The 72,089-nt window shown below is 42.4% G+C and overlaps 1 long non-coding RNA gene across 1 annotated transcript; it reads left to right on the top strand.

Moving 5' to 3' along the window:
- The first annotated feature begins 19,921 nt into the window (after positions 1-19,921).
- LOC135093553 (uncharacterized) lies at positions 19,922-53,930 on the top strand. Its single transcript, XR_010263417.1, has 3 exons — positions 19,922-20,097; positions 53,281-53,402; positions 53,805-53,930. It is a non-coding gene; the product is annotated as an uncharacterized LOC135093553 (long non-coding RNA).
- Positions 53,931-72,089: the final 18,159 nt, after the last annotated feature.

Raw genomic sequence — 72,089 nt, 5'->3', positions numbered from 1 at the left:
TCAAATTTCGTTTATGTCCGTGCTATTGCTGTTGCAGTAAACGGTCATTGTTCTTTTCCTAAGTCTATTAACAGTGCTGTTCCTCAGGTCCTGTCACCCACTCTCTTCCCATTATTCATCAATGATCTTCTAAACCAAACTTGTTGTCTTATCCACTCCTACGCTGATGATATCACCCTGCACTTTTCCACATCTTTTCATAGACGTCCAACCTTTCAGGAAGTAAACAGTTCACTCAGGGAAGCCACAGAACGCCTGACTTCTAATCTCTGAAATTTCTGATTGGGGCAGAGCAAACGTGGTATTGTTTAATGCCTAAAAAACTCCTCAATTTACTAACTCGACACAACCTTCCAGACAACTATCTCCTCTTCTTCAATGACAATGACAATTCAATGACAATTGTTCTCCTCTTCTACAATGACCATCCTCGGTGTGTGCTTTTCTTATAATCTAAACTGAAAACTTCACATCTTATCTCTAGTTAAAATAACTTGCATGAAGTTAGAACATAAGAACATAAGAAATAAGGGAAGCTGCAAGAAGCGACCAGGCTTACACGTGGCAGTCCCTGTATGAAACACTCCTATCTATTTCCATCTGTTATCCCCATCCATAAACTTGTCTAATCTTCTCTTAAAGCTCTCTAGTGTCCTAGCACTAACTACATGATTACTGAGTCCGTTCCACTCATCTACCACTCTATTTGAGAACCAATTTTTTCCTATCTCCTTCCTAAACCTAAATTTTTCAAGCTTGAACCCGTTATTTCTTGTTCTACCCTGGTTGCTGATCCTAAGAATTTTGCTTACATCTCCCTTGTTATAACCCTTATTCCACTTAAAGACTTCTATCAGGTCCCCTCTTAACCTACGTCTCTCTAGAGAATGTAAATTTAACCGCTTCAACCTCGCTTCGTAAGGAATACTCCTCATCCCCTGTATCCTTTTAGTCATTCTCCTCTGTACTGATTCTAATAGACCTATATCTTTCCTGTAATGTGGGGACCAGAACTGCACAGCGTAGTCTAGATGAGGTCTGACCAGCGCCAAGTATAACTTTAATATTACTTCCGGCCTTCTACTTTTAACACTCCTAAAAATGAATCCTAGTACCCTATTTGCCTTGTTTCTGGCTTCTATGCATTGTTTCCCTAGACGGAGTTCAGAGCTAACTATAACTCCTAAATCTTTCTCGTACCCTGTACTTACCAGAGTTTGGGTGTTTAATGTGTACCTATTGTGTGGGTTTCCTCTACCTACGCTAAGCACTTTGCATTTATTGATATTAAATTGCATTTGCCATCTATCCGTCCATTCATTCATTCTATCTAAGTCTGTCTGCAAGGCGATGGCATCCGCTTCTGACCTAATTAATCTACCTATCTTTGTGTCATCCGCAAATTTACTAACATCGCTACTAATTCCACTATCCAAGTCATTGATATATATTAGAAATAATAATGGCCCTAATACTGATCCCTGTGGCACCCCACTAATGACATGACCCCACTCGGATTTCGAGCCATTTATTAGCACTCTCTGTCGCCTGTTACCAAGCCATGACCCTATCCAACCTAACACCTTCCCATCTATCCCGTGCGCCCTAACCTTTCTCAGGAGCCTTTGATGGGGCACCTTGTCGAATGCTTTACTAAAGTCCAGATATAAGATATCATAACTATCACCATTATCTACTGCCTCGTACACCTTACTGTAAAAACTTAACAAGTTTGTCAGGCAAGACTTCCCCTTCGTGAAGCCATGCTGTGACTGATTTATCAAGTTATGTTTGTCTAAATGTTCCCTAATGTTCCTGGCTATTATTGACTCTAACATTTTACCTACAACTGAAGTTAAGCTGACAGGTCTATAATTAGACGCTAAAGTTTTATCCCCTTTCTTAAAGATGGGTACTACATTAGCCTGCCTCCACATTTCTGGTACCTCACCCGACTCCAGTGATTTCCTAAAGACAGAAACTAACGGCTCACTAATAATCTTTTTACATTCCTTCAGTACTCTGGGATATATTTCATCAGGTCCTGGTGACTTGAACTTTTTTAGCCTATCTATCTCCTGCTCAAAAAAGTTCAAGTTAGGTGTTCAGATACGTCTCCGCCAGTTTTTCTTTCCCACCCCCTCCCAAACTGGTTGCTAACTCTGTAGAAGAGCTTTATCCGTCCATATATGGAGTATGCCTCACATGTCTTGGGGGGTTCCATTCATATCACTATTTTAGACATGATGGAGTCAAAAGCTTTTCCTCTCATCAATTTTTCTCCTCTAACTGACTGTCTTTAGCCTTTCTCATGCCTCCCCTCCTGTGGCCTCGCTGCACAAGACTTTCTTCTTTCTCTCACCCCTACTGTGTCCACTTCTCTAATGCAAGAGTCAACCAGTATTCTCATTCATTCATCCCTTTCTCTGGTAAACTCTGGAACTCCCTCCCTGCCTCCAATGACTTGAATTCCTTCAAGAGGGAGGTTTCAAGATACTTATCCTTCAATTTTTGACTACCGCTTCGGCTCCTGTTCGGGAACAGCCATCTCAGTGGTCTTTTTTTTTTTTTATTGGATTTTGTTGTCCTTGGTTGGTGTCCCTCCTACATAATATATATATATATATATATATATATATATATATATATATATATATATATATATATATATATATATATATATATATATATATATATATAATATACTGTTATATATATATATATATATATATATATATATATATATATATATATATATATATATATATATATATATATATATATATATATATATATATATATATATATATATATATATATATATATATATAATGAACAGTATATTAGAAAGAAGAGAACGCAAATCAAACGCAAAACAAACTGGCCCAAGGAACCATGAGCCTAATATATCATCTACCGAATTAATCATCAGAGCAGCGAGGAGATGCTCACTCCGTGACGGCAATGCGCAAATGAGCCATCGATTAATACGTCTGCTACACGCATGTCCAGACCCTGAGTTCTGGATGGACCTCGAGTGAACCTACACTGGCCATATTGTGAAGGCCTCACTGAACTGATTTCTAAACTGCGCTGGAAAATAGCGCTGGAATAAACCTCTCGCGTGAAGGCGGTCTTAGAACATGTGACCGTCAACCACAGCCTATCCTCTAAAGACAACTCTCTTCCTTCACACAAAACTACATGCACCTAATTGCACACACAACCTTCATTCAGAATTATATATTTCAACATGGTGACTTCTAACCAGCGTGCGAGTCTCTATCTGGGGAGAAGACCACAAATGTTCCCAGGTCGGACTTCTCTTCTGGTATCGACCCTAAGTATTATGACACTCATCCTCATCTTTTTTTCATTAACTTCTCCAAATTCTACCTTTGATCTAATTTTCAATCTGCAGAACACCACCTATTCTCTACTGAACCTCATCTTTTCCTTCCCAAAACACAGGTGTCTGAGGCAACTGACAGTAACATCTCCTCTGTTCCTACCTACTTTCTCTATCTCCATTTTCAATCCAAAGCTGGATGTTGCATCTATGTGGGCAACGACTTAATCTGCTCTCTTGCCCACGCTCTTGAATCTTCCGAATTTTCCACCATCTGGCTACGATTACAGAGTCACTCTCAAACTAAATTTATCTGCGCTCTATACCTCTCACCTAACTCCTCTGACTATAAAAAAAATAAAATCTTTGACTACTTAAACTCCAAAGTAGAACACATCCTGACTCTCTTCCCTTTCGCAGATCTCTATTCTTGGAGGCTTCAATGTTCACTACCAGGTTTGGGTTTCCTCTCCCTTAAAAGACCATCCTGGTAAACTAGCATTTAACTTTGCTATCCTTCATGACCTAGAGCAATTGAAGCGACACCCAATTCGTATTCCGGACCGTCTTGGAAATACGCCCAACATACTTGACCTTTTTCCTTATCTCTAATCCTTTTGCTTATGCTGTCATCCTATCCTCTCCGTTGAACTCCTTTGATCACAACCTCATATTTGTATCTTGTCCTATCGCTCCAATCCCTCTTGAGGATCCCCCAAAGCGGAGGTGTTTTGTGGTGATTTGCTCTTGCTAATTGGTGGGGACCTGAGAAGGTATTACGCTGATTTTCCATGGAATGACTATTGCTTCCGTGTTACAGACCCGTCTCTGCGTGCCGAGCGCATAACTTAGGTAATAGTATCTTTTTCTTTTTGTAGGAAGGACACTGGCCAAGGGCAACAAAAATCCAATAAAAAAAAAATGCCCACTGAAATGCCAGTCCCATAAAAGGGTCAAAGCAGTGGTCAAAAATTGATGAATAAGTGTCTTGAAACCTCCCTCTTGAAGGAATTCAAGTCATAGGAAGGTAGAAATACAGAAGCAGGCAGGGAGTTCCAGAGTTTACCAGAGAAAGGGATGAATGATTGAGAATACTGGTTAACTCTTGCGTTAGAGAGGTGGACAGAATAGGGGTGAGAGAAAGAAGAAAGTCTTGTGCAGCGAGGCCGCGGAAGGAGGGGAGGCATGCAGTTAGCAAGATCAGAAGAGCAGTTAGCATGAAAATAGCGGTAGAAGACAGCTAGATATGCAACATTGCGGCGGTGAGAGAGAGGCTGAAGACAGTCAGTTAGAGGAGAGGAGTTGATGAGACTAAAAGCTTTTGATTCCACCCAGTCTAGAAGAGCAGTATGAGTGGAACCTCCCCAGACATGTGAAGCATACTCCATACATGGACGGATAAGGCCCTTGTATAGAGTTAGCAGCTGGGGGGGTGAGAAAAACTGGCGGAGACGTCTCAGAATACTTAACTTCATAGAAGCTGTTTTAGCTAGAGATGAGATGTGAAATTTCCAGTTCAGATTATAAGTAAAGGACAGACCGAGGATGTTCAGTGTAGAAGAGGGGGACAGTTGAGTGTCATTGAAGAAGAGGGGATAGTTGTCTGGAAGGTTGTGTCGAGTTAATAGATGGAGGAATTGAGTTTTTGAGGCATTGAACAATACCATGTTTGCTGTGCCCCAATCAGAAATTTTAGAAAGATCAGAAGTCAAGCGTTCTGTGGTTTCCCTGCGTGATTTGTTTACCTCCTGAAGGGTTGGACGTCTATGAAAAGACGTGGAAAAGTGCAGGGTGGTATCATCAGCGTAGGAGTGGATAGGACAAGAAGTTTGGTTTAGAAGATTATTAATGAATAATAAGAAGAGAGTGGGTGACAGGACAGAACCCTGAGGAACACCACTGTTAATAGATTTAGGAGAAGAACAGTGACCGTCTACAACAGCAGCAATAGAACGGTCAGAAAGGAAACTTGAGATGAAGTTACAGAGAGAAGGATAGAAACCGTAGGAGGGTAGTTTGGAAATCAAAGCTTTGTGCCAGACTCTATCAAAAGCTTTTGATATGTCCAAGGCAACAGCAAAAGTTTCACGAAAATTTCTAAAAGAGGATGACCAAGACTCAGTAAGGAAAGCCAGAAGATCACCAGTAGAGCGGCCTTGACGGAACCCATACTGGCGATCATATAGAAGGTTGTGAAGTGATAGATGTTTAAGAATCTTCCTGTTGAGGATAGATTCAAGAATTTTAGATATTCAGGAAATTAAAGCAATAAGACGGTAGTTTGAGGGATTACAACGGTCACCCTTTTTAGGAACAGGTTGAATGTAGGCAAACTTCCAGCAAGAAGGAAAGGTAGATGTTGACAGACAGAGCTGAAAGAGTTTGACTAAGCAAGGTGCAAGCACGGAGGCACAGTTTCGGAGAACAATAGGAGGGACCCCATCAGGTCCATAAGCCTTCCGAGGGTTTAGGCCAGTGAGGGCATGGAAAACATCATTGCGAAGAATATTAATACGTGGCATGAAGTAGTCAGAGGGTGGAGGAGAGGGAGGAACAAGCCCAGAATCGTCCAAGGTAGAGTTTTTTGCAAAGGTTTGGGCGAAGAGTTCAGCTTTAGAAACAGATGTGATAGCAGTGGTGCAATCTGGTTGAAATAGAGGAGGGAAAGAAGAAGAAGCAAAGTTATTGGAGATATTTTTGGCTAGATGCCAGAAATCACGAGGGGAGTTAGATCTTGAAAGGTTTTGACATTTTCTGTTAATGAAGGAGTTTTTGGCTAGTTGGAGAACAGACTTGGTATGGTTCCGGGCAGAAATATAAAGTGCATGAGATTCTGGTGATGGAAGGCTTAAGTACCTTTTGTGGGCCACCTCTCTATCATGTATAGCACGAGAACAAGCTGTGTTAAACCAAGGTTTAGAAGGTTTAGGACGAGAAAAAGAGTGAGGAACGCCTCCATGCCAGACACTATCACCTCTGTTATGCGCACAGCACACAAACACGGGTCTCTGACACGGAAGCAGTAGTCATTCCAAGGAAATCTGGTATGAAGGCGTACATTCCTCACTCTTTATGTCGCCCTAAACCTTCCAAACTTTGGTTTAACACAGTCTGTTCTGGCGCTGTACATGATATAAAGGTGGCCCACAAAAGATACTTTAGCCTTACATCACCTGAATCTCAGGCATTGTATATTATATTGCTGCCTCGGAATTATGCCAAGTCGGTTCTCCAACTTGCCAAAAATTCCTTCATAACCCGTACAGTGTTTAATACGTATATATACGTACCCCTTACAGAAGTGTTTAGTATAAATATATATATATATATATATATATATATATATATATATATATATATATATATATATATATATATATATATATATATATATATATATGAAAAGGAAACTCCTTTCCTCTAACTGACTGTCTTCGGCTTCTCTCTCACCGCCGCAATGTTGCATTTCTAGCTGTCTTCTACCGCTATTTTCATGCTAACTGCTCTTCTGATCTTGCTAACTGCATGCTTCCCCTCCTCCCGCGGCCTCGCTGCACAAGACTTTTTTCTTTCTCTCACTCCTATTCTGTCCACCTCTCTAACGCAAGACTTAACCAGTATTCTCAATCATTCATCCCTTTCTCTGGTGAACTCTGGAATTCCCTGCCTGCTTCTGTATTTCCACCTTCCTATGACTTGAATTCTTTTAAGAGGGAGGTTTCAAGACACTTATCCATCAATTTTTGACTACTTCTTTGACCATTTTATGGGATTGGCATTTTAGTGGGCATTTTTTTTACTGGAATTTTATTGCCCTTGGCCAGTGTCCTTCCTACATAAAAAAAAAAAAATGTATATATATATATATATATATATATATATATATATATATATATATATATATATATATATATATATATATATATATATATATATATATATATATATATATATATATATATATATCTTTGTGAAGCCAGGCAGTAAGTTTTCTATGAGGCAGTCGATGTTAAAAGCTATTGCACATTCTCCATTATTAATGTTCTTCTGGGTGTTTTCTATTTTTCGTATAGCCTTCCGGAGGTGTTCAGGAAGTCTGCTGAGTATTTGTCCATATGGCAACGCTTCGGATCTTCCTAGATCCATCTTCAGGATGGGTCTGGTCGGCGTCTGGTTGCTGTTGTTGTTTGAGATGTCACCTCTGCGGGTGACATGGTCCTTTTTTTATCTTGCCCACAGCTATAAGGGGTGGTGGAGTCTGGCTTGCACTCCACTCTAAGGATGCAAGTTGGTGGGCAGGTTTCCGTTAGGATGGACCTGATGGGGTCCCTACTAGTGTTCTGTGAAACTGTGCGTCCGTGGTTGCATCTTGTCTAGTTAAACTCTTCCAACTCTATTTGTCAACATCTACCTTTCCTTCCTGCTTGAAGTTTGGCAACATTCAACCTGTTCCTAAAAATGGTGACCACTCTAAACCGTCAAACTATCGTCCTATTGCTTCAATTTCCTACTTCTTTAAAGATTTTGATTCTTCCCTCAACAGGAAGATTCTTAAATAACCATCACTTCACAAACTTTTATCTGATCGCCAGTATGACTTCCGTCGAGGCCGCTCCACTAGTGATGTTTTGGCTTTTCTTATTGAATTTTGGTCATCCTCTTTTAGGGATTTTGGTGAAACTTTTGCTGTTGCCTTAGACCAGTGTTATTCACTAATTTTTGCAAGACAGCCACTTCGGTTAAACACATTGATTGAGAGAGCTGCAGCTACTGCAAGTTAGCGTAACTCAACTAAATTAAGTAGTACTGAGCTGCTAGTGCAATATAGTAAATGAGAAAAATTAGACATAGTCTAATTAGACATTAGCCTGCAAATCTTGTTATTAATAGCAAAATAAAGACCAAACTTACTTAATGCTGTGATGAGTGGAAGTGTGCTAGCTGCTGCTTAACTCTTGTCATGGAATACTTGTAGTTTGTCACTGCAATCCTTGTAAGACAATCCAGATGTACATTGGTCAGTTTGTTTCTCTGTTTTTTCTTCACAATTTTCATTGTTGATTCAAATGTTGATTCACATGTGTATGTGCTCACAAAAAAGGGCACACACTGCTTCAAAGATGGATAGCCTGTGTCAAGGACCAAGTTCCAGAAGTGGTAGACATCTGCTTTGTGCTTAGCATTCAGGGCTTTAAGGGTGTCATTTGTTTGCAGCTCAACAATCTCACATTCCACTGCAGCACGATCAGGGCAAAGATCTGTGATAACTGAGGTCAGGAATGACACTGGTACATGGAAGGGGTTTTCAATGAAATAAAAAAAAATCCCTGTACTTCATTACATCCTGAAATCTTGATTGAAATTTCCCCCTCAACTCCCTCAGTACTTCCTCAAATGCACCATAGCTGAAACATTGCAAATATTCTGGATCATTTATGGTGGCTGTTCTGAGCTTTGGAAGGTGAACAAATTGTCTGTATGGTATGAATAGTGTTGTAATCTTGTTTTGGAATGCAATGACTACATGCAGCATACTACCTGGATGTTTATTTTGCCCCTGCAACTGTAGAAATCTTGATTGAAATTTCTCCCTCAACTCCCTCAGTACGTCCTCAAATGTATCATAGATGAAACATTGCAAATATTCTGGATCATTTATGGTGGCTGTTCTGAGCTTTGGAAAGTGAACAAATTGTCTGTCTGGTATGAATAGTGTTGTAATCTTGTTTTGGAATGCAATGCCTACACGCAGCATACTACCTGGATGTTTATTTTGCCCCTACAACTGTAGATTCAGTGAATTCAGATGACAGGTGATATCAGTCAAAAGAGCCATCTTCATTATCCATTCAGGATTCTCTAATTCTGGCTGGCTTTTTCCTTTACTTCTAAGGAACTCACAAATTTGAGGGAGGAGACTAAAAAATCGTTCAAGTACTCTGCCACGAGACAACCATCTCACCTCGTTATGCATCACTAAACCACCATATTCTGTTTCATACTCCTCCAACAGTCCGCGAAACTGGCGGTGATTTAGTGCTCGTGAAACAATAAAATTGACCACTTGCACAACCAGCCGCATCACATTTTGTAACTCACAGTTTTTTTAGTTTTGCCACAAGTGCTCCCTTCTCTTTCCCTTTCATGTTATGAGCACCATCAGTGCACACAGATGGTAGATTTGACCAGTTCAGGTTATTCTCATGGAAAAAGAATAGAAGTGCACTTAATATATCCTCTCCTCTCGTTTGGCCTTGCAGTGGTAACAAACACAATAGTTCCTCCCGAAAAGAGTCTTCTTTCGGAAACCTGGCCCATACACACACTTGAGCAACGTCACACACATCTGTGCTTTCATCCAATACAATGCTAAAACATGGTGCAGCTGATAAATCTGCAATCAACTGGCCACGAATGTCTTTACCAAGTTCTTCTACTCTTCTCATTACTGTTGTGTCTGATAGCTGTAGTCCTCTAATTTGCTGTATGATTTCATCTTTGTTATTAAAGTCAGCGTACATTATTTCAGACGAGGCCAAAAAACACTCTTTAATTATCTCTGCGTCTGTAAAGACCCTCTTATGCTTAGCCAAGATCCATGCAGTTTCAAATGACGCGTCTGTCAAATTTTCAGCAGTAGGGGTCGATCAGTTTTTGCTGTCCTACTATCAAGGCAGTAAGTTGCTCAATTTTATTTTTTCTCAGGCTACTCCCAGGCGGGTACATCTTATTGAAGTTTGGATGTGTTGTTTTGAGATGACGTTCTAAATTTCCGCGTTTGAAACCAGAGCACACCTTTTGACAAATTAAACATAATGAATTCGTATCATGAAGCACGAAGGCAAATTCTTCCGTCCATTTTTCTTGAAATTTTCTATGTTCATCTTGTATCGCTCGTACCTTTCTCTTTTTGGTTACCTGTCCCTCACAGTCTCCTTGTTGACCACTCGTTTCCCCTCCATCCTCCTTTTCTACTGGTCGGGTCTGGGATGGCTGTTCATTACTATTGCGTTTTTGTTTGACCACAAATCGATCCATCATAACGGACACTACTTGAATGCACTTTGGTTTCAAGTAAAACTAGCCCATCGCAGCTAGCTTCCACAAGCAGCAACAGTTAAGTCGTTACTTTCATATATGTTGCCGCAGTCTCAAATATCTGTTGCCTATTTTCAAACACAAATTTCCAAGAGTAACGAAATACGTCCTGTCTCCCCCGAAAGCTTGAACTCAACTGATTCAGCGAGACCACCGACGCCTGGAGCTAGATGTGTCCCTGATCAGTTTCCCGTAGTGGACACGTATGATTTCTGTACGACTAGGGTAGGGATGTTAGAATGTTATCTCTTACTGTGACTTCGTCTTCCATCTCATCTCATGAAAATATGTATCTTACTTGAAAAATTATTTTTCTCTCTCTCTCTCTCTCTCTCTCTCTCTCTCTCTCTCTCTCTCTCTCTCTCTCTCTCTCTCTCTCTCTCTCTCTCTCTCTCTATATATATATATATATATATATATATATATATATATGTTTTTTTTATTATTTATTTTATATATTTTTCGAGAGCCGTGAATTGAGTCATCACGAGCCGCTTGCGGCTCGCGATGACTCAATTCACTGCCTTAGACATATCAAAAGCGTTTGATCCTATCCTTCTCTCTGTAACTTCATCTCAAGTTTCGTCTCGGACCGTTTTATTGCTGCTATTGGACACTGTTCTTTTCCTAAGTTTATAAACAGTGGTGTTCCTCAGGGTTCTGTTCTGTCACCCACTCTCTTCCTATTGCTCATCAATGATCTTCTAAATCAAACTTCTTGTAATACCCACTCTTACGTTGATGATACCACCCTGCTCTTTTCAACGTCTTTTTGTAAACGTCCAGCCTTTTAGGAAGTAAAGGGAAGCCAGAGAACGCCTGACTAAAATTTCTGATTGAGGCAGAGCAAATTTAGTATTTTTCAATACGTCAAAAACTTTATATTGTCTATCAACTCGACACAACCTTCCAGATAACTATCCTTTCTTCTTCAATGTCACTCAGCTGGCCTCCTCAACAACACTGAACATCCTTGGTCTCTCCTTTACTTATAATCTTAATTGTAAACTTCACATCCCATCTCTAGCTAAAACAGCTTCTATGAACCTAGGTGTTCTGAGTCATTTCCATCAGTTTTTCTCACTCCCCCTTCTAGGGACGGCTTGCGTGCCCCTATGACTTAGCGAGCGAGGCTAGAGGGTCCTTCGACCCGGGCACCGCCGTATTTAGGGAGAAACGGTTACCCATGCTAGCAAGGTCACCAGTAAGGATCTAAATAAATGGTTCACGGAATTAGGCTGTCAGTACTCGTCAACGGCGCTGCTCGCCAGAGGGGCTATTTTTTGAGGTCGTACATTGTTGGATGGTTGGGTGTCTGGGTTGGGATGCGTTGTGGGGTGAGGTCTGAGCTCTGTCGTGGACAAACTTTCGAATCATGAGGGGCCACTTTTTAAAACGAGTGACCATCATGGGGTCGAGGTATCCCATTCGCGGCGGCCAGCGCTCACCCCCTTCGCAGTCCCGGTAGGCAGTTTCCCTTGGCTCCTGGAGCCATTTTTATTTTTATACTATCCTACAGGTAAATATAAAAATTCCTTTGGTTCTCGAGGAGCAGTCGACCATGCCTTCGAGACATCGCCCTCTAGTCGTAATGGTGATGTGCAGGTAGGAGTTCTTACTCTTCTTGCTGTTGCTTCCCATGATGGAAGACCTCTTGGGCAAGTTGTTGATTTTGTTTTGACACTCTTATGATTATTAATATCTGTGCCTCCATGTCGTACCGTGCTATCCACTCGGTTTACAAGCCAAGCCTTTTAGAACGGTTATCCATATTCGTCTGAAATACGATGGCGATTGTCTCTTTAATTGGTGCATTGTGACATTAAATCTGACGTTGCTAATGCTAAAGCAGCTCTTGAGGCAATAAATTCTCTGCATCTTGAAATCAACAATTTAATCGCAGAGGTCATTCAGCCAAGCAATGTTGTTGACTGCGAGAATGATTATTGTCCTAATGTCTTTGATGATGCTGAGTAACATGCTCCTAAAGCTTGCCACCCTCCTACACCTTACTGGTTTATAGCATATTATAGGGAATGTCAAGGTAACTTTATTCATGCTGCCAAGCATCTAAAAAAGGAAACTGGAGTCCTCCCTACAAGTAATATCATGAAATATGGTAAAGGTGTCTTGATCCAAGCCAAAAAATTAACACAGACGATGATGCTCCTCTTCCTCTATCTGCCTTGCTCTTCCGATGGGATCTTTGAATCCATCTAACAACACTGGACGTTTAATTGCAGCAGACAAGAAATGCAAACAGGACAAAACCTAGAGATCAACGCTCGGATTTCCTACCAGGAGGCATGCAAACAGCGCCAATTCCACGGCAGAATCTTGAATATTACTATTTTGAGGAGGTTTTCTGGGAAGCTCTAGAGAGAAACTTCCCTTTGCCAACCTGACCACCTCACTTTGGCCGGTGAGGCTTATCTGGTCGTACGTTGCTTGTAGGAGCAGAAACCTAAGATTGAGTAACTGGTGGGGGGGATAGCTACCCGCACACGAGTCTCTGAAACTCCCAAAAAGATCAAAGGAGGAGGATTCCTCGACAAAGACGGTATGGTATCGCTCTTGGAGGAGAACCTATTTGGAAGATGGGCAGAGGAATCCCCTACATCCATATCAGAAGTGGATGAATAACTTTGATTAATGACACTTGTGACAGGGACATCAGATGCTTCCAAAGGGATCTTTCTAGAGGGAACGTCCGTTAAGTCTAGTGACCTCAGCAGATCCCCATGAAAGTTTTCTGGGGCAAATGAGGAGGGACCTTGGGAGATTTGTTTGCATATTTCTGCATAGGCTTGAAAACCTTAGGAGGTGTTCATGGTTGGGAATCCATGGGGAGGTGGATTTCTACAGTATGAGCTTTGTACGACGAGTATGTAGCTACAGTACGAGGAGTATGTGACACAAATGAAGATGCAGTAGTTGGCTTTGCTGAAGAGGAGGGCTTGACTGAAGATGAAGAGGAGGATTTATTTTTTATATTATCCAAAAACAGAGAACTTGTTTGAGACTAACTGAAGAGGTGACATTCTCACAAGAATGGAAGAAACAATTGATGGCTGAGAAGATCAGTTAGGTGTTATAACTGCATTTCTTATAGTAGAAGTAGAAGAGCTATAGTGGAGGGAAGAGACATATGTCTTTGCCCCACTGTTATTCTGGCACTAACAAGACTTATGAATTGGGAATTAGCCAGCTGAAGGATGTCCTGCTTAAGACGTACTTCTTGCATTGTCGGGAACGTAGCGGAAGAGCTTCCCTTCAATAGAAGGAGTAAGGTTTCGATTCGCATTCATGAGTAGGATGTGAGTAAAAGTCTTCACTGAGAGCGAAAAAGGATCAATCTTAAAACGCCCAGGGAGAAAAGAATCATAGAAAGTGAGCATTATCTTATTACTACTATTTCGTCTAGTTTTGGCCATTCGGTGAACATTATCGGGATATAACTGAAGGATGTCATCTTCTGATAATTCGTACATGTCCCTTGAGACCTGTCTCTGGCATTCAGCCAGAACCTGTGATGTCCCCGGTACATTGGAGTGCAAGTTTTCTCCTGCAGGGTATCATATCAATATCTCTTTTTCAGCAGCTACGGCTGCTCCAACTTCTAATGCGACTCTTGTCTCTCCGTCTTCGTCGTCCTCTCTGTTCTCCGCCTTCAACGTTTCTCTATCCAGTCCCACCTCCTGCTCTTTCTACTACACATCCTACTTCTTCTGCACTTCCTTCTTCACTCTGTACAAATAAGAGTCACCAAGCAACGGTATCCTACACCCTTGCCACACTCAATGCACCCACTAGGGATCGTAGCCTCTTGGTCCATCATTACAGCACTGCCAGGCAATGTACTTCCCGGCCAAACACAACCCTCTTTCGGGCCTCCAAGCAAGTCTAACTCGCATGGCCCCTTCAAATCTTACCACTGGAGAACCCAATACTCTTTCCTCCGAGCCTTCACTGCCCACAACTTCACTCCCGCTCGGCCACTCCTAGCTCCGTAGAGCCGCCATGCCACACCCATAAAACGAATAAAACAAAAGTGCCACTTCCTCGGCGCCTTCTGGCCGTTCTTAATACTTTGCCGACCACCCGATGACACAAGTATCGCCGAAACGAGCTGACGGCTGTTTCCCTCCATGATGCAACACACCAATTCCCGCACAGGGAGCCAAACTAATTCGCGTGGCCAACACAGCACAAAAAATGCCGGCTCCAACATCAGCCTGGCAAACGCCAGGTGACAACTCTGCCTGAGCATCACCTCCAAGAGGCTCCACAGGGTGAGACAACCCATCAAACAAATGAACCAAACCTGACACTCCAGCCTCACCCTCGGCAACACTCTCATCAAAGTCATGTGCCTCCTGTGTCATGTGAGCTCCTTCAGCTCACGGTAGGAAGCGGCCTGCTCGTTAGCAATCCATTTTTCAAATGTTTCCTCAAGATAACAAGCACTCTCAAGGTGCAAGTGCCCAGGCCTCTTCTTCCTTTCTCAGAACTTTAACTTATACGCCTCCAACCTCAGCTCATAGGCTCTCAGGACGTCAGCCTTAATCTCCTCCAAATCCTCTGCTGACATCCTATCATAAACTTTTAAAGGCCTTGCTTTTCAATATATTAGCCACCAAGCTAACCCACCTCTCATGAGGCCAATCAAATTCGGCCGCCTTCTCAAACCTCTGAAACCATTCTGTCACCTTCTTTTCATCAAACTGAGGAATCAACTTCAAACTTCTCACCATCTGCCTCTCTACTACATCGTCATTCACTGCTTCTCTTCTCAAGCCATGCGGTGAATTAATTTCTAGTCGAGTCTTCTCCAACTCAAATATCCTATTCTGTTCAGCTTCCTCCCTCTTGTACTTTCTCTCCTTCTCCTTCTCAGCCTTAAATAACATTACCTTCTCCTTGGCCTCAGGTAATCTCATTTCTGCTCAAGTAATCATGCAGGATATGCCGAATACTGAACAGATGTTTAAAGCAGATGAGAATGAGAAGCTGACAGATATTACCATAACTAAGGAGATAATGGAACAGGAGATAGATAGGCTGAAAAGTTCAAGAAACCAGGACCAGATGAAATATATTGCAGAGTACTTAATGAATGTAAAGAGGTTATTAGTGTGCCGTTAGTTTCTATCTTTAGGAAATCATTTGAGTCAGGTGAGGTACCTATAATGTGGAGGCGGGCTAATGTAGTACCCATCTTTAAGAAAGGAGATAAAACTTTAACGTCTAATTTTAGACCTGTCAGCTTAACTCCTGTTGTAGGTAAAATAATGTAGTCAATAATAGCAATGAACATTAGAGAGCATTTAGACAAACATAAGTTGATAAATCGGTCAAAGCATGGCTTCACGAAGGGGAATTCTTGTCTGACGAACTTGTTAAGTTTTTACAATAAAGTGTATGAGGCAACAGATAATGGTGATAGATATGACATTTTATATTTGGAAATTAGTAAGGTACCCTATCAGAGGCTCCTGAGAAAGGTTAGGGCACACGGGATAGATGGGAAGGTGTTAGGTTGGATAAGGTCATGACTGACAGGCGACAGAGTTGTAATAAACGGCTCTAATTCCGAATGGGGTGCCACAGTGATCAGTATTATGGTCATTGTTGTTTTTAATATACATCAGTGACTTTCATAGTGGAATTAGTAGTGATGTTAGTAAATTTGCGGATGACACAAAGATTAGATTAATTAGATTAATTAGGTCAGAATTGGATACCATCGCCTTGCAGACAGATTTAGATAGAATGAACGAATGGACGGACAAATGGCAGATGCAGTTTAATATCAACAAATGCAAAGTACTTAGCGTAAGTAGAGGAAAACCCACACAGTAGGTACACGATAAACAACGAAATTCTGTTAGGTACAAGGTACGAAAAAGATTTAGGAGTTACAGTTAGCTCTGAACTCTGTTTAGGAAAGCAATGCATATAGGCCAGAAACAGGGCAAATAAGGTATTAAGATTTATTTTTTGGAGTGTTAAAACTAGAAGGCCCAAAACAATACTATAGTTATACTTGGCGCTGATCAGACCTCATCTAGACTACGCTGTGCAGTTCTGGTCCCCACATTACAGGAAGGATATAGGTCTATTAGAATCAGTACAAAGGAGAATGACTAAAAGGATACAGGAGATGAGAAGCATTCCTTACGAGGTGATATTGAAGCTGTTAAATTTACATTCTTTAGAGAGACGTAGGTTAAGAGGGGATCTGATAGAAGTCTTTAAGTGGTATAAGGGTTATAACAATGGGGATGTAAGTAAAATTCTTAGGATCAGCAACCAGGACAGACCAAGAAATAACGGGTTCAAGCTTGAAAAAAATTAGGTTTAAGAAAGAGATAGGAAGAAATTGGTTCTTAAATTGAGTAGTAGATGAATGGAACGGACTTAGTAATCAAGTTGTTAGTGCTCTAAGACATTAGGGAGCTTTAAGAGAAGATTAGATGGATTCATGGATAGGGATGTTAGGTGGAAATAGGTAGGTATATTTCATACAGGGACTACCACGTGTAAGCCTTATTTCTTATATTCTTATGTTCTTATGTAATCTCGCCTTCTCCTCGGCCTCAAACCTCCTGGCTTCCATCTCAGCCTCTATCAAACATCTCTTGGCTTCCCTCTTGACTTCAAAACTACTGGCTTCCCTAGCCTCAGTCTTCAGTATCCTATCCTCAGCTTCCAGTTCAAATCTTCGTATTATTATTATTATTTCTTTTTTGTATCTGGTAGTTAGAGGAAGATATATTTATAGTTGTATAAAAAAAAATTTTATTGTTTTGGTTTAATATTTGCACAGTGTTTAATTTTAACGGTTTAGTAGAGGGAAACAGACATTTTATTGTATTTTATCTGGACAAATAAATAATTGTATTTTATCTGGACAAATTCTATTGAGAAGTTATTCTTGTACTGTTTTTATTATGTAAATTTTATCATCTTATGTTGTTGAATTTGTCAATAAACTAATAATCTCTCTCTCTCTCTCTCTCTCTCTCTCTCTCTCTCTCTCTCTCTCTCTCTCTCTCAACCTCTAGCTCCATTCTCCTCAGACATGCCTTCTGTCTGAGAAAATCCTCCAATACTATGGGCAGGATTTAAACGTCCGTGGGCACTACTGGTGGGACTATGTGTCCCCATACCGAACTCCATCAAATCTACACTGTCACTTCCGACAAAGGGAAGAGACTCGGGTTGTGAGCCACTCTTACTACCAACCTTTTCCTCCATAGCGTAAGCTGAGTGCGGGCACACAAAGGACAACGAAACGAACGAGCAACTGTCTCCCCAACGTGGCTATGAAGCTTCCAGCGATCCTGGCGAGGTCACCAATTTCTATTACGACCACAAATCCCACCCTTTATTTCGGCGAGCCCCCCTAAGTTACCACCTACATAACTTAGTGCAAGGCTCACTTATGGATCACAAGATCCTTCTGGTCTCTTGCACACTTTAAGCAAGCGGTCATTACACCAGGTTCCGCTTCTCTTCTCGGCTGCCACTACCAGGAGCAGCCTCCCTACACTGCCTTCTACGCAGTGTAGTGCGGAGCTCACATTCACTTCCACAGGGTTCTTCTGGACCCTTGTGGTGAATTACAAAACTTAGGTTGTCAGCCTGCTTCACCTACTGCAAGCAAGGGAACACCAACTCTGCAAAGTCACTCCAACAGGTGGGAAAAACGATAGCCACTTTCTAGGAGGCACAGCTACCACAAGCGACAAACACATATAAGAATTTTAATATTTTATGTACTACCGTCCTCACAAACAACAAGACAAAAGTTCATCTACATCCATTGAATATTATCTCCTTCTGCTGTACAATATTAAATTCAACTTCCCAGAAGACAGGCCTGTCCCCTACGGGAAAGACACGGTCTAGGGAAGTATACTTTACTACTACACAGTAGCGTAACGGTGATCCTCTGGGCCGAGAATCCGTAAAAGAACATGGGCCCAGTAACATTTAACAATACACTGAAATATCACAGACACTGAACAAACAGCCCACAGACAAAAGGAGAAAATCTATTGACCGCTCTGATACGCCAATACTCGAATTACTGTCGAGCAGTCAATGTGGACTTTCTATTTACTTACAAGGCACAGCAACCACAGGCAGGTTTTTTGGAGATACCTATATACCACCTATTATCAGCAGGTGCTTACTGCTTTGACTAGATAAATAATGTCACAAGAAACTAAATGCCCTCTTAAGCTTATGTCCACGTGTATTCTCCAAGCCTTGCATTGCCTCGGGACTCACGTCCAATCCTCTAGCCAACTGGACAACGACATGGGAATGGAGCCTCGGTGTACATCTCAGAGAATGACTGATGCAAATGGGAGAAGAGGGGTAGGAACAGGGATGAAACCCACCCTTGCCCGCTGTCCTCGCCTCGCACTGCCTAGGGCAAAATAAAACGGTTATCTTTTGAAAATGATTGTGATTGAACTATGGGAGCTGGAGGCATTCTGATTATTGTATAAGGAAGGTGGACTCTTCATCTAGATAATGTGTGGGACTCAAAATGAAGGAACAATAGGAAGATAAGGAATTTAAATAAGGAAGAGAAATAATTACGTGCTTGGGGATTCTATAGTAAAACTCAAGGGCGAGTGGCCAAACATTTATCTAGCGTCTCTATCTTCGTTAATATTACGTTGTCAAAGTGTTGAAACAACTCAGGCAAAAAAAAAAATAATAATAATAAATAAATGAATAAAAAATAAATAAATAAATATAAATAAATAAATAAATAAATAAAAAATAAACAGTATTGACTTAAAACCGTATTATTAGATTTTAAAGGATTTTTCAATCAATCAGTTTCTAACCAAATCTAACCTCCCTTTCCTACAGAGTAGGGTGTGTTGCTCTTTGGCACACTGCTGCCTTAATTATTTGGTGACAATGAGGTGTCGATTAGTTGGTAGGCAGGGGCCGAAGAAAGTAGATGTTACTCCAACATTTTTTGTCATCACATAAGTGTCAGTCCACGTAAATTACTTGAAGGGTGATGGTTGTATCTTGGTGGTGGTGGTGATGGTGGTGTGTGTCTGTGCGTGTGTGTGTGTGTGTGTGTGTGTGTGTGTGTGTGTGTGTGTGTGTGTGCTTGAGAAATGAAAAGCTTTGTGGTTCATCAGTTCACTGTGTGCGCCTCACCTCACTTATGTCAGGGTGCCTAAATTAAACAAGTCTGCACACCATACGAGAGTTATGTTCTACAGCCTTGCTGCGGCATTATTTTAATTTGGATTATGTGGGCGATATATGTCCTGGTGAATTACTGATGATATATTTTTTTTAAATCCTTCATAAATATCATTACACAAAGGAACAGGAAAAAAAATGTCCTCACTCTAATATTTAATCCACTATTAATTTTCATTAAATAGAAAATGATAAGTTGCCTGCATCTCTCCCATAACAGATGTGGGTCATGATAGCCGTTGCAGTTACAGTGGTCTTGGTAGCAACCAGTATTCTCCTGTCTCTTTTAGGAAACCTGTTGCAAAGCAATGATATAGGTCAACAGAAAAATGAAAAATCACCAACCATACCTCAACGAATTTACTACATTGGACTATGGGCTTATGGACTGATGCTAACGCAACGTAAGTATATATTGTTACGACCAGATCCAGTCCCTCTTACAACTGCCACTAATTCGGATCAGGTATTTCTAGGCTACCATCCTTGCATCTCAGTATGGAGCAAATTACTACAAGAATACAGGCACTTCACCTGTCGCAAACAGCTATAGCGTTGTCCAAGGCCTCACTATAATCCTGAATGACGCTGCCAAAACTGCTAAATCCACAAACCTAGTCCTTCTTTCAGCTGCCATTTCCTTGAGTCATCTTCCCTAGACTACTTTTTTTTTTTTTTAATCTAGTGCAGGACCTCCTATAACAAAAAACACGAGTCTCGGTAATTCGTCGTAGTGGCACACAGCAAATGTGTCTAGGTCACCACCGTGTCTAAACCCACAGGGAAAATACAACGTAGAATTTCTCGCACTTGCTGAGAAAGGACTTGCAAGTACACGTTCACAGGAAAGACACGAGCACGACGCGTCTGGGTGGACGCGTCGTGCTTGTGTCTTTCCTGTGAACGTGTATTTTATGAGGACTCCGCCCACAGCCTTGTCCATTCACTGCTCAAAACGATATTAGGACACCTTATTTCGAGTGTAATCAATCTTCATTTTCTCAGCAGACTCTGCCCCCTAACAGTGATGTGTCTGGAAAAATAGAAGAAAGACAAAAATGAACCGCGTACGAAAAGTACCATCTGGCCGCAGAGACAAACAATAACACACAATAATGGGCATTCACATTTAAACAATGAAAACACACAGAAGCTCCACAAGGCACTAGACTTCGACCAAAGGAAGGACGGTGTCCACTCCCAAGGTGAATATCAGCACAAGCACGCTCAACGAATGGGGTCCCAAAAGGCCATTGAAAAGGCCTTGAAACATTAAAAGAGTAGTAGAAACGATGGCACCCGCGAGTTTTATAGAAATTATACGTGGAGTGGACATGAATTGTCGCGCATCTCTCTCTCTCTCTCTCTCTCTCTCTCTCTCTCTCTCTCTCTCTCTCTCTCTCTCTCTCTCTCTCTCTCTCTCTCTCTCTCTCTCTATATATATATATATATATATATATATATATATATATATCTTACGATCGTACGATCGTAAGTAAGCGATCATGATGATATATATATATATATATATATATATATATATATATATATATATATATATATATATATATATATATATATATATATATATATATATATATATATATATATATATATCGTCACGATCGCTTACTTACGATCGTACGATCCCAATTATCTTTCCAAGTAAGTGGACGTTGCACTGATCCCTGAAAGTTTTAAAGGTCTTTTTAAAGGCTTCGAGTACCCACCCGACCTATCCGAAATCCAGAATTACACCCTCTCACTCTACCATTGTAACGCCACCCCCCCCTCCTCCGGTTCCCCCCTCCTCCCTCCTCCTCACCGGTCCGATCAGAGCTCTAATGAGACGAGGCAAAGATCTTCACGGTGAAGAAGAAAAAAAAAGAAGAGGAAGAGAGAAGAGGTGAAGCACGCACACACAATAGAAAAAAAGAAAACATTTTTGATTGGTAATGGTTCTCGCCTTCATCGTCATGGCCAGAGGGTAGGGAGAGGTTAATTATCACACAGTACCTACAGTGTGGCTTTATTAGGAGGAACGAAAAATATAAAAATAGCAAAAATAATTAAATGAATAATACTGATGGGATTCTTTGGGTTGACTGACCCACTATGACACTTTATCGAGTAGTTAATCTAGAAAAAAAAAGAAAAGGCACTTGAAATTCTGGTATGGCATATACACTTATACTCCGTTACTTAACACTACGAATACACAAGAAAATAATTACTTTTATAACTCCTCAAGAGTACCATTGATTCTGGGCACCGTTATATCCCTAAATAGCGTCACAGCCTTCATCCATCACTTCTCTACGGCAATAATATTGCTCACAACACATTCACAGTAGACTATATTTGACTAAAGAAACATTACATGGCTAACACTTTCCCAAGACTCTGTGGCCTGTCTCCACGTGGGACCAACACCGGCTATTTTATCTGTTGCCAGAGGGAAGGGAGACGCCATTCTCACAACACGTACTGTTACTATATCTTCACTAGAGACATGAATAATAAACATGAACACAGTAATATTCACTTCTAAATAAACGAAAAATCAAATATTTCAGAGCTACGAGACCCACCTGTTGCCAGAGGGAAGGGAGACGCCATTCTGTGCTCTCTCCCTCAACACCCACAGGAACATATAGGCTGGACATTAGTTGAAGTTAATAATTGAATTCTAAATTACTAACATATTTTATAAGCTAGGGAATGACACCTTATGAGTTACTGGTAGGTTGACGCAACATGATGTAATCCTATTATTCGTATTACCACTGATTAGAGAAAACCACAGTTGAAATAAGTAAAGACTATAACAAATGTTTCAAGACTTCTAAATCACTTCCACGAATACACGCCTTATAAATATACTTTTTCATATAATCACTAAACCTTTAATTACCGCTATTATCCTCCTCTTCACCGCAAGCTACAAAAGAAAGCAATTATTGGGGAGACTCAAAGAAACACAGAAATAATAAAAAGGAGCGTTACACACGCCCATTCTCCCAGAGTTAAACTCACGGTGAAGAATACATGCAAAATCCTACCTATACACTTTCCCTATCCCATCCATACATAAGGTCTACTAAACAGCTGACAATGACTCAACCACTTACCCTTGAGTCACCTGACTCGTACATTTCTTCCCGTAGGAAATTGTACCAACACCTTTCACATACAGAATACTTACAGGAAAAGAGAACTTGGACCCCAGTCACCCTCTGCTCTACGGGTAATCTATGGAGAAGTCACCTGACTAACTCCGTCACTCTCTTTATTCCCCGTCTCATAGAAAAGGAATAATCTATTACATTCGCAGCATTCGACACATCCGCCAACATTCACACAAATCATTCCTCTTACTACAACGAAGCCTGGGGTAATACGTCCTCAAGGGAAACTTAGGACCCGTTAGAGGTGATGACTGTAACTTGAGGAGGAAGTAACCAAGTACGACGTTCCCTGGAAACCTCACTTCTCGAACTAAAGCCCACAAGAATGGGGTACACTTCCCCGAACTGAAACACATAAGCTACCATCTGGTATGAACTGTTTTGACACGACGAGAATTTGGGGACGACTTTCCCGAAATGCCCCACTCTATTTGTGGCTGAGACAGTGTCACTGACCTTCGAACACTTGTGACGGATGAGGATTTCCTGCTCTTAACTCACTTCATTCCTAACCCTCACATCCTATACATTATAACACTGTTCACTTCTCCTCACTCCTGAGTTCGTGCATCACATTAGCACTCCTCAATAAGACGTCTGGGAGGTCGACGGCGGCGGGGAGGGAGGTCTTGATCCTCCTCCTCCTCCTCCTCAACACATCCGTCTGAATAGTTCTCCTCCAACTCCGGAATAATTTCACTCCGGCTCACATACGGTTTCACCTTTTCTACTGCTCTTTGTACTAACTTCCCAGAATAGGGGTCCTCCACTACATACAGTTAACCGTCCCTGATTACCTCACTCACTCGATATGGTCTTTTCCACTTAGCATTCAATTTGGTAGAGGTACCAGGCAACGGAGTTTCTGATTTCACCCACACCAAGGACCCAACTGAGACCTTTTCATCACGTCGTTTTCTGTTCGCCACTGCACGGTACCTCCTCTGTGACGTCACACTAGCGTCTTTAATCATGCGCTTAAGTTGCTGAACGTCACTATCTTCAGACTGCACCGTCAGGAGAGGCGCCGTGACGAAACGAGGTGGCTGTCTTGCGAAGAATGCTACATATGGAGAGACCCCCGTGCTGCTATGTACTGCCAGATTCATGTGTGACTGACATTCACTGAGAAGGGCAGGCCACCTTAAAGGGTAACCCTTGCACATTTGGGACAGCACGGTCTTCAGGGTCCGGTGCATTCTCTCGATGAGTCCGTTTGACTGGGGGTGATAGGGAGTGGTGTAGAGCAGTTCTATCCCATGAAGACCAGCCCAGGTTCTTAGTTCTCGTCCTGTGAACTCCAAGGCATTGTCACACAGGATGGAGAGTGGCCGGCCAAAGTCAGAGATGTATTGGGAAAGCTTAGCTACTATACCCTGAGCATGTTTTGTTTTTAGAGGATAAAATTTTACATACCTAGAGAAGTGATCTATGATGGTGAGGATATACCTTTGACCTTCCTGTCCATTGGTCATGTCAGTGAGATCAATGGCAATCCTCTCCAATGGCTGCGACACTATAGGTAACTCTCGGTATGGCTGTGACATTCCTCGGTTGTGTTTGAATTTTTGGCAGTTTAGACACTCTTTAAGATACTGTATTACATCCGACTTAATAGTAGGCCAATAAAACAACCCTTCTGCCTGCTTGATGGATTTGAACTGCCCAAAATGTCCTGATTGATCATGAGCAACTTCTAGTGCCTTTCTGACTAGGTGTCGGGGTACTACTACAGTGTAATTTAGACTGCCGTCTTTGGTCTCTCTAACATAGTGCAACACACCATCCAGAATTTCAAACTGATCAAGGGTTGCCTTAGCAATCTTTCGCCCTGGCAACACCCCACCCTTCAAGTAGTCTAAGAGTTCATTCCAAGTTGGATCTTCGCGCTGTCCTTTAATGAATTCCTCTCGGGTTAGGCCTAACCAGGTAACGTTGGGTTGATGTGTGATAAGCCTAACAGGACGCGACAACTGATCAGCCACTACATTATCTTTTCCCTTTACATATTTTACGCGAAAGTGATACTCGCGCATTTCCAGCATCCACCTAGTTACTCTGGGCGACTTAGTCCGCCTACGGAAGATAGTAGTGAGCGGTTGGTGGTCGGTTTGAATCTCAAAGTTGGTTCCCCAAAGGTAATGGTGGAAATGACGGCAAGCTAACACGACAGCTAACGCTTCTTTGTCGGTGACTGAATACTTCTGCTCGCACTTACTGATCTTCTTAGAATAGTAACCTAGAGGTCGGACACTTTTATCAGGTTGTACTTGGTGCAGTACCGCTCCTACGCACTCATCGCTAGCATCTGTGACTAAGACCAGAGGAAGTTCAGGTTGATAACTAGCCAAAATGGGCGTTGACATAAGTTTTGTTTTGAGAGCCTCGAATGCAACCTGACATTCATCCGTCCAACTGAACTTTACATCCCCTTTCATGAGATTTGTGAGAGGCATGGCTATCTTTGAAAAATTGGGTACAGATTTCCGATAAAACCCACACATGCCAATAAATCTCCTAACTTGCTTGACATTTTTAGGTGGAGCTTGTTCTGTTCTCTAATTGCTTCTAGATTTTTCTGATCAGGAGTACTTCCATCCTTAGAAACTCGGTGACCTAGAAATTTCACCTCCTGCTTCACCAAGTCGCACTTAGTCAGATTCAGCTTGATACCTTTCTCCTCTAACAAGGCGAACAGTCTACCCAATCTTTCCATTAGCTGGTCGAAGTTCTCGGCCCATAGAATGATATCGTCTAGATAGTTTTTGACCCATCCCTCACGCAACAAAGGCGTCAAGATTTCGGCCATCTTGCGAGAAAAGATTGCGGGTGCGCAACTCAGTCCGAACGGTAACCGACGGAAACGATACAGTGATATTCCATCAGAGAAAGTTGTTAGATCTCGGCTTTCCTCATCCAAGACTATCTGGAAGTATGCATCCTTTAAATCTAGTGTGGCATAGTACTGGTGACCTGCCGCGACATTGACCAAATCCTCAAGCCGAGGTAATGGGTAAAGATCCGCAGCTAGCCGTTCGTTCACCTGTCTAAAATCCAAACACATTCTCTTACTCCCATCAGGTTTGTTCACGAGGACAATTGGAGACAGCCATGCTGCACTCGAAGGTTCAATCACACCTCTCTCCTCCATCTCCACTAGCATTTGAGATACTAACATCTTAGCATGTTCAGGATAACGGTACATAGGAGATTGGCAAGGGTTTGGGTCGGACACGGCAATGTGGGCAGGTTCACCTGAGATGGTGCCTATGTCCTTCTTTTCTAACATGAACAGCTTCTCATGTGATAACACTACATTGGACAATTGTTTTTGTTGATCATTCGCGAGGTGAGCCCAATTCTGTTGATTAATGAGTCTCTGCAAACGTTCTGCTCGGGTACCATTTTCTTCTACCACATCATTCTGAGGTTCCAACTCATTCTCAATACGGGTGCGGCACACTTGTGAGGATGTATCCTCGACTGGACCAGAATATTTCTCATAATAGGCCAATACTGTACCTGTCTTTAGGAACTTATGTACCTTGGACAAATTGTCTACAAGTACGGGAATGGTTTGGGTTTCACTGACTTCTACTAACAACGGGCAGGTTTGAGAAGAATGTCGAGATTGAGGATATACCAACAGACTCGATCCCGAGTGTTCATCAACCTCAACTTGAATTACTTTACCCTGGTGGGGCTTCAGATGAACCATATCTTTGAGCTGAACTCGGCTCTTCTCTTCACATTGAACGCTCATGGGAAGAGATTGGCAAACCCTTCCTACACAAACTCGAGTCTTACGGACATGAAAAACAGAATATGAGGTTCCTCCCCAAAGCATCATCTTCTCCCGCGGATTCCAAGTTAAGCTTGACCGCTGGATAACATCACAACCTAGCAACAAATCTCTTTGGAGGTATGAATCTGGCACTACTGAAATCCACTGTTTGCACACTTCTTGATCTCCCACATGAATTTCAACTTTTACCATCCCAAGAACTTTTAACGGATCTCCATTTACCGCTGTTAATGATGGCAAACACCTGGATTTATCTACTTCAAGACTCAGCCTACCTACCGTACTTCGCCGGATTAGGGTTACACAACTACCTGTGTCGAGTAACGCAGAACAGAGTTTACCACTAACTATGAGGTTGACTACAGGTGATAGATCTTCTCGGCCTAGTCACTGAGTAGAATCACCAACTGATACATTGGGTGTTCCTTCTGTCAATTGTGTGTTACGGACTGACTGGGATTTCTTGGGAAAGGCACTTGTTCTCCCATCATTTTTCTGGGGAACTGAAGGTGTCCGTGGGGTTTTTCCCGGGCATGTGGGATTACCCCGACGGCAGCCGTACCTCCTACAATCGAAACAGTGTCCCCTTTCTGGTTTCCTCCAACAATCTCTCAGGGAATGAGTTTCAGTTTGGCAAAATGCACAGAATTTGCGAGGTGACGAAGGTGCTTTGGAGACACATGACCTACTTATTTGTTGTTGCAACTGATCTAGTTTAGCAGCAATTTTTGACAAATTATTTTCAGACTGGGGAGAGGAAATATCTGATTGGATGCTGGCTAAACTCTGCGAGTTACTGCGAGAGCAAGAACGAGAGGTATCCTCCCCAGGATGATTAGGAACTGAATTGACTGACGCATGTTTTTGCATTAGCAAGATCCGTTCATTTTCTACATGTCCAAGGAATTTGTTCAAGGGAATATTGTCATCCATGAACGTCTCAAGAAGATCTTTACTGCTCTTGGGGAATCCCTGCAATAACTTACGTTTGAGAAGCTTGTCTCGATCAGGTAGAATTTCACCATGAAATGTCCCTCGGATAGCTGCATAGTGACATTTGAACTTGTGAACGAAGGATTGAGGGTTTTCTAGCCAATCATAGTGAAAAGAGTCACTCTGTCTCCAAGCTTGATCAAAATTCAGGTCCACGCCAAACTCTTTGGCTAGGTATGTATTACAGTCCTCCCATACCTTTACTTCTCCTTGTCTTTGCGCTGTGTGAATCATAACCGCTAAGTCCCCATCAACTCGCGACTTAGCCACTTCCAGTCTAGCGTCTGAATTACTTGCGCACCGCTCAACCGACTCGAAAAACATTTGTAACCGTGCCGCTGAGTTTAAACGTTGCAATTCGTCCAACTCTAAGATCTTAATGTCACTCGGCTTGACTCTAACCTCTGAGGTTGACTTCGCAGGGGTACTTGTCATGACTGGGGCTAATGGCATGAAATGACTAGGGAGTGAGGTTTGAACTTGCAACTGACTGTTTGAAAGAACGGCTGGAGTACCTCCTCCCTCTGGGGGAACTGCCCTACTCAGCGAGTCCTCCAATCCATCAATTCTCATTGACATATTTTCAAGTTTAGCCACCATAAACTTCATTGTATCTATCATTACCTGATTGGCATTGACCTCAGATTCTCCCTGCTCTGGATTTTCCCATCTAACTCCACCGTATTCTTCATTCTCCTCCATATCTATTAGTGACTCTATGCGATCCATGTTGAACTTTAGTGTACAGGGCCAAATAGACGAGCTTTGGCTTTGCTAATATTCATAGCCAACTTTTGTTGAATTTGAGCCTTGGCACTGGTTTCGAAATGTACTCCATCTCTTCCAAGGGTAAACACAAAACTGTTAAAATTGATACACAAGAACTGTTTACTTTTAAGCAAAGCGGCATTCACTGCACGTTTTATCTTTTTATAGCGTTCATTCGGAATTACTGGTCTGCTAGATGGATACTGTCTATTTTCTATTTCTACCAAAATAACCTTCGAACCGCAATTTCGTTCAATTTCTTTGCCAATGTTCAGAATTGTATCTGTTAATTCACGAGGCTGTGTATTAGGATTGATGTCGTTGCTTCCTAACCAGAGGAAAGTGAGGTCATGTCTCCGTGAGGTCATGTCTCCATGCCAAGACGTGATTCAATCTCTCATTAAAGAAATTCCTAGCTCTTGCTCCTCCTGCACGATATATCCTTACTTCTGAATTCTCCACTTCCACATCAAACCTACGTGGTACCTGGCTATGACCTACAACAGCCACTTTGAACATTACTTGACCCAATATTACCCAACTGCCAGTACTCTGTCTCTCCCAATACGACTGGCCAAGACTACAGCGAATCCCACCGCTATGCCACCAGTGTAACGCCACCCCCCCCTCCTCCGGTTCCCCCCTCCTCCCTCCTCCTCACCGGTCCGATCAGAGCTCTAATGAGACGAGGCAAAGATCTTCACGGTGAAGAAGAAAAAAAAAAGAAGAGGAAGAGAGAAGAGGTGAAGCACGCACACACAATAGAAGAAAAGAAAACATTTTTGATTGGTAATGGTTCTCGCCTTCATCGTCATGGCCAGAGGGTAGGGAGAGGTTAATTATCACACAGTACCTACAGTGTGGCTTTATTAGGAGGAACGAAAAATATAAAAATAGCAAAAATAATTAAATGAATAATACTGATGGGATTCTTTGGGTTGACTGACCCACTATGACACTTTATCGAGTAGTTAATCTAGAAAAAAAAAAGAAAAGGCACTTGAAATTCTGGTATGGCATACGAGTATACACTTATACTCCGTTACTTAACACTACGAATACACAAGAAAATAATTACTTTTATAACTCCTCAAGAGTACCATTGATTCTGGGCACCGTTATATCCCTAAATAGCGTCACAGCCTTCATCCATCACTTCTCTACGGCAATAATATTGCTCACAACACATTCACAGTAGACTATATTTGACTAAAGAAACATTACATGGCTAACACTTTCCCAAGACTCTGTGGCCTGTCTCCACGTGGGACCAACACCGGCTATTTTATCTGTTGCCAGAGGGAAGGGAGACGCCATTCTCACAACACGTACTGTTACTATATCTTCACTAGAGACATGAATAATAAACATGAACACAGTAATATTCACTTCTAAATAAAAGAAAAATCAAATATTTCAGAGCTACGAGACCCACCTGTTGCCAGAGGGAAGGGAGACGCCATTCTGTGCTCTCTCCCTCAACACCCACAGGCCTCTGAAGTTATTGGAACCTTAGCTAGTTCTCTCTCTCTCTTCTTTCACAAATAATTTTACTGAACCGTGAGTTTAAATAAAAATGCAGGAATAATTGGCTAGCAAGGTGAGCATATAGGCTGGACATTAGTTGAAGTTAATAATTGAATTCTAAATTACTAACATATTTTATAAGCTAGGGAATGACACCTTATGAGTTACTGGTAGGCTGACGCAACATGATGTAATCCTATTATTCGTATTACCACTGATTAGAGAAAACCACAGTTGAAATAAGTAAAGACTATTTATAACAAATGTTTCAAGACTTCTAAATCACTCCCACGAATACACGCCTTATAAATATACATTTTCATATAATCACTAAACCTTTAATTACCGCTATCATCCTCCTCTTCACCGCAAGCTACAAAAGAAAACAATTATTGGGGAGACTCAAAGAAACACAGAAATAATAAAAAGGAGCGTTACACCATTACCATGACACAGCACATCTGGAATCACCTCTAATACCAGATCAATGTTGGGGGAGTAGAAAACACGATTATTCTATGTTACAACCACATATATTAATTCTAATGATAATTCACAAAAAACATGAGGTAGTAATTGTTAATACATGACGTTCTCGTCACTTCACACAACACCAGAACCCGTTTACACCTCCACCAGTCACAGAAATATTTCTCTTGACCGCAGGAATTTTACTCAGACGCCATTACCACGTCCCCAGACAATAATTCCACAGTAGACACCTGCCGAAACGATAGTTACCCCCAGTGAGGTCTAAAGCACTGTTTAGGGGGTGCTGTGAACTTATCATTAAACCCAGCTGTGACCTCACTGAACGTTTCCCTTTGTGTCTCACAACACAAGGGGGCAGTCACAGCCTGCCCTCTAAAGACAACTCTCTTCCTCCACACAAAACTACAAGCACCTAATAACACACACACCCTTCACTCAAAAATTTTAAAATCATCATGGCGACTCCTACACCAGCCTCGGAGTCCCCATCCGGGGAGGGGACCATAAATGTCACCAGGTCGGACTGCCTTTCTGTCGACGAACCTAAGTGTCTTGACACCCCCCTCAACTTTTTCTTCATTAACTTCCGCAGCAACATTCGCGGTCTAATATCTAATTTTCAATCTGTAGAACACCACCTCTCCTCTTCTAAACCTCATCTTCTTTTCCTCACTGAAACTCAGGTGTCTGAGGCAACTGACAGTAGCCCCTTTTCTCTTCCCTCCTACTTTCTCTATCCTCATTTTCGATCCAAAGCTGGATGCTGCGTTTATGTGCGCAGTGACTTAACATACTCTCGTGCCCACGCTCTTGAATCTTCCGAGTTATCCACCATCTGGCTACAACTACAGAGTCACTCTCATACTAAATTTATCTGTGTTGTATACCTCTCACCTAACTCCTCTGACTATAAGAAATTCTTTGACTACTTAACTTCCAAAGTGGAGCACATTCTGACTCTCTTCCCTTTTCCAGAGACCTCCATTCTTGGAGACTTCAATGTTCACCACCAGCTTTGGCTTTCCTCTCCCTTCACTGACCCTCCTGGTGAACTAGCCTACAACTTTGGTATCCTCCACAACCTAGAGCAATTGGTGCAACACCCTACTCGTATTCCTGACCGTCTTGGAGATACGCCCAACATTCTTGACCTTTTCCTGACTTTTAATCCTTCTGCTTATGCTGTCACCCTTTCTTCTCCGTTGGGCTCCTCTGATCACAATCTCATATCTTTATCTTGTCCTATCGCTCCAATCTCTCCTCAGGATCCCCCCAAAGCGAAGGTGTCTCTGGCGTTTTGCCTCTGCTAGTTGGGGGGACCTGAGGAGGTATTTTGCTGATTTTCCTTGGAATGACTACTGCTTCCGTGTCAGATACCCGTCTCTGTGTGCTGAGCGCATGACAGAGGTGATAGTGTCTGGCATGGAGGCGTACATTCCTCACTCTTCTTCTCGTCCTAAACCTTCTAAACCTTGGTTTAACACGGCTTGTTCTCGTGCTATACATGATAGAGAGGTGGTCCACAAAAGGTACTTAAGCCTTCCATTATCAGAATCTCATGCACTTTATATTTCTGCCCGGAACAATGTCAAGTCTGTTCTCCAACTAGCCAAAAACTCCTTCATTAACAGAAAATGTCGAAACCTTTCAAGATCTAACTCCCTTCGTGATTTCTGGCATCTAGCCAAAAATATCTCCAATAACTTTGCTTCTTCCCTCCTCTATTTCAACTAGATGGCACCACTGCTATCACATCTATTTCTAAAACTGAACTCTTCGCTCAAACCTTTGCTAAAAACTCTACCTTGGACGATTCTGGGCTTGTTCCTCCCTCTCCTCCACCCTCTGGCTACTTCATGCCACATATTAAAATTCTTCGCAATGATGTTTTCCATGCCTTCGCTGGCTTAAACCCTCGGAAGGCTTATGGACCTGATGGGGTCCCTCCTATTGTTCTCCGAAACTGTGCCTCCGTGCTTGCACCTTGCCTAGTCAAACTCTTTCAGCTCTGTCTGTCAACATCTACCTTTCCTTCTTGCTGGAAGTTTGCCGACATTCAACCTGTTCCTAAAAAGGGTGACCGTTGTAATCCCTCAAACTACCGTTCTATTGCTTTAATTTCCTGCCTATCTAAAGTTCTTGAATCTATCCTCAACAGGAAGATTCTTAAACATCTATCACTTCACAACCTTCTATCTTATCCCAGTATGGGTTCCGTCAGGGCCGCTCTACTGGTGATCTTCTGGCTTTCCTTACTGAGTCTTGGTCATCCTCTTTTAGAGATTTTGGTGAAACTTGCTGTTTCCTTGGACATATCAAAAGCTTTTGATAGTGTCTGGCACAAAGCTTTGATTTCCAAACTACCCTCCTACGGTTTCTATCCTTCTCTCTGTAACTTCATCTCAAGTTTCCTTTCTGACCGTTCTATTGCTGGTGTGGTAGACGGTCACTGTTCTTCTCCTAAATCTTTTAACAGTGGTGTTCCTCAGGGTTCTGTCCTGTCACCCACTCTCTTCTTATTATTCATTAATGATCTTCTAAACCAAACTTCTTGTTCTATCCACTCCTACACTAATGATACCACCCTGCACTTTTCCACGTCTTTTCATAGACGTCCAATCTTTCAGCAGGTAAACATTTCACGCAGGGAAGCCACAGAACGCTTGACTTCTGATCTTTCTAAAATTTCTAATTGGGGTTAGAGCAAAACTTGGTATTGTTCAATGCCTCAAAAACTCAATTCCTCCATCTATCAACTCGACACAACGTTTCAGACAACTATCCCCTCTTCTTCAATGACACTCAACTGTCCCCCTCTTCTACACTGAACATCCTCGGTCTGTCCTGTACTTATAATCTGAACTGAAAACTTCACATCTCATCTCTAGCTAAAACAGCTTCTATGAAGTTAGGTGTTCTGAGACGTCTACGCCAGTTTTTCTCACCCCTCCAGCTGCTAACTCTGTACAAGGGCCTTATCCGTCCATTTATGGAGTATGCTTCACATGTCTGGGGAGGTTCCACTCATACTGCTCTTCTAGACAGGGTGGAATCAAAAGCTTTTCGTCTCATCAACTCCTCTCCTCTAACTGACTGTCTTCAGCCTCTCTCTCACCGCCGCAATGTTGCATATCTAGCTGTCTTCTACCGCTATTTTCATGCTAACTGCTCTTCTGATCTTGCTAACTGCATGCGTCCCCTCCTTCCGCGGCCTCGCTGCACAAGACTTTCTTCTTTCTCTCACCCCTATTCTGTCCACCTCTCTAACGCAAGAGTTAACCAGTATTCTCAATCATTCATCCATTTCTCTGGTAAACTCTGGAACTCCCTGCTTGCTTCTGTATTTCCACCTTCCTATGACTGAAATTCCTTCAAGAGGGAGGTTTCAAGACACTTATTCATCAATTTTTGGCCACTGCTTTGACCCTTTTATGGGACTGGCATTTCAGTGGGCATATTTTTTTTATTGGATTTTTGTTGCCCTTGGCCAGTGTCCTTCCTACATAAAAAGAAAAGAAAAAAAAATTTCACCTCCTCAAACCTCACAGGACACCAACATCATCGCCAAAGATTACCCATAACACCATAACATCATCCCTAAAATCACCAATACACCACAATACCAGCTTCCAAGGTCAACACCACAGCCTTCCCTCACAAGATGGCTGCCAGTTTGATCTATGACCCCTTCGAACAGCGTCAGCGTCACCGGCACAACTCACCAACCGAATTTCATCGGACAAGAGCTCTTGGTACCACAAAAGACTCACTAACCTGATCCTGGATATCAAGGTTATACCGCTACACCACTAATACTTTCACACACTCACTCCATCACCAATCCACACCAAGATTCTTCCCTGAGAGACACCACCTTCTTCTCTACCTCACGACCCAAGGCGCTCTACGTTCACCTTCTTGGAATATGTTGTTGCCCACTCAAGCTCCCCTCGTTACAACATATTTCCACTTCAATTACACTTCCTCCCTTATACATACAAAGATATGGAGAACTTAATTTATGAAGAGAATAATACTACATAATATAAAATGAGTAAATAAACCTTACATTAACCGATAATAGGGATAATGTCCGAAAGGTAGGTAACTGGATCACGGGGACACTAAGAAAACGTGTTCCCTTTCAAGGTAAACTCAGCCAATGACACACCTTTTTTTATTCTTTATCTGTGCTGTATACCTCTTACCTAACTCCTTTGACTAAAAGAAAAACAAAAATATTCATTGACTACTTAAAAACAACCCTCTAGGAAACAGCAGTATTTCAAAACAAATTCTCCTCAATTTTCCGGCGGAGGCGATTGACGCTCTAACTCAAATATTCAATTTAACATTATCTCTTGGGAATTTCCCAAACAAGTTCAAAGCAACTGAAATAGTTTTCATTCCAAAACCCAACAAAAAAGGCACCATTCCGTTACCCTATAGGCCAATCTCACTGCTCGAAGTCCTTAGAGAAAATATTCAACAAAATACTACTTATACACCTAGAGGTTAACCACATCCTACCAAACTATCTTAAGGCTAACCGCATCCTACCCAACTCCCAACACAGTTTCCGTCCCACAAGAGGAATAGCAACTGCAATCGCAATCACCATGGAAAAAATGTCAGAATTCTTCTCTAATAACAACGAATGTTACCCAGTTCTCCAAGATGTAGCCAAAGCCTTTGACAAAGTCAAATAATAAATCTCACTTCAGTTATTATACCCATTTATCAAAATTTTATCCACTTTCCTCGACAAAAGAAAGGTCAAAATCTATCTTAAATACCACTTAAGACCATCCTTCTGTATCAAGATTGGGGTACCACAGGGAAGTTCTCTATTGCCAAACTCATACAGCTTATACACATCCAACATTCCTGCACCTTCTCAAGGATCAATACACATCATGTATGCTGATGACATTACCCGAATTGTTATCCACCCCAGTAAGTCAAAGGAAATCATGGCCAAATGAGTTGATCCAGATATCAAGAAAATAAATGAATTTTAAAAGAAATAATAAAAAAAAGACACTAATAAGTTCAAAATTATCCCATTGGCCATTAAGAACACGAAACCTATCACTATCAATGTAAAGCGAATAACATACTCCTATGAAGGAAACATCTTAGGTCTCGCTATAAACAAAAGAGGTCTTCTTGGCCAGATCTCACAAAATAAGAACAAAGCTTCAACAGCGCTTTCATCAGGATGTACATACATTCAACTTTGCTATCCTCTCCGACCTAGAGCAATTAGTGCAACACCCTACTCGCATTCCTAACCGTCTTAGAGATACGTCTTGACCTTTTCCTGACCTCTAATCCTTCTGCTTATGCTGTCACCCTTTCTTCACCGTTGGGCTCCTCCAATCACAATCTCATATCTGTATCTTGTCCTATCGCTCCAATCCCTCCTCAGGATCCCCCTAAGCAAAGATACCTCTGGCGTTTTGCCTCTGTTAGTTGGGGGGACCTGAGGAGGTATTTTGCTGATTTTCCTTGGAATGACTACTGCTTCCGTGTCAGAGACCCGTCTTTGTGTGCTGAGCGCATAACAGAAGTGATAGTGTCTGGTATGGAGGCGCACATTCCTCACTCTTTTTCTCGACCTAAACCTTCCAAACCTTGGTTTAACACAGCTTGTTCTCGTGCTATACATGATAGAGAGGTGGCCCACAAAACGTACTTAAGCCTTCCATCACCAGAATCTCATGCACTTTAAATTTCTGGCCGGAACCATGCCAAGTCTGTTCTCCAACTAGCCAAAAATTCCTTCATTAACAAAAAATGTCAAAACCTTTCAAGATCTAACTCCCCTCGTGATTTCTGGCATCTAGCCACTTTTTGGGGGGGTTATAGAGATTTTACGTCTATTCAATTGTGTCTGCGAAAGAATGGAACAAAAACGACCTATAATGATGGCTGGAAAGGACTCTAGAATATTACCATCACTTTTTTTTCCAGATTAGTTTTGATACTCTAGTCAGTTACGAGTATCTCATAACCTCAAGCACAATGCTCCAAAGCATGGGCTAAATAACCAGAATCCAAACTAACAATAGTAGTTGGCAGCTAAGAAACAATTCTAGTATAGGCTTGAAAACTCTTGAAAACAATTAATCCATTGCATACATTTACAGCATATCTAGAACTCCCAGATCTTGTGCATCAAGCTGAGGAGGTGAGGCTTCCCAGAGTTGTTCCCAGACACCGGCAAAATATCTTCACATGCTTCTCTGAGGAGAGGCTCTCACTTGTCCATAAATTACACTCCAACTACTAGAGATTAGAGAATGTACTATAAATAGAAAGAGAAAGTATTAATAAATAAATTAATAGATAAGTGAACAAATAAAATATCTATCTATCTATCTATCTATCTATCTATCTATCTATCTATCTATCTATCTATATATATATATATATATATATATATATATATATATATATATATATATATATATATATATATATATATATGCTACAGCCGTAGGACATTGTAAGCTACGCGGTGGTTGACGAGTTGATTTTTATTAACTGGTACATAAGTACACATCTCACCAATTTCAATATGAAGCCACTGTGGTAATGTTCTAGAGATCTTTTCCGCCGTTATTACTTTCCTAACCGACATAGAGCAATTGGTGCAACACCCTACTAGTATTCCTGACCGTCTTGGAGAAACGCCCAATATTCTTAACCTTTTCCTGACCTCTAATCCTTCTGCGTATGCTGTCACCCTTTCTTCTCCGTTGGGCTCCTCCGATCACAATCTCATATCTGTATCTTGTCCTATCGCTCCATCCCTCTTCAGGATCCCCCTAAGCAGTGAAGGTGCCTCTGGAATGACTACTGCTTCCGTGTCAGAGACCCGTTTTTGTGTGCCGAGCACATAACAGGTGATAGTGTCTGGCATGGAGGCGCACATTCCTCACTCTTTTTCTCGACCTAAACCTTCCAAACCTTGGTTTAACACAGCTTGTTCTCGTGCTATACATGATAGAGAGGTGGTCCACAAAAGGTACTTAAGCCTTCCATCATCAGAATCTCATACACTTTATATTTCTGGCCGGAACCATGCCAAGTCTGTTCTCCAACTAGCCAAAAACTCCTTCATTAACAGAAAGTGTCAAAATCTTTCAAAATCAAACTCTCCTCGTGACTTCTAGCATCTAGCCAAAATATCTCCAATAACTTTGTTTCTTCTTCCCTCCTTTATTTCAACCAGATGCACCACTGCTATCACATCTACCCCTAATGCTGAACTCTTTGCTCAAACCTTTGCTAAAAACTCTACCTTGGACGATTCAGGGTTTGTTTCCCCTTCTCCTCCACCCTCTGACTACTTCATGCTTACTATTAAAATTCTTCGCAATGATGTTTTCCATGCCCTCGCTGGCCTAAACCCTCTGAAGGCTTATGGACCTGATGGGGTCCCTCCTATTGTCCTCCGAAACTGTGCCTCCGTGCCTGCGCCTTGCCTAGTCAAACTCTTTCAACTATGTCTGTCAGTACCTTATCTTCTTGCTGGAAGTTTGCCTACATTCAGCCTGTTCCTAGAAAGGGTGACCGTTCTAATCCCTCAAACTACCGTCCTATTGCTTTAATTTCCTGCCTATCTAAAGTTTTTCAATCTATCCTCAAAAAGAAGATTCTTAATATGGTTTCTGTCATGGCCGCTCTACTGGTGATCTGGCTTTCCTTACCGACTCTTGGTCATCCTCTTTTAGAGATTTTGGTGAAACAATTACTGTTGCCTTGGATATATCAAAAGCTTTTGATAGAGTCTGGCACAAAGCTTTGATTTCCAAACTACCCCTCCTACGGCTTCTATCCTTCTCTCTGTAACTTCATCTCAAGCTTCCTTTCTGACCGTTCTATTGCTGCTCTGGTAGACGGTCACTGTTCTTCTCCTAAATATATTAACAGTGGTGTTCCTCAGGGTTCTGTCCTATCACCCACTCTCTTCTTATTATTCATCAATGACCTTCTAAACCAAACTTTTTGTCCTATCCATTCCTGTGCTGATGATACCACCCTGCACTTGTAGCAAATAATCTAGTCAGCCATAGAAATATCCTATTTTCTCTCATCATTTTCTGTAAATATTCAGGGTACACTAAAGCTTACGCGCTTCTCAGAACCAGTAATGTATATTTTGTAACGTTTGATATCTTCATGTCAACTCCTTTCAATTACAATAAATCATTAGCACCAGTTTTATCACCACCACTGCTAACATAGCTTCATGAGAGCGTAATGTGTAAACACAAGTCACCGCTCCAAGCACTCCGTTTTCTGTTATATGTTTTCAGCCTTCCGTTCTCTTTCTACTGCACAGATTTTTCGTCTTTCATCTCTTCTTCCCCATTTTTTTATACATACACATTCTGTGCACGCTTTTCGACACATACGTTACACGTCTTTTCTATACATCATATTACTCCTTTCTTCACACAGACATACACACACACATTCACTCTCTTTGTCTATATCTTTATGTAAATCATTTTTTATGTTCAGTATTTTTTGTGTATATCTACATGTTTTTGTTAAATAAAGCAGTCACGACTGGGCCACGGTCGGGGTCGGACGTGATCGCTGCCACGCTCCCTCTGACCTACCCTAAATACCACGTGTGTCGTTCCCGCCTCGTTCAATCGTCATGGCATTCAACAGTGACCAAGTGCTAGTGCTGAACAACGGTTCAGGGAAGAGGGCAAGAGCATCCTCTTCTTCAGCATCCCTAAAGTGCTCCACGCCCAAGAAAGCGGCCCGTAACCTGCTGGAGGACAGCAGCAGTGATGAGCGCTCACCGAAGCGAGCCACCCGCAGCCTCCAGCCTTCATGGCAGGAGGACAACGCTACCGAAGCGGACTGGGCCCCACTCGACCTCTCCGTTTTCAGCGACGTGGTGCAGCAGCAGCAGCAGGACGGCGGTGAGGAGCAAGGATGGACTACCGTCACGACCAGCCGAGCTCGCCGCCACCAGCCCCCGAGGCCCAAGTTCAAGCTGGGCAGCCTGGGCGAATACGAGAACTCTTACCGAGCCATCTCTGCCCTCGAGAGGGAGTATCCGACCCTTCGGATACAGGTAAGGGTTAATCTCAAGGGTGAGCACGTGGTCACGCCCAAGGACGAGGATTCCACGGCACTCCTGCGCCGCATCGCGGAGGAAGGAAACAGGGTGCTCCTCCTCGACCCAAGCGAAAAGAGGCACAAGGTGGTGCTGGAGCGCTACCCGCTCGACCTGCCTCTCGAGGCGGTAGAGGCTCACCCTCAGGTGACCTCCGCCCAGCGTCTGACCTCCAAGAGGGACAAGTTGCCCACGAGACAGGTGCTACTTGTGTGTGTGGGGCCGCCGCCCGCCAAGTTGGATCTCGGCTGCTGGGGCAGATACTCCCTGCGCCCCTACCAAGGTGAGCCTGTAAGATGTTACAGGTGCCAACGGTACAACCACCTGCAGGCGCGGTGCGAACATGCCGCCAGGTGCGGCGTGTGCAGCCTGCCCCACCCGACGGAGGAGTGCATCGCCCGCCATAAGGCCAACGAGGCAACCACCGCCAGGTGCCCAAACTGTGGGAAAAACCACCACGCGTGGAACCCCCAGTGCCCTGAGAGGCTCCGTAGGATGCCTCGTTCACGCCAGCAGCAACAACAGCAGTCTCAGGCGCCACCAAGGCGGCAACGTCGACGTCGCCATACAGCGTCGCATGGGCAGCCCCGGCAACAGATCGCTCAGCCCCAGCAGCAACAGCATCCACCACGTGGCCAGCCAGGAAGGTCAGCGCGAGATCCCGTTGCACCCGCCCCACCTCCAGTCAGGTCAGCTTGGGTCCCGCGGCAGGCCCCCTCAGCCACCCCCCCACCCCCGTCCCAGCCAGCGGCAAGACCGGAAGAGATTAACCGGCAACCCCCTCACCGCCGACCCGAGGTACAGCTTCCAGCCATAGGCACGGAGAGCCGCACCCCCTCCGCCCACCCCTCCACTCGCTCAGGTAGCACCCCTACCAAGCATGCTCGAGCCAAGCCCCACCACCCGAGCAGCGGCACACAAGGGAGAGACCCTCCCGGCGACGCCCCCGCCCGTGCGGCGACAGGCCCAGCACCGACAACGGTGAGGAGGAGAGCCATGGTCCCGAGCGATCCTCTCCACGGGGTGCCCGCCTGTCTCAGCGAAGAAACCCGCGCGGTGGTCAACTGCCTCATGGCGCGGATGGTGCAGTTGATGGCGGAGCTGCTTGCCAGCCCTGATCACGTCCCCGCTAGGCGGGACGATCTGGACGCGCTTCTCCGCCAGGAGACGGCCACGGCCATCTCTGAGTGCGGCCTCCTGCCACCACCGCTGAACTCGAGGGACCCACGTCTGTGCCCCTCCCTCCAACCACCAGACCTTCACCACCAACATGGAGAGGAGATATGCTGAGGGCGCCACCCACGCGGACCAGCCTGCAGGGCCCCCCAGGCTCAGAGTCCTGCAATGGAACGTGCAGGGCCTGCGACCCAAGAAACATCAAGTCCTACAGGCCGTCTTCGAGGAGCACCTTGACGTTGTGCTCCTCCAGGAAACACTGACGCCCGCCGACTTTGAATGGAGGGTGGCGGGCTACACCCTTCACTCGCTCCCCACAGCGGAGGGCACCCGAGGCTGTGCAGCGCTGGTGAGGAGCACAATCCCTCACCGCAGGGTTGCAGCCCCAGTCAACTGCGGGGACGGAGTGGAGGTCCTGGCGCTGGAGCTGCAGGTGGGAAGTCTCCCGCTCCTGGTATACAACGTATACAGGAGCCAGCGACACCAGCTGGAGGCAGGAGAGCTTCTCACCCTCGCCTCCCACTCCAGTCTCTTGGTTGCGGGCGACCTCAACGCCCACCACCCCATGCTACAGTCACCGTCCCCAGCCAACGAAACGGGCCGCCACCTGGCCGTGCTGCTCGAGGAAATCCCTCACGTGTGCCTTCTCAACACAGGGGAGGCCACCCACACCCGGGGAGGAAGGCTTGACCTCACGTTGGTCTCGAGTGACCTGGCGGCAGGCGCTACGTGGCAGGTGCACCCGACCCTCACCAGCGACCACTTTGCCACCCTCACCACCCTCCCAGTGGCCCCGCCGGTCCCACCCCGCCCGCCCCCACGCTGGAACATAAGGAGAGCGGACTGGACCAAGTTTCAGGCCTCTCTTGACGAGTGGTGGGCCGCCTATCAGCCGCCCGCCGACCTACATCAGCAGGAGAGGGACCTGACGACGGCCATCCAGACCGCAGCCGCCGCAGCCATCCCCAGGTGCACCCCGAGCCGCCGCCACCGGACAGACTGGTGGTACTACAACGAAGAGGTGCGCGAGCACAACCACCGTGTCAACCAGCACAGAAAACTGTACAAAAGGCGCCCCAACCCCAACAACCTAAGACTCCTACAGGATGTGGTGGCCCGCGCACGGCAGGTATCCCTGAGGGCCAGAGAGGCTAAGTGGCTGGAGTGGTGCGCCACTTTTAGCCACCACACGTCTCTAGGCCAGCTGTGGAGGAGCGTGAGGACAGCCTCCGGCGCTGCCCCGCCCCGCCCGCCCGCCCACCCGCACCCGCAGCAGGAGGCAGAGAGGCTTGCCACCATGTTCACCACGCGGAGCTCCAGTGACCAGCTTCCTCCCCAGACACAACGCATCCAGCAGCAGCTCCGACCACACCGCGACGAGGCTGTCAGGGAGGCGATGGAGGAAGCCGACGTGACTGACCAGCCCTTCTCCCTTCAAGAGCTGGAGCGGGCTAGGAGGAGAGGCCGCGACACGGCAGCGGGGGCGGACGGCGTGCCATACTCCATGTTGGCGCACGCTGGGCCGGCTGGGGACGCCGCGCTGTTGGCCACCATCAACGCCTCATGGATGGCGGGCTGTCTGCCGCCCGCGTGGAAGGAAGCCGACATTCAGCCGATTCCAAAGCCGAGGGAGCCCACCAAGATCAGACCCATCTCTCTCCTCAGCTGCACGGCCAAAACGGCTGAGAGGATGGTGCTCGCGCGGCTACAGTGGCGCGTGGGGCCCTCTCACCCACATGTGTTCGGCTACACCCGCGGAGTGAGCACGGCAGACAGCATCCTCGCCCTGCTTACCCAAATTGACCACCGCCCCGCCGTCATCGTCTTCATCGACCTCGAGAAGGCGTTCGAGCTAGCCAGCCCTCACGCCATCCTCGACGCACTCGTGCGGAAAGGGGTGCGAGGAAGGCTGCTGGCCTGGCTCCGCGACTACCTGCAGCGCCGCCGCGCCAGGGTTAGGTTCCAGGGCCTGAGGTCGACCTTCAAGGTACTTGAGAACGGGACGCCCCAGGGCGGCATCCTCAGCCCTCTACTGTTCAACCTGCTGATGGAACAGCTAGTGGCACTGCCTTTCCACGCTGGCACCGTCCTGCTGAGCTACGCCGATGACCTCGCCCTCGTCGTCACCGGAAGGGGCAACAAGCTCAGGAGGACGCAGCAGGCACTCGACCTCATCAGCAGGAAATGCCAGGACCTGGGGCTCAAGATCTCGGCAGAGAAGTCCCGGGCCATGATGGTGAAGGCGGCAGACCCAACCTGGCAGCTCCGCGTCCAGGGAGTTGAGCTGGCATGGACCAACTCCTACCAGTACCTCGGTGTGTGGGTGGACAAGCGGCTGTCCTTCACAGCCCACGCCGCCTACCTGAGGGAGAGGACGCAGTCTAGGCTGAACGTGATGCGGGCCATGACGCGAATCAGCGCGGGCGCCACTTTTTCCGTCCTGCGCCAGTACTACGTGCACGCTGTTCGCTCGCTGGTGGATTACAGCGCCCCCGTCCTCATAGCACTCTCTCCAAACCAGCAGGAGCGGATCGAGGTGCTACAAAACACCGCAATGAGGACCATGCTGGGGGCACCGAGGTGGTCCAGCGCATGCGTCATGCAGAGCGAGACCAGACTGGTACCCCTCACCACCAGGGTACAGCAGATCACGGCCTGCCGCGTAGCGAGGGTGCTGCAGCGTGACGCGGAGGGAGTGACACAGAGGAGACTGAGGCTGGCGGGGACGCAGGGTGCCGAATCTCTCCGCCGCAACCCGTGGCTGCTGCAGTGCACGCTGGCTACCCACAACCTGGCTCGCATGGAGAACTGGCCACAGGCGGACCTCCCTGCCCCCACCTTCCGCGCCCCACCCCCGTGGGAGCCACCCGCGGCAGAGTTCTCCGCCACACAGCTGCCCGCCAGCAAGGCGCTCTGCGCGGTGGAGGAGATGCGGCAGCACGCCTTCATGGCCATGGCGCAGGTCACCGAGCCAGACAGTGTTGTGTACTACACCGATGGCTCGGCTGACCCTGACAGCGGAAGGACGGGCGCTGCTGCCATCACCAGAGGGGCCGAGGTGTGTGAGAGGACTCCCGACCACTGCTCCACCCTGCAGACAGAACTGGTGGCCATCCTGCTGGCCCTGGAGCACGCTCAACACCGGCGGGAGCGCACCGTGGTGCTCCACACCGACTCCAGAACGGGGCTACAGGCTCTACAACAGCCGTATCCCAGCGACAACGTGGGCCTCGTCACCGCCATCCTGGGTAGCCTCCAGAGCCTCGCCGCGCAGGGGCGGCGGGTGAGGCTCAACTGGATACCCAGCCACGTGGGAGTACGAGGCAACGAGGCTGCTGACGCAGCCGCCAAGAGAGCTGCTAGTGGCCCCCAGGTGACAAGGCATGTGCCGCCCAGCCTGAGCCAAGTGAGGGCGCGAGCCAGGCTCGCCGCAACCAAGCGCGCCCGCCACACGCACCGGCAGCTGGAAACAAGGAAGAGACAGGCAGCTTGGTACGCCTCCGCCACTGGCTACCAGTCGTTGGACGCCTCCCAGCAGCAGCCCAGAGCAGACGGCGTGTTGCTGCAACGCGTAAGGCTGGGCTACTGCACCAGGGAACAGCTGTACGACGACTTTCGGGGGCAGGAGTGCGACCACTGCGGGAGGCACAGCCGCCACCCGCTAGTGCACTACCTACTGTCCTGTCCGGCCACCGCCGCCCTCAGACCAACGCCGCCACCACCGGCCCATCCTGTAGGCGGTGATCTCCTCAGCAGCCGCGAGGCCAGGGCTGCCCTCATCGTCCGCCACACGCCCACAGACCTGATGCTGCGAGTTCTCAGGGCAGCGCCCCCGCCCCGCTGAACAGGTCGCAGCTCCTTTCCTGACCGGCGAGCAGCACTCCTCGCCGCGCCACCGCACCGCCCACCACCGGGACCCAAGACTCCCCCACCTGCGGGCTGGTGCCCGCTTTGTGTATTATGTACATTCATGTATATTTTTTCCTTTGTGCAATATGTATATATGTATATGTTGACATAATACTCAATAAACCTTTAATAATAAATGTTAAATAAAGGTAGAGAGAGTTCAACCAGTCTAACAAGTGGCTATGAATATAACCTTAGCTGGTGATCTAAAAGAGTTAAGAGATTAAAGGACTTGTAACTGCTGACGGTTACCTGTCGGTTTTCTCTTCTCTATCTCTGGCGAGTTAAGAGATTAAAGGACTTGCAACTGCTGACGGTTACCTGTCGGTTTTCTCTTCTCATATTCCTGGCGGCTTTCACCTAGATCACTAGACACTTTTCCACGTCTTTTCATCCAACAATTCAGGAAGTAAATATTTCACGCAAGGAAGCCATAGAACGCCTCACTTCTAATCTTTCTAAAATTTCTGATTGGAGCAAAGCAAACTTGGTATTGTTCAGTGTCTCAAAAACTCAATTCCTCCATTCACCAACTCGACACAACCCTCCAGACAACTATCCCCTCTTCTTCAGTGACACTCAACTGTCCCCCTATTCTACACTGAACATCCTCGGTCTGCTTTTTACTTTTAATCTGAACTAGAAACTTCACATCTCATCTCTAGCTAAAACAGCTTCTATGAAGTTAAGTGTTCTGAGACGTCTCCGCCAGTTTTTTTTTCACCTTCCACCCCAGCTGCTAACTCTGTACAAGGTCCTTATCCGTCCATGTATGGAGTGTGTTTCACATGTCTGGTGGGTTTCCACTCATACCGCTCTTCCAGACAGGATGAAATCAAAAGCTTTTCGTCTCATCAACTCCTCTCCTCTAACTGACTGTCTTCAGCCTCTCTCTCACCGCCGCAATGTTGCATATCTAGTTGTCTTCTACCGCTATTTTCATGCTAACTGCTCTTCTGATCTTGCTAACTGCATGCCTCCCCTCCTCCCGCGGCCGCGCTGCACAAGACTCTTCTTTCTCTCACCCCTCTTCTTTCCACCTCTCTAATGCAAGAGTTAACCAGTATTCTCAATCATTCATCCCTTTCTCTGGTAAACTCTGGATTTCCCTGCCAGCTTCTGTATTTCCACCTTCCTATGACTTAAATTCCTTCTAGAGGGAGGTTTCAAGACACTTCTTCAATTTTTGACTACCGCTTTGGACCCTTTTATGGGACTGGCATCTCAGTGTTTTTTTTTTTTTTTAATGATTTTATTTTAATGATCAAGTTATATCAACGTTACTGAGCAAGCCATTAATTAACATCCTTAACCTTACTGTCCAAAATTCTCTTGCCCAATAATGTTAATGGCCTATTATCCCTATTGAGCACGATATATATATACATATATATATATATATATATATATATATATATATATATATATATATATATATATATATATATATATATATATATATATATATATATATATATATATATATATATATATATATATATATATATATATATATATATATATGCACACACACACATACACACACACACACACACACACACACACACATCAGTGCTTTACAATATTTTTCTTCTTAATGATTTTGATTATTTAAATTTGCTCTAGGAACATTTTAACCATTTCATTTATATCATAGCTGAAGTTTTTATTCATACTTATATAAGATAACTATTTCTCGAATATAGTACTAGTGAGTACTCACTAGGTATATTTCATTAAACGAAATAAAGCTTTTTGATTTTGACTTGATCACAACAACAACAACAACAACAACAACTACTACTATTACTACTACAACTACTACTGGTACTACTTTCCCTGCTACTACTTCAGTATCAAGCGGCTTTAGAATTGCCGACATGAGCGTCACATTGCAATAAAACATGCAACTCGCTCCTCACTCTGGGAAAAAAAAAAAAAAATCGCCCGGGAGAAAATAACAACATGGCAACTTAGGTTATTCCCTCGAAAGTTTTCCAAAGCATATAATAACGGATACAATGTTTGACATATTGGCCCGATTTTTATAAACATTGGTGTTAGTAAATCCCAACACCAAGCTTCACGTCGTATATCCTCTTACAAACTTTGCTAATGCGTTTTTTAATCTCGGGGAAGGAGACACGACGTGGTGTTAGGAGAACGGGAGGGCCTGCGCGCAGGTAAGTCCCCGCACATTCTGTGCATGTGCGAGCAGTCACGCCACGTGATAGGCCGCCACCCTCTCATTAGCTAACCTAACCCTAACCTAACTAATATAATCAAACCTAACCTTAACCTTAAGCTAACTACCCTGTACCAATATTACTGGATATAGTTTCTTATTATAACAGATTATATCGGCTATGTTAGGTAAGATTAGATTTGTCAGGTTAGGTTAGGTTTGGTTAGTTAGGTTAGGTAAAGTTAGGTTACGTTAGGTCAACTGATGAGAAGGTGGTGGCCATTCACGAGGCGAGATTTCTTGTACCACTTACGAGGAGAGACTGCTCGCACCTACGCAAAATGTGCGGGGACTTTCCTACGCCCAGGCCCTCCCAGGAGAATCCAACACCAACAGCACTCTTCGCACAGGTTGACAGCTCTGAAGTGTCTTAGGTACCTGCCGAATAGCAGCTGATCAATGCCTTACAGTTTTCCTGCTTAAACAGTCTACATTGAATACTGCATTCGTTTATATATATATATATATATATATATATATATATATATATATATATATATATATATATATATATATATATATATATATATATATATATATATATATATATATATATATATATATATATATATATATATATATATATATATATATATATATATATATATATATATATATATATAAACGAATGCAGTATTCAATGTAGACTATGTAGAATGTATATATATATATATATATATATATATATATATATATATATATATATATATATATATATATATATATATATATATATATATATATATATATATATATATGAGTCTCTCCTCAGACAGGCATGTGAACAGATTTTGTCTGCCTCTAAGAACAACTCTGGGAAGCATCGCTTCCTCAGCTTGCTGCACAGAATCAAGGAGTTCTAGATATGCTGCAAATGTATGCAATCAAATAATTGTTTTCAAGGGTTTTCAAAACTATACTAGAAATGTTTCTTAACTGACATCTACTATAGTTAGTTTGGAATCAGGTTATGGAGTCTTGTGCTTGTGATTACGAAATTGATTGACAAGAGTATCAGAATCAATCTGGAAAATGTGGTGGTAATATTCTAGAGTCCTTTCCAACCATTGTTATTGGTTGTTTTGGTTCCATTTTTTCACAAACATTTGAATAGACGTAAAACGTAGCAGAGTGAGGGAAATGCCACCTCTCCTGTAACCCCCAAACACTTCTAAAATGTGTCAGCGAAAGAATTAAACCAAAACAATCAGTAATAACGGAGGGAAAGGTGTCCAGAATATTATCAGACTGGTTTCATGTTGAAATTGGTGAGATAACTGTAGGTACCAGTTAATAATAACCAACCAAGATATTTCTGACTGAGAATAACTAAAATTTAATGTTTCATGCATAAAAAAAATAATAAAATAAAAACATTAATGCTGCAATTATCATATGAAGATGTTGTAAACCTTGGAAAGGTGATGAAAATCGACAGCACAATGTAAACGAACCCATAAATCACAAGGGGAAAGGCGCTCGAACGAGCGCATTTATAAACACCTTAATCTCTTTCTAACGATGATGAATACTATTTTCCTTTAGCACAAAAATATATTGATATATTATCATATTTTTTACACAACTTTTAATCGAACATGAGTCGTGAATATCATTGGTGTTTCTTGTTGGGGAAGAGTAGGACACACGAACAATTATTATTGGAACCTGTGTGTGGTGTCTCCAGCGAAATGACAATAACACCACAGTTTAAAAAAACGATACGTACTAAGAATCATCTACATTGGTATTAGTAACTACTAACACCACGTTTAAAAAATTGGGACATTGATATAAGGAAGTTTTCATTTGTCACCGCTCCTTGCTTCGGATAACAAAACAGTTGTGTTTGTTTCACACAGTGTCCTACTGAGTTGATGGGCGATACCTGGAAAATATGCAGTCCATGACTACATACGTAGAACATGTTAAATGTTTCACAAGAATGGTGGTGAAACAGAAAAAAAAAAAAAATAGGCTGTATAACTGTGGGACACTCATTACTCCATGTAGGTTGGGTTGTAGAGCTGTCACCGTAAAGGGATTTAAGTAAGATCCAGGAAACAAACACTATATTGTTCTTGTGCCAGTTACAAGGGACACAGCAATCCTGGCTCTCTTTCCTGTCCTGTCGTACAGTCTGTGTGCAGCTAATGTCTTAAGGGTATAATTGCGGCTGCCAGGCGTAGCTCGTATATGTGTGAAGGATAAGTATATTATGTTGGGTGTTGTCTTTGTCTGTCCTACCTAACTAAACGATATTCCTACACCTCCCTCTCCCCACCAAGTTCATAGCAGAGTCTTGAACTAATGACTGGGCGGCTACCGTAATATGTTGCTCGCGCAGGCACCTGGAACGTCGAAGCGGTGATGGGTCATGGATTACAGGGGCGTCTGTGGAGGGGTTCACGGAGGCGGTGTCTGGGCGCAGAAAGCGGCCATTCCGTCTCAGGACACGGCCAAACGGTAGTCGGACGTCGTATTGATGCGGTTCGTGGTATGCCAACAATGTGCCCAACTGGTCCCCGCGGTTGGTCCTTGGGTTCTGGATGCGTACTTGCTGGTTAACGTCAAGGTCAAGTAGCGTGCAGGCACGTTCATTGTAGCGGGAGACAACATCCTGCTCCCTCTGTATTGCTCGTTGGGCACAGTCCTCCTCGGCGGGTTGCCACTCTGCACTCTGCGACTCGGTTGTTCACGTAAACATGGGTCGTGGGCTCATCAGTGGTCGAAGTGGCTGCGCAGCTACGGAAATCTCGGGCGAGAATTTGGCCAGCTGCTTAACGAGGTATGAAAGATCTGAGGTCAGTAATACTGGCCGGTGTCGTAGTTTTAAGTGACCAGCTAGTTTCAAGAGGCCAAGTGCTCGTTCAGCCCTATTTTCACTACCGGACGTAGAGCTCACGGTAACGCACAGACCTCCCTGGACTCCCTTTTAAGGACACACTTATTATCCTCGGAAGAATGTTTAGGCATTGGCCGAGATGCAATAGGTACTATGCCACGTAAACAATTCTCTTTAATATATCAGTTCTTTTTACTTTTTATTGGAATTCAAGTATTAGGTGTGGATTATTTAGGTTATCAAACCATTCAGTGCTACGAATGTTTCGGGTTTTAAGATAATAGGACATTAATCTAACTTAGTATTACCTAACCTAACCTAAATGATGTGCAGCAATACCTGACCTAACCTAACATTACCTAACCTACAAGGCATACCTAGTACTGCTGCTGTCGCATGGTGTCAGCTGAAGACGTCTGTGCGTTGCCGTGGCTGGGAGTGAGTGCGTTGTACGTCTGGCTGCTCTGGCAATAAAAATGGGGCTGCGCGCGCACTTGATCACTTGAAACTCGCTGGTCACTTGAACTTATTGCACCTGGGTTGTGAAGTCGGCAATTGCTCGGAGGTTGTTGGAGTCGGCGCTGATGTCCTCAGCTGACAACATGAAGCCGCAGAACTTGACCGCAGGTTCGGCGAGGACAAATTTGTTTGCAGTAAGTGTGATACCTTTCTCCCGACATCTGATAAGAATGGTGTTGACGCGGAGATATGGTAATAGGTCTCGGTCGTGAACGAGAACATCATTCATCACTTTAACATATTTGGGGACGCCTAGTAGTGGCCATATCCCCTCTTAAGGGACCCCACCTGCCTTATTAATGAATACCGTTGATATTCATTGAAATTTATTGAAACTTTTACTGAACATAGTCTTAATTACTAAAAAATTGTTTTAATGTGATATTGATTCCTAGAAAAGAAACAGAGAAAAAATTATTAATACAAACAAATGCACCATTTTCGGTATGTGCCATTTAGGGCACGTTTTGTTTAGGATCATTGTCTATTGAAGAACAGTGATAAAATTATGACATCACCTCTTTCTTCATTTCTTCTGGTGTTGTGTTTACTTTTCTTTTTTTATGAACAGTCCAAAGTAATATTGCAAGTGTTCTATTATTTTTCACTCTGTTCTTTCCACCTAAGACGGATTTTTTCTTTGTTGATTTCCCTTTTTCCCACTTCAATAACTTTGTTTACACAAATTTCTAGGCCCTGTCCCAAGTCTTTTTGTTACATGGTTTGCACATTCCAATTTCTCAATTTGTTTTTCTCCATAAACACCAGTTTCTTTTACTGGATTGTAAGCTGAGCTATCTCCATCCCTCAAAGTGCACATACAAAGTGTGCATATGCTGTAAGGATCTTTTCCAGTATATGCATATGTTATGTTATTCCAGCATATGCATATGTTATGCTGTAAGGACCTTTTCCAGCATGCCAGAGATTCAGCTTCCTCCATACCTCAAAATACACCTTCGTAATTCATGTTACAGAAGGGGACGTGGCCTGCTTTCCACTTATATGCCTCTTTGGTCACTTTCTTATTTTTGTACATAGTTTCTTGAAATGTACATGCAGCACATACTTTACTTAGGGTTTCATACTCTAAAAGAAGTCCAGTGCTTTGATCTATGACAACACCTATCCCCAGAAGTGACCTGTGACCTCGAGTGTGCTAATGACTGCTGCCTTACGTCACGAGACGTGTTGCCATATGACGATCACCTTTAAAAAAAAAAAAAAAAAATATATATATATATATATATATATATATATATATATATATATATATATATATATATATATATATATATATATATATATATATATATATATATATATATGAATTAAATTTGGCTATGCCAAAAGTAAGGACATCACCAAAGAGCGCAAAATGTAAACAATCCAGCCATGTGGATTGCGTGGGGATTTAAATCAGTTTAAAAGCCTACGAGGTAACAATATCTACGCAAAACTTTGAGAAAATGTTCCCAAGTTTATGACTCATATAAGGCGGTAAACTCTATTTCTATTTTTCATGATTTTCTGTTAAAAATACCAGATGGGGTCCCTTAAAGAGAAGGCGTTTCCTGTTGCTACAAATCCCATGGGGCCGTGAAGATATTTGAAACGACCGTTAGGTGTTATAATTGTGGTTAGCGGCTGGTCCTCCTCAGCCAGCTCAAACTGTCAGTATTCTTGCAGGGCGTCGACTGTAGTAAAGTAGTGAGCCTGAGGGTCAACACTTCTGATGGCAGCAAATGGTGTCGGTGAGGTGTGGGCGGAAGGAGAGATCTGCTTTTTAAGATGAGACAGGTCAATAGTGATCCTCACCCCACCGTTGGGCTCGTGGACAGCGACCAGTGGGTGACACCAGGGTGATGTCTCATCACCCTGCAATTATACCCTGGGTCACCATCGACTGCAGTTCTTGCTGTGCGGGGTCCTGGAAGGCCAGCGAAATCTACCGAGGTGTATTGATGGCAAAGGGCTTTGCATCCTCCCACAGGTGAATGCGCATTGGCGTTCCATTCATTGGGCGTAGCGGTGTTAACTACAGGTCCTCCTTCTTCATCAGGACGTCATCATACTCCTGTAAGAAAAACGCCTTGGCTGTTGAAGGGGTGGTGGTGGTGTTGAATGGGAGTGTTAGGTCCGTGGTAGGAGGTGATCTGAAAGCGGCAGTGATATGCAACTGGGAGCGGCGCGTGTTGAGAAGGGGGATAACTGAGGAGGTGGGGCCTCGCTGTCATGTGCGTCCTCGGATGCTCGCACACGCACGTCACCTCGGATATCGGCTGAGGGAACTTGGCGGGGATTAGTGTCAGGTCCCTGCAAGCCTTGTATGACAGCAATGGGACTGGCGTACAGTAATGGATGTCTATCCAAGTCTTTGTCTTCTTTCCTTCACCTGTAGCTGAAGGATCCAAATGCAGGTTTCATAACTGAGCCGTCTACAGTAAGTCTCGGGGCGTCAGGTGGTGGCTTCAGGTCTTGTCTATAAACCTATATCGTTCAGGTGTTGAAGGCCAATGATGGTCTCGTCCGCACCTATATCAGGTAACATTGCGAGGTTGCGCGCCCATTTATAGTGGATGAAGATGACGACAACGGGAGGAGTCGTCGCAGAAGGGGTGCGTGAGGCGGATTGAACGGATAATGGTAATGATAATAATAATGAAAATAAATAAATAAATGATAATAATAATAATAATAATAATAATAATGATAATAATAATAATAATAATATTAATAATAATAATAATAATAATAATAATAATAATAAGTAATAGTAATAATAATAATAATAATAATAATAATAATAATAATAATAATAATAATAATAATAATAATAAACTTTTCCGCTCTCTCTCTCTCTCTCTCTCTCTCTCTCTCTCTCTCTCTCTCTCTCTCTCTCTCTCTCTCTCTCTCTCTCTCTCTCTCTCTCTCTCTCTCTCTCTCTCTCTCTCTCTCTCTCTCTCTTTTAGCCATGAGCTGGTTTCCAAGAAGTAACACTGGCCGAGTAGTTGGAGGTGTGTGGCTGCTGTCCTCCCTTATCATCGCCACACTGTATAAAAGCAACTTGAAGGCAATGCTCATTATACCCCATGTAAGTGGTTTGTTTTACTAAGAAGATATTTTTCTTTTGTTCTTGCTAAAGGCTAGTATGATTCATGGTGAAAGAAAAGATGGTGATGCGTTGAGGTCACGGGGAGTTATGTACTTTCTTTTATTTTCATATTTTATGTTAGCACCATAATTAAAGTGAGGTGTGTGTGTGTGTGTGTGTGTGTGTGTGTGTGTGTGTGTGTGTGTGTGTGTGTGTGTGTGTGTGTGTGTGTGTGTGTGCACTGTGAGCCAAGAATCATTCTTGTAATTTTTTAAGGTAATTTGCAAATACTGCGTAAGATAACTATATCAAGGTTTTTGGTCACTGAAAGCATACACACGAGATTTAGCTTTGTTAAGAAGGAACAATTACCAATGTCTTCATCTTATGTTATTCCTGTAGGTGTCTCTTCCTTTCACCAACCTGGAGGAAATGGTAGAGCAACACGAGATACCGTACATACTGATGGGTGGAAGCGTTGTTTACAACACATTAAAGGTTTGTCTGTGGCCATTAATGGAGAGAGTGAAAGAGAGAGAGAGAGAGAGAGAGAGAGAGAGAGAGAGAGAGAGAGAGAGAGAGAGAGAGAGAGAGAGGGAGGGAGGGAGGGAATTTCATTTTGTGAATGTATAGACCCTATATTAAAGCATATTTGTAAACTGAAATTAAGTGTATGTTTCACTGATTTCATATTTTGTGCTTCCTTCGTGTTTTGGGCATATGTACCCTTAGAGCTCCAGTCTAACTAGCGATACAGTTCTTGCTCATATATATATATATATATATATATATATATATATATATATATATATATATATATATATATATATATATATATATATATATATATATATATATATATATATATATATATATATATATATATATATATATATATATATATATATATATATATATATATATATTATGTAGGTGGGGCACCGGCTAAGGGCAACGTAAACTGGAACTGAAAAGAAAAAAAGGCCCACTGAGTTGGTCAGAAATACAGGATAAGTATCTTGAAACCTCACTCTTGAAAGAATTCAGGTCATAGGAAAGTGGAAATACAGACGCAGGCAGGGAGTTCTAGAGTTTACCAGAGAAAAGGATGAATAATTGAAAATACTGGTTAACTCGTGCATTAGAGAGGTGGGCAGAATAGGGATGAGAGAAAGATGAATCTTTACAGCGAGCCCAAGGGAGGAAGGGAGGCATGCATTTAGCAAGATCAGAAGGGCAGTTGCCATGAAAATACCAGTAGAAGATAGCAAGAGATCCAACAATGCGGCGATGAGAAACAGGCTGAAGACAGTTAGTTAGAGGACAGTTCCAAGGAGGAGGCAGTAGACACCTGCTGAAACGATAATTACTCCCAGTGACGTCTAAAGCACTGTTCAGGGGGTGCTGTGAACTTATCATTAAACCCAGCTGTGACCTCACTGAACGTTTCCCTTTGTGTCTCACAACACAAGGGGGGGCAGTCATAGCCTGCCCTCTAAAGACAACTCTCTTCCTCCACACAAAACAACAAGCACCTAATAACACACACACCCTTCACTCAAAAATTTTAAAATCATCATGGCGACTCCTACACCAGCCTCGGAGTCCCCATCTGGGGAGGGGACCATAAATGTCCCCAGGTCGGACTGCCTTTCTGTCGACGAACCTAAGTGTCTTGACATTCCCCCCCCTCAACTTTTCCTTCTTTAACTTCTGCAACAATCGCGGTCTAAGATCTAATTTTCAATCTGTAGACCACCACCTTTCCTCTTCTAAACCTCATCTTCTTTTCCTCACTGAAACTCAGGTGTCTGAGGCAACTGACATTAGCCCCTTTTCTGTTCCCTCCTATTTTCTCTATCCTCATTTTCGATCCAAAGCTGGATGCTGCGTTTATGTGCTCATTGACTTAACCTGCTCTCGTGCCCACACTCTTGAATCTTCAGAATTTTCCACCATCTGGCTACGACTACAGAGTCACTCTCGTACTAAATTTATCTGTGCTTTATACCTCTCACCTAACTCCTCTGATTATAAGAAATTCTTTGACCACTTCCAAAGTGGAGCACATTCTGACCCTCTTCCCTTTTGCAGAGATCTCCATTCTTGGAGACTTCAATGTTCACCACCAGCTTTGTCTTTCCTCTCCCTTCACTGACCATCCTGGTGAACTAGCCTACAACTTTGCTATCCTCCATAACCTAGAGCAATTGGTGCAACACCCTACTCGTATTCCTGACCGTCTTGGAGATACGCCCAACATTCTTGACCTTTTCCTGACCTCTAATCCTTCTGCTTATGCTGTCACCCTTTCTTCTCCGTTGGGCTCCTTCGATCACAATCTCATATCTATATCTTGTCGTATCGCTCCGATCCCTCCTCAGGATCCCCCTAAGCGAAGGTGCCTCTGGCGTTTTGCCTCTGCTAGTTGGAGGGAGCTAAGGAGGTATTTTGCTGATTTTCCTTGGAATGACTACTGCTTCCGTGTCAGAGACCTGTCTTTGTGTGCTGAGCGCCTAACAGAAGTGATAGTGTCTGGCATGGAGGCGTACATTGCTCACTCTTTTTCTCGTCCTAAACCTTCTAAACCTTGGTTTAACACAGCTTGTTTTCGTGCTATACATGATAGAGAGGTGGCCCACAAAAGGTACTTAAGCCTTCCATCACCAGAATCTCATGCACTTTATATTTCTGCCCGGAACCATGCCAAGTCTGTTCTTCAACTAGCCAAAAACTCCTTCATTAACAGAAAGTGTCAAAACCTTTCAAGGTCTAACTCCCCTCGTGATTTCTGGCATCTAGCCAAAAATATCTCCAATAACTTTGCTTCTTCTTCTTTCCCTCCTCTATTTCAACCAGATGGCACCACTGCTATCACATATATTTCTAAAGTTGAACTCTTCACTCAAACCTTTGCTAAAAACTCTACCTTGGACGATTCTGGGCTTGTTCCTCGCTCTCCTCCACCCTCTGACTACTTCATGCCACGTATTAAAATTCTTCACAATGATGTTTTCCATGCCCTCGCTGGCCTAAACCCTCGGAAGGCTTATGGACCTGATGGGGTCCCTCCTATTGTTCTCCGAAACTGTGCCTCCGTGCTTGCACCTTGCCTAGTCAAACTCTTTCAGCTCTGTCTGTCAACATCTACCTTTCCTTCTTGCTGGAAGTTTGCCTACATTCAACTTGTTCCTAAAAAGGGTGACCGTTCTAATCCCTCAAACTACCGTCCTATTGCTTTAATTTCCTGCCTATCTAAAATTTTTGAATCTATCCTCAACAGGAAGATTCTTAAACATCTATCACTTCACAACCTTCTATCTGATCGCCAGTATGGGTTCCGTCAAGGCCGCTCTACTGGTGATCTTCTGGTTTTCCTTACTGAGTCTTGGTCATCCTCTTTTAGAGATTTTGGTGAAACTTTTGCTGTTGCCTTGGATGTATCAAAAGCTTTTGATTCAAATCATAGGAAGGTGGAAATACAGAAGCAGGCAGGGAGTTCCAGAGTTTACCAGAGAAAGGGATGAATGATTGAGAATACTGGTTAACTCTTGCGTTAGAGAGGTGGACAGAATAGGGGTGAGAGAAAGAAGAAATTCTTGAGCAGCGAGGCCGCGGGAGGAGGGGAGGCATGCAGTTAGCAAGATCAGAAGAGCAGTTAGCATGAAAATAGCGGTAGAAGACAGCTAGATATGCAACATTGCGGCGGTGAGAGAGAGGCTGAAGACAGTCAGTTAGAGGAGAGGAGTTGATGAGACGAAAAGCTTTCGATTCCACCCTGTCTAGAAGAGCAGTATGAGTGGAACCCCCCAAGACATGTGAAGCATACTCTATACATAGACGGATAAGGCCCTTATACAGAGTTAGTATCTTGGGGGGATGAGAAAAACTGGCGGAGACGTCTCAGAACACTTAACTTCATAGAAGCTGTTTTAGCTAGAGATGAGATGTGAAGTTTCCAGTTCAGATTATAAGTAAAGGACAGATCGAGGATGTTCAGTGTAGAAGAGGGGGACAGTTGAGTGTCATTGAAGAAGAGGGGATAGTTGTCTGGAAGGTTGTGTCGAGTTGATAGATGGAGGAATGGAGTTTTTAAGGCATTGAACAATACCAAGTTTGCTCTGCCCCAATCAGAAATTTTAGAAGGATCAGAAGTCAGGCGTTCTGTGGCTTCCCTGGGTGAAATGTTTACCTCCTGAAGGGTTGGACGTGTATGAAAAGACCTGGAAAAAGTGCAGGGTGGTATCATCAGCATAGGAGTGGATAGGACAAGAAGTTTGGTTTAGATCATTAATGAATAATAAGAAGAGAGTAGGTGACAGGACAGAACCCTGAGCAACCACTGTTAATAGATTTAGGAGAAGAACAGTGACCGTCTACCACAGCAGCAATAGAACGGTCAGAATGGAAACTTTAGATGAAGTTACAGAAAGAAGGATAGAGGCAGTAGGAGGGTAGTTTGGAAATCAAAGCTTTGTCCCAGACTCTATCAAAAGCTTTTGATATGTCCAAGGCAATAGCAAAAGTTTCACCAAAATCTCTAAAAGTGGATAACCAAGACTCAGTAAGGAAAGCCAGATCACCAGCCTTGACGGAACCCATAGTGGCGATCAGATAGAAAGCTGTGAAGTGATAGATGTTTAAGAATCTTCTAATTGAGGATAGATTAAAAATTTTTAGATAGGCAGGAAATTAAAGCAATAGGACGGTAGTTTGAGGGATTAGAACGGTCACCCTTTTTAGGAACAAGTTGAATGTAGAGAAACTTCCAGCAAGAAGGGAAGGTAGATGTTGACAGACAGAGCTGAAAGAGTTTGACTAGGCAAGGTGCAAGCACGGAGGCATAGTTTCGGAGAACAATAGAAGGAATCCCATCAGGTCCATAAGCCTTCAGAGGGTTTAGGCCAGCGAGGGCATGGAAAACATCATTGCGAAGAATTTTAATAGGTGGCATGAACTAGTCAGAGGGTGGAGGAGAGGGAGGAACAAGCCCAGAATCGTCCAAGGTAGAATTTTTACCAAAGGTTTGAGCGAAGAGTTCAGCTTTAGAAATAGATGTGATAACAGTGGTGCCATCTGTTTGAAATAAAGGAGGGAAAGAAGAAGAAGCAAAGTTATTGGAGATATTTTTGGCTAGATGCCAGAAGTCATGAGGGGAGTTAGATCTTGAAAGATTCTGACACTTTCTGTTAATGAAGGAGTTTTTGGCTAGTTGGGGAACAGACTTGGCATGGTTCAGGGCAGAAATATAGTGCATGAGATTCTGGTGATGGAAGGCTTAAGTACCTTTTGTGGGCCACCTCTCTATTATGTATAGCACGAGAACAAGCTGTGTTAAACCAAGGTTTAGTAGGTTTAGGGCGAGAAAAAGAGTGAGGTATGTACGCCTCCATGCCAGACACTATCACCTCTGTTAAGCGCTCAGCACACAAGGACGGGTCTCTGACACGGAAGCAGTAGTCATTACAAGGAAAATCAGCAAAGTACCTCCTCTGGTCCCCCCAACTAGCAGAGGCAAAACGCCAGAGGCACCTTCGCTTAGGGGATCCTGAGGAGGGATTGGAGTGATAGGACAAGATACAGATATGAGATTGTGATCGAAGGAGCCCAACGGAGAAGAAAGGCTGACAGCATAAGCAGAAGGATTAGAGGTCAGCAAAAGGTCAAGAATGATGGGCGTATCTCCAAGACGGTCAGGAATACGAGTAGGGTGTTGCACCAATTGCTCTAGGCCGTGGAGGATAGCAAAGTTGTAGGCTAGTTCACCAGGAAGGTCAGTGAAGGGAGAGGAAAGCCAAAGCTGGTGGTGAATATTGAAGTCTCCAAGAATGGAGATCTCTGCAAAAGGGAAGAGGGTCAGAATGTGCTCCGCTTTGGAAGTTAAGTAATCAAAGAATTTCTTATAGTCAGAGGAGTTAGGTGAGAGGTATACAGCACAGATAAATTTAGTTTGAGAGTGACTCTGTAGTCGTAGCCAGATGGTGGAAAATTCTGAAGATTCAAGAGTGTGGGCACGCACGAAAGCAGGTCAAGTCATTGCGCACATAAACGCAGCATCCAGCTTTGGATCGAAAATGAGGATAGAGAAAGTAGGAGGAAATAGAAAAGGGGCTACTGTCAGTTGCCTCAGACACCGGAGTTTCATTGAGGAAAAGAAGATGAGGTTCAGAAGAGGGGAGGTGGTGTTGTATATATATATATATATATATATATATATATATATATATATATATATATATATATATATATATATATATATATATATATATATATATATATATATATATATATATATATATATATATATATATATATATATATATATATATATATATATATATATAATGTCCAGTACCTTAGTGGCAAGATATAAGAGAGAGAAAAAGGGAGACAAAGGAACGGGAAAGCCTAGTATGTTCATCAATTATTCCTTCTCCTCCCTGATATCTTAGCTTATCGCAATTACCACCCCCAATTAAGAGCAAAAGCCAAAGTTTACAGCTGGCCCCTTTAATGAGTTTTGTCGTGTCAGAGATGTTGCACAGTTCCTTTAGCTACTGTATGTGAACACTCAGCTACATTCACTTGTCATTTTTATTGATTTGATCCCCCCTTCCACTTATGACTCGTTTTAAACAACCGCTAAGTTTAATACAGTATATATACCCTTCCATATTTTATCCACGGGCTCATTTACAATATTCCTCAATCAATATAATATTTCCTAATAACATAACTCACAATATTTCATAAAATTGTACTCGCAATGAACCTTTTCTCCCTAGATATTTTCATACGAGTATATATCGCATTTTAAATTAATAACTCCTAATATATATATATATATATATATATATATATATATATATATATATATATATATATATATATATATATATATATATATATATATATATATATATATATATATATATATATATATATATATATATATATATATATATATATATATATATATATATATATATATATATATATATATATATATATATATATATATATATATATATATATATGAGAAATATCCAACTAACAAGTGTTTTCTCTGAATCCACATTGATATCGATCGCGATCAACAATTCTTTATATATGTATCTTTTTTTTTTTTTTTTATAAATTAATGAATATAAGCTGATATTATTCCCATAATAATGTTAATATTTGATTGAATCGCTAAATCCTGTATTATCAATATTGATCATGCTTTTTTCCTTCGTTCCAACGATTACCGCAGTCAATATGGATACCTCAATGTCAATAATCTTCTTAGCACTTAATTCTCTTAGTAAAATCTATCGCATCAAATACACTTAATAATCTAAACTTTTTCACATGACTGACCACAAAGTTTAAATATTAAAAGCAAAAAATAAATACTTTACTATTTAGTCCTCTACAAGCCAACAACTGCTGAATGCAACATGACCCAGTGTACACCACCATGACTCAGTCCAGCTTTACTACTATTCATTTATGTGGCGGCTAAAATTATATTACTCATTATTTCCCGTCATGGACACTTTACTCTAATTTTCTCTAATTCTTATACATGAACAACGTACTTGTCTGACATCAATAGATTTTTTTTTTATTTCCACTTAATCTTAATTATGATTAAATACATTTTATTTATTTATTTATTTATTTATTTATTTATTTATTTATTTATTTTATTTTATTTATTTATTTATTTTTTTATTTATTTTTTTGTTATATCGATAGACATTCGTAACTCCTTCCTGAATAACCACAGTGAACTCTACCGTTTCAAATTCATTCATATTCCTTCAAAGCATTTATCATATATCTAGTAGTATACATATGTATGATCTATGATACTTGAATGTTATTACTCTCTTAGTTACCATACGTTGCGACGATCATTATTTTCCACGCAACCCCACTCGTATCTACTACTCAAAATCTTATATAAACCGACTTTATCTGCTGCAAAATTTTCCATAAATTATATCACTTTTTAAATTTCTCTGTTGTAATGTGTATGTGTTTTCTCTCCTCCCCCTTTTTTTGTTATGCCGCGGGTGAAACTGACTGGTGACTGCTGTAACAGATCGTAAACTCTCATTACCCTGGCACTATCCTTCCCAAAAGATATTTCGAAGACGTTTCCCATTGAAACAATAACTTGCTATATACAAGATAATCTTGAAAAAAATAAATGGATTCCGCGTTATTTTAAAAAATATTTACAATGTCACGTGCAACCCAGATTCAGAATTAATAAACATGATTACATGACACTTATTATGTTGACAACAGCTACTCACTGGATATTCAATGCAATAATTTTCATCCTTGATTCAACATTACTATCCGTCGCAACAACCTTGGTTTTACAGGTATCAGTCCTTTGGAACAATTTGTGCAACATTTGCATCACACCACTGCCATTAATCTTGTGTCCGAGATGTTGCACAGTTCCTCTAGCTACTGGATATAAATATTCAAGTAAATTCATCAACTTACTTAATGAATAATATTAATGCATAAAACATGGTTGTATATATAACTTCACACAATCAGGACATCAGGACTGAGTTTGGGGTATAAAAGGAGAGTGAGAGGTTGGAGGGATTAAGTTTCCACGAGTCACCTCACTTTTTCCCTCGTTCGCACGCAGTGTCCCGCCTTCCTCTTCTGTTTGGTACTGCGGCAGCCGACATCTTCATTTCTGTCAGATTTCCCTCGTCCACGGTCAGTCTCCTTAATGTTGGTAACCTTTTTTCCGCGTGGGTAATGTCTACTTGGCCCTCATCCCATTTCAAAACTGACAAAAAGTGGCAGTTTGAGAACTAGATTAGTTACGAACCCGGAACCATAAAGCTCCGAACAGTTTATAAGAGATACACCTGTGATGAAGACAGTTGGTTATTTAATACAGGTTTCAGGTGTTTAATGTAAATAGTTCCTAATATTTTTGTGTCTGTATGTGCGTCAGCTTTATGTAATATACTAAAATCCTTCTCCGAAAACGGATGATCACGTGTGTGTGTGTGTGTGTGTGTGTGTGTGAATATATTCTTATTGCTGTAAAAGGGGGATGAGCTCATAAAGTACCTTTATGTCAGATTCCTCTTGGTTTCTTCAATATATCGAGTCTTGGAGCTCGAAGGGGGGGGGGGTTAAGGTTAATTAATGTTATTTTTCTGTTGTATATAATTTAAGAAAGAATTGAATTTTGGGGTATTTATTTGAAGTTGGTATTGAATTACTTTTGCTTTGATTTTGTTAATTGTTCAATTTAGTTTTGATTTAGCTGTTGTTATTAGATATTAGCTGCCACCATTCATGGTTTCTGCCAAATAATTCTGATCTTGCTTTATATGGTAGCGTTTTAGCCGGAGGCTAATAAGGCACTGGAAAAAAATTCATGACAACAAGATTGAGTTTTATTGGTGTTACCTTTTAAACAAATATATTTTCACATTTTTTTTCTCTCTCTCTTCTGCTTCACAATGATTTTCTAGAAATTATTCCTGTTAGTCCTATACCGGGAACAATGATAGCTAATCAGTTCATAATAATAAAATTTAAATGAATGTATTATAAAAATTAATTTGTGCCTCATTTTTTGGAATAAAGAATCCTAATTGTGTAGGTGGTACATTCAATTGTGTGTGCATCACCGGTGTTTGACTATTATCTTATATAAAAAAAAACCCTACTCTGTTTACATTCTAAATTGTGTTCCCCCCTAAAAAAGAAAATAACTAACTGGTAAAGGGAATTTTACATCCTTCTCTGGACAATGATGTCAGTTAGCCTCTCACATAAATTATTAATACATGTAGATAGAAAAATGGTTATTTTCATATGAACCACCTTTAAACAATCCTGACGAACGTCCTTGTTGGCAACGATGTTAGTTAGGCTCTGACGGCGAAATCTCGCGCCCAGGTTTATATAGGCCGCCTTACCAGTCCGGAACTAATACTAATAGACAATTTTGCAATATTCTTAATAGTTTAGACCCCTTCTACATTCACAGATTATTCTTGAACATTTTCGCTAATGGTCCCACGTACTTCTGGATTCTAACACTGTCTATTAACAATTTTTGGATCTAAATATTAAGAAAGAATTTCTGGTATATTATCTCTTAACCTACAATGCTGTGTAATTGGGATTTTTCATGTGACTGGCCCAGGAGAACCGGAATATGGTTATTTTCTAGTTTCCTTGTAAACCAAGGGATATTACTCCGCCCCATCTCCAAATATCGTCAACTACTGTATCAACTTGCAGCTTACAATTCTATTTAATTTTCTTGCCCTAAAGTTTTACTGATTCCAAAAGTATATACAAAATGTTGTTTACATAACCAAGAAGAAAGTATATATATATATATATATATATATATATATATATATATATATATATATATATATATATATATATATATATATATATATATATACTTTAAAAAGTATATACAAAATGTTGTTTACATAACCAAGAAGAAAGTATATATATATATATATATATATATATATATATATATATATATATATATATATATATATATATATATATATATATATATATTCATGACTGTTCCTTTAGGCTATAAAAAAAATCATGGGATTATTATTATCTGGATGGTATTGTCTTTTTTTTTCTAATTGCTATTTTCTCCCATGACAGAAACGGGATAGAACTATTGTTTTCCGTGTAACACGTTAATTCAATATTAGGGTGTTTAGATTTTAAGTAACTTAGAAATTTAGGGATGTGTTGAGAATGTGTAAATAAAAGAAAGGTAACATCAACATATTTTCTGTAGAACAACATAGATTTAAATTCACTAGGACTTTCGTTTAACCACTTACTTTCATGATGATATAACATTAGCAAGAAAGGGGCCAAGCCAAGAACCCAAGCCACACAGTCAATTTGGACATATAGTTTATTGTTGAACAAGAAGGGGAGTCTTTAATTGGAAGTCTAATAGACCAGTAAATTGTTTTTATAATATGATTAAGGTAAGTGTCATGGTCCTTAAATAGTTCACCACAAATGATGTGCATGGTTTCAACAAGGATAATATTAGTAAAAATAAATTACTTGATATCAAAACTACCCTTGACCGTATTGTGAGCGTCTAATTTGTTTATTTCTTTAACGAAATCATAAGATTTTTTAAGGTAAGCTTATTTGACGTTAGCGGTCAAATAATATTTAACTAATATATAGTTAAATGTATTACTGATTCTCGGAATGGGTCTAATAGGGTTGCCAACTTTGTGCGTTTTCGGAAGACCATACAGGATAGCTGGAGATGAACCACTTGTGAACAGATGGTTAAAAATATCTTCAGTGATAGCCTTCCGTTAAGGAGTTGTCTCAGAAGTATAGCAAGCTTCTCTTCAGATTTAGTAATGCAGTGGAAAGATTTATATTTAATTAATCTAAACTTGGAAGAGTTACTTAAAATATGTTCAACTTTCATTTATTTATTTTTTTCAAAACAACTGTACCACGACCCTTGTCTGGTATAGTGATAATGATGGAGTCATCGGATTTTAATTTAATAAGAAAATCTTAATAAGCTTGTGGTAATTTCAGGAAAGAACGTTTAACTGATGAAATCTTGGAATGAGGATTGAGCAACTGAAGAGATGTCCTTAATTAGACTTACCCCATTCCTTGTATTTTTATGGCAGGTATTTAAGTGTATTGATTAACTGTTCAAACGCAAAAAAAATATTCACGAAGTTAATTTTACATCTAAGGAGGGAATACGAGAGTCCCAGCAAAGTACATCCATTTCTGAATTGCTAAGTGTTCTATTTAAAAGATTGATAACTATTTTGTTCTTGTTGACAGCATCGTTAATATGGATGCCAAAAGTTATTATTATTATTATTATTATTATTATTATTATTATTATTATTATTATGAGTGATTTTATCGTGTTCTGATTTAGAGTCATTGCTACGTTTTAACCTAGTATGCACGTAATTAAAATCTAAATATAAGACTGTATTCTTAAAGTTAAGGTAAGCTTAATCAGTCAGTAACTTGGAGATTGTCATTTCGAATGTGGTAACTCGAGTAAATTTTTAAAAAGTGAATTAATTACAAGCGAGTAGGCCACCTCCTATTGTAACTTAAAGGAATTGATGATTATGACGCAGTTTGTAAATGTGGCTGAGAAGTAGATTCTCCCGATGCTCCGAGAGAAAAGATGGGCTTTCATTTTTTTTTTTTTTCTTGGGTGGGCATGTTATGCAAGTATACGCCTGTCATTCGCTGATGTAAAAGAGAGGAAATGGGGGAGAAGTGAAGGAGGGGAGAGCGGGAATGGGAACAATGTAGGAGTCAACTGCTAGATTAGTGGGCTGAGTTTATAGTAATTTTTGTGAAGTCTAGTAGTGTTGCCTTATTTATTTATTTATTTAGTTTGTTTACTTCCCCACACAAAAGAAAAAAAAACTTTTGTCAACCAAGTATAGTAAAATCCCTCTCATCCAGCATTCGAGTATCCGGCAGCTTCAAGTATCCGGCACATTTTTCCCCGAGCCTTAAAATCAATAAAAAATCAATGTGTACTCATAAAATCGATTAAAATTCCCGCGCGAGGCATACTTTGTCCCCTCACCACCAGAGCGCACTGCTTCGTGCCACCCGCGGCCCACTACACTGTGTTTACTCAGTGACTCAGTCCCGCGTGTGCACTGTTTATCGCCTGACGCCTTCATCATGCCTAAAGTTGTAGAAAAGAGGAAGCGTGTTGTGCTTACACTTAAGCAGCTGATCAGATCAGCTGCTGATTAAGATCAGCTGATCTTTGTTATGGTAAGATGCGTGAGTGAAGGGTGGTGATTGTGGGCATAATTTCACTTCTATTCAAGTATCCGGCATGTCGGCAGTCCCGTTGATGCTGGATAAGAGGGATTTTACTGTAACTTGAAACCCATATCCCACAAGAAGGAATAAAAGTCATAGACTAATATAACAGAAACAAATTACAGCCGCCAGACCCCTTAATAAGTGTAATGATTTATTAGCGTAAAATGCGGTGTAGGTTCACTCGAGTACCATCCAGCAAACGGGATCACCGCATGCGTGTACAACGTCCCAGATGTACGATTCGATACTTCATTTGCGCTCTGCCGTTACAGAGTGAGTATCTCCTTGCTGGTCTGAGAATTAATTTGGTAGATGATATATTCAGCTCATGGTTTCTTGGGACGGTTTGACTATTCAAATACATTATTTTCGTGTCCAGTACTATTATTCTTACATTTTATGTGATCTTCGTTTCCAATGGATCACACTCGCTAAGAGCCGAAAACGCAGAGGTGATGAGTATAATGAGTTTAGGAAAGACAGGAAAGCTAAAGACATGTAAGTGGTGAATGAAGAGTTTGAATACGAAAATAACGTATCTGAATAGGCAAACCGTATCAAGAAACCATGAGCTGAATATATCATCTACCGAATGTATCCTTAGACCAGCAAGGAAATGCTTACTCAGTGACGGCAAAGCGCAAATGAGGCGTACGTCTGGCATGCTATATACGCATGCGCTAACCCCAAAGTGCTGGATGGACCTCAAGTGAACCTACATCGGAAACAAGAAGGATCTGTGTGTGCGTGGGATATCACTGTAGGTAGATGTCATACTGCATTATCCTGGAGCTCCCATCCACTAACCAGCCGCTAAAGGAGTTTATTTTGAGACGCTAGTTTAGAATGAGTAGTCCCAACTTATCGTAGTGAACCGCAATCAGTCTGGCTTGATATTCCTCGGTGTACGGACCTTCCAGCCAATCGGCCTATGAGAGGCATAGAGACAGGAGGATTGCACTGCATGGAGTAGAATGCCTGTTCCATTACATTAAGTCCAACAATAAGCAAACAAACCTGTCTTATGCTTTACAACAGCCATCTTAATAAATTATATGAATAAAGGCGTATATAACCAGAGAAGGAGAGAGAAAGAAAGGAAAATAATGTGTAAGAGAGAGAGCGAGAGATTAATTATCTATCTATCTATCTATCTATCTATCTATCTATCTAACTATATATATATATATATATATATATATATATATATATATATATATATATATATATATATATATATATATATATATATATATATATATATATATATATTTGTCATGGATCGGAGTCTCTTTACACTTTCACACCCGCCGATCACATGCGATTCCTGGTTGAGTCTCCAGGTAGACTAAGGTAGGACACTCAAAAGAAAGCACAGTTATAAATCTTTGATTTATAATTACACAGTAACTACAACGAAGGCCTGGCTAGCTATGCCTACACTCAGTGGCGCGTGAGCGGCACACAGAAAGAAATACTTATTTCTCCGGAAGTGAGGCCAATGCCTGGTCCTTCCCCTGGAAACACTACGATGTGACCACGTGGGTAGCGAACGAGGAAGAATTAAGCTATGTTGTAAGAGCACAGCTTTACGTTAAGTTACTTGATCACGGAGGTAAATAGCCGGCACTACGCACTGTATCACTCGACAAGGAGCGACGACCACGTGGTGACTGGGCGACTGCATATGCGCTCGAGAACAGGCCTTACCAAATAACTCACCCAAGGCGTTCCCCTGGTGTACTCACCCCTCCAGTCTGCTTCGATGAAAGCCAGCTTCGTCAGTCAGGGCTTCGGCTTACCGCTGCACCAAGCTGTCCTTTCTGCAGGCTGGTTCGGGTGGAGTCGAGGATGGCACGTCTTGGGCGCTGGATGACCCGGCCGGAAGTGAGGCCTGGCGAGATCGTGACCCGCTCACCTTGGCCCGCGCGCATTGATACAGGCTCCGCCTAACTGCCCGCATACCAAATGGTTCTCTCCTATGAGAGGGCGGTAATTTATTGCCCTCTCAAAAATCTAATGCTCCTGTGCTCTCATATATATATATATATATATATATATATATATATATATATATATATATATATATATATATATATATATATATATATATATATATATATATATATATATATATATATATATATATATATAGATAGATAGATAGATAGATAGATAGATAGATAGATAGATAGATAGATAGATAGATAGATATAGATATAGATAGATAGATAGATAGATAGATAGATAGATACAACCTATCTATGTAACCTATAAGAACTGTTCTTTCGTTTGAAGAAAAAAAAGTTATTTTTCTTATTTTTCATTTCTTTTTCATTATGATGAAGAATGAAGATAGAGAAAAATGATTCAACACAGGAATAAGGAAAAGTGAAAGAAAGATGAGGAAAAATAATCATCGCATTTTCTTGCAATTCCTTCATTCGTAAACATTTTTTTTTTTTTGTTTCTAGATTCTCTCTCTCTCTCTCTCTCTCTCTCTCTCTCTCTCTCTCTCTCTCTCTCTCTCTCTCTCTCTCTCTCTCTCTCTCTCTCTCTGTTATGATAATTATCCTTATTATTATTATTATTATTATTATTATTATTATTATTATTATTATTATTATTATTATTACTATTAAAAGAAATGAAGAACGAAAAATTTGTATACTGGTGAATATATATATATATATATATATATATATATATATATATATATATATATATATATATATATATATATATATATATATATATATATATATATATATATATATATATATATATATATATATATATATATATATATATATATATATATATATATATATATATATATATATATATATATATTGTTATGACCACTGTTCCCAGCCCCTTCACAAGGCTGCCGCACCTTGAATAGCTTCCCTGAACCATTTCCTACGTAGACTCAGTGTAAGATTCAAATATGGGTGTACAGGGTCCCTTGTGACTCTTGCACCTTTTTTACAACAGCTGTAACGCCAAATCACACTAATTGAGGTCGCCAGTCTGTTTTGCCTACCTACACACAAGGGAAATGCTATAACAACACTTAACACCCACAGCTGTGAAGGGATCGAGAACCACGTCTAGGAAAGAAAGTTGCAACATGCAATAACACGTAAATAGCTAAGGTATAAAACTACCATTTAAGACAAAACAAGCTCACTAACAAGAGACACTAGAACTACAAACGAGTGCCCACGAACACGGGAGAATCATTCACCGCTTACTGTGCAAGAGGTCGGCCTGCACAAATATGCAGCCGAGGATTTACTTCCCTGGGTATGGAGTGTGTTATACACAACTATGGTCTCTTGCAGACTACTATGGAGACTCCTATTCTATATAAGCAGGACGGGGCGTGCGGCCAGTAATGTCTCATTTATCCTCTTAAGGCAACTGACCATACTAATTCTTATCCTGCCTCAGTCTCCTTCAGATATTACGGGCCATCTCCATACATCTACTCTGTCCAAGTGCTGAGTAGTGACTGATTTTGGGAAAGCGCTCCCAACACTCTCCCTCTGCTGCTATTGGGAGGGAGTACTAAGAAGTGGGCGGAACGAAACACATACATACGCACACCCACCCACACTCTGCTCCCTGTGCTGTCTTTACACAAATAAAACACCCTACTTCTAAAAATTCTATTGATTAAACTAGGGAGCTTAGATGAATGCTGATTACTTTATTGACAAGAGCAACTCTAGTACCAGATACTGGGTGAGACTCAGATTGAATGGATAATTGAATGGGAAATAGGAGTGACTGTGCGGATATTATCTTAGGAGCTCTAGGGTAAGCGTCCAGCAGGACGCATCTCAGTCTCGTCTTTGGCCTGTCTCTTTTCTCATCTTCCTCTCTCTCCCCTCTTTCTTTATCCGTTTGTCACTAATTTTTTACTAGTTTCTTCATTCTATATTGCTTTATCTCGCTGCACATAGCACGCCTCCTCATAAACAAAAAGCTTACAAAAGCTTACGAAAATTTTAGGAACAACAAATTCATAATTACACAAAATTCATCGGGCGCATCAGCAGACTCAAACAAGGGGTGCATAATTATCACAAAACTTCAAGGTCTACTATAGCACTGATATGAATAATTAATGCGCAACTAGAAATAATAGGGCTCCCACTAGGACCTCCAACTGAGACTGTCATTTCTTTTTTCTCCTCTCCCCGGACCTGTCTCTGGCACTACACCAGGACCTATGGTCTTCGCGGCTACACTGGTGTGCAATCTTTTTTTTTTTTTTTTTTTTTGTAAGGCATTATACTGAGATCTCTTTTCCAGGAGCCATAGCTGTCCCAACTCTGTCTGTGACTGGTCACTCCTCCTCCGTCTCCGTCGTCTTCTCGGTCCCCTACCTTCCTTACTTCTACACCAACTCTCACCTCTGATCCTAAGCTCTTCACTACACACCCTGCTCCATCTGTATCTTCTCCACACCGTACAAACTTCAGAGTCACCATGCAATGACTTCCCTGCATCCATGCACTACACAATGCACCCATCAGGTACCGTAGTCTCCTAGTGCATCATTATCACGGCAGGGCCGGCAAAATACTTCCCAGCCAAACACTACTCTCAATCGGGCCTGCACTGCCCACACCATAACTCCCACTTGCCCGCTATAGATATAGCGACATTATTACGCATGATTCCTCCCGTCGACTCCTTGATGACACAAGTATCTCTACAACGAGCTGACGGTTGTTCCTTTCCAGGACGCTGCACCCTCATTCCCGCACACTGAACTAAATTTCCGCATGTCCCCATCACAACACCGCCAATCCCGGCTCCAACATGAGCCTGGCCAACGTGCCCCTGGGCTGCCTCCTCTGGTTCCAGCAACTGCTTCTGTGTGCAAGCCTCTCCCATCATTTCCGATACTTTGTCTCTTCGAGGAAGCTGACATCCATCAATAGATACTACACATCTCGGGCCCAGCACCTGACAAGTAATAACAGATTGGCCAAACAAAGCTCCAGCACCAGTGAGCGATACACTATCACTAGCAATACACTATTACTAGCAGCCTTACACAGCGCTGTCTCTCGAGGCAGCGCTGTAACGCTCGCGTTAATAACGTCATCATAACTCGCCCCGAAGGAGGAACCAGGCTAGCAACATCACAAATCGCCCCCATCCTGGGAGAAACAACACTGGCCATAACACAACTGAGAAAGACCCAGACAAGAGGTCATCAGGCTTACCAGCCTGACCTACGCGGTTACGGCCAGCAAACATGGCTACACCCAACCACCAAAACCGCACCAAACGGTTCCGAATCAAGCCGACTCCAAAATGGCCAAGCACCAGGCCGCTACTCTCTTCCAGCACCCATGCCTCCTTAATTGCGGATGGCATATCAAAATGGATCATTAAACCTCCGTCCTCCTCTCTCCGCCAGATATTCACAATAGTGTTTCAACAAACTCTCCTTGACCCTAAACTTTCTTGCTATCCACTGGCTGTTGCCCTCCGTGTGCTGTTGCAGCAACTGCCAGCACGGGTGGCTCACCACGTAAGCAAAACACCCACCGTGTCTGGTCCTGGCAGGGAAACATCCTGCTCCCTGCCTCAGGTACACCTCGCAGGAGAGGAATCTCCCACCTCTCCAGCAGAGTCAAAACCCTTGCTAACAGCGGGACAGGCCTCTGGGCACTACCCTCACTGTGGCCTCAGTAAAAACACAGCGCTCCTTATGGTGGCCCTGCCTTATTGCAGTCGACCCCTGGAGTCACAGATCCCGCGGGCACC

The sequence above is a fragment of the Scylla paramamosain genome, chromosome 43, assembly GCF_035594125.1.
Source record: "Scylla paramamosain isolate STU-SP2022 chromosome 43, ASM3559412v1, whole genome shotgun sequence".
Classification (NCBI taxonomy): domain Eukaryota; kingdom Metazoa; phylum Arthropoda; class Malacostraca; order Decapoda; family Portunidae; genus Scylla; species Scylla paramamosain.
This window is presented reverse-complemented; position numbering and strand designations above follow the sequence as displayed.